This window comes from Ailuropoda melanoleuca, chromosome 6, assembly GCF_002007445.2.
Source record: "Ailuropoda melanoleuca isolate Jingjing chromosome 6, ASM200744v2, whole genome shotgun sequence".
Lineage (NCBI taxonomy): Eukaryota > Metazoa > Chordata > Mammalia > Carnivora > Ursidae > Ailuropoda > Ailuropoda melanoleuca.
In genome coordinates, this window is record NC_048223.1 from 35,165,638 (window position 1) to 35,237,726 (window position 72,089).

The 72,089-nt window shown below is 43.0% G+C and overlaps 1 protein-coding gene across 2 annotated transcripts; it reads right to left on the reverse strand.

The window, feature by feature from the left end:
* Positions 1-5,797: 5,797 nt before the first annotated feature.
* On the reverse strand, positions 5,798-38,629 carry ENTPD3 (ectonucleoside triphosphate diphosphohydrolase 3). Of its 2 annotated transcripts, none has more exons than XM_034662197.1 (11): positions 38,540-38,629; positions 37,542-37,593; positions 35,064-35,191; positions 27,906-28,023; positions 19,966-20,116; positions 17,667-17,826; positions 16,495-16,728; positions 10,560-10,832; positions 10,278-10,388; positions 9,757-9,894; positions 5,798-7,054 (listed from the first exon to the last, which is right to left on the reverse strand). In XM_034662197.1, exons 2-11 carry the CDS (start codon positions 37,579-37,581, stop codon positions 6,818-6,820), a joined length of 1,590 nt encoding a protein of 529 aa, XP_034518088.1. In that variant the 5' UTR covers positions 37,582-37,593; positions 38,540-38,629; the 3' UTR covers positions 5,798-6,817. The 2 variants fall into 2 exon arrangements, with proteins under 2 accessions (XP_034518088.1, XP_034518087.1); XM_034662196.1 differs by having other exon boundaries at positions 9,757-9,975.
* Positions 38,630-72,089: the final 33,460 nt, after the last annotated feature.

Below are 72,089 nucleotides of genomic sequence, written 5' to 3' on the forward strand. Positions count from 1 at the left end.
TCTGAGTATTTTTTAAATTAAAACTTTTTTATTGTAGGCAGTTGTGAAGTACAGACAGGCAGAAGTACAAAGCAGACAGAATAGTATAATGAACCCCCCCTGTACTATCAGCCCAGCCTCAAGGACTCTCAAACCATGTGCCAGCCCTGTTCCACCTACTCACTCTACTCAATTGATTTGATGGTCAATTTTATGTGTGAACTTGGCTAGGCTACAGACCTTAGTCATTCATTAATCTAGGTGTTGCTGTGAAGGTTTGTAGAGGCGATTAAAGCCCGTAATCAGATGCTTTTAAGTAAAGAAGATTTTTCTAGATAGTCTTGGTGAACCTGACTAAATCAGTGGGAAGACCAGAAGAGCAGAGCCAAGGCTTCCCTGAGCAAGAAGAAATGCCACATGTAGTCTTTGCACATACTGCATTATTTGTTTAGAATGATCTTCCACCAGGTAGATGTTCAAACGGCTGACTCCTTCCCTTGTGGATGGAAGCATTAGCTCAAGCCCTGGAGTTCCAGCCTGCCCTTCCTGATAGCCTGCCCTTTACCCCCTGCCCCTCCTTGCCTTCAGCCCCCACTATCACATGAGCCAATTTCTTGCAAAACCAACACCTTCACATATATCTCCTACTGGTTCTTGTTCTCTGGCTAAACCCTGACTGATACACCAGATAGATCATTTCATCTGGAAATAGTTTAGCAAGTATCTAAATGGTAAGGATTCTTGAAAAACAAAAAACAACCCATCATCTCACCTGAACAAAAATTAAAAGCAGTTCCTTGATATCATCATATGTTCAGGCCTCCAGTTGTCACATTACTTTATAATACTAAAAATATTTTTGAACTACTGATTTTTTTTTTCTGCATCTTTAGTTGGGGAGAGGAAAATAAACAGTCTGTGAAGGATTTTCTCCTTGGTGCCAGCAGAGGGCCTCATGTCTCCTATGTTTCCAGAGGAAAGAAGTTTGGTTTCTTCTATAACCTCAGTCACTCAGCCCAGTGCTTAGCACATGGTAGACTTTTGGAAAATGTATGATGATGAATGAATGAATAAGTAAATACTTTTTAAACTTGTATTCATTGGCTATACTCTGTGCCAGGTACTGGCTATGTGCTAAATTTTATATCCATCCCACGAGGTAGGTACTATCCTTATTTTCTATATGAGGAAATCAGGGCTCAAAGAAATTGAAAGGCTTTATGAAGATCATAAAGGTGGGAAATCTTTGGGTTAAACTCGATCTACAATTTTATTTTTTATTTTATTTATTTTAATTTTTAAAAATATTTTATTTATTTATTTGAGAGAGAGAGAGAGCACAAGCAGGAGCAGAGGGAAAATGAGAAGCAGACTCCCCACTGAGCAGAGAGCCCAACTTGGGGCTTGATCCTGGGACTCTAGGATCATACCCTGAGCTGAAGGCAGACACTTAACCAACTAAGCCACCCAGGCGTCCCTATAATTTTATTTTTTAAATGTCATATAAGACATATACAAAGTGTATACATGGTTGGAAAAAGGGAACACATGTGACTGCTGGCTGGTTAATGCTAAGCGAAATAAGTCAAGCAGAGAAAGACAGTTATCATATGGTTTCATTCATTTATGGAACATAAGAAGTAGGAAGATCAGTGGGAGAAGAAAGAGAAGAAAAAAAGGGGGGTAAACAGAAGGGCGAATGAATCATGAGAGACTATGGACTCTGGGAAACAAACTAGAGCTTCAGAGGGGAGGGGGGGTGGAGGAATGGGATAGGCTGGTGATGGGTATTAAGGAGGGCACGTGTTGCATGGTGCACTGAGTGTTACATGCAAGTAATGAATCATGGAACTTTACATCAAAAACTAGGGATGTACTGTATGGTGACTAACATAATATAATAAAAAATATTATTATAGAAAGAACATTCCTGTCACCCCAGAAGTCCTGTTATTATGGACCAAATGTTTGTATCCCCCAATATTCCTATATTGAAGCTGTAACCCTCACTGTGATGGTATTTGAAAATGGGTCTTTAGGAGGTAATTAGGGTGGGATGAAGCCGTGAAGGCCAGGCCTTCATGATGGGATTGGTGCCCTTAAAAGAGGAGATACCAGAGAGCTCACTGTCTTTCTCCCCAAACAAGCAGAGAAGAAAGGCCAAGGGGAGTCTCAGTAAGAAAGCAGGCCATCTACAAGCCAGAAAGAAGGCTCTCACCAGGCACTGAATTGGCTGGCACCTTGGTCTCAGGCTTCCTTGTTTCTAGAACTGTGAGAAAATAAATGTGGATTGTTTAAGCCACCTGGTCTATGGTACTTTGTCATGGTGGCCCTAGCACACTAAGACACTCATGTATCCATTCAAACACTCCCTCCATCTTCCCTCAAAAGAGTAATAATTTCCTTGCTTTCCTAGAGAGATGACTTTCTGTGTATAGTTTTGCCTGTTTTTGAACTTCGTATAAATGGAATTATTCATATATTTATTTTTTGTGACTTGCTTTTTACCCTCAATGTCACCTTGGTCAAGATCCACCCATTTGAGCATAGATTTGCGGTTCTTTTGTTTTCATGCTGTATGGTGCTTTCTAGTACAGATAAATCACTATATACCCTTCCATTTTGTGGGATAGGCATGTTGGCTGCTGGTAAAAACATTCTTAGGCATGTAGCCTGTTGTACATTAGAATATGTATGTCTAAGGTATATACCTTGGACTGGAATTTTTGAGTCATTTGGTATTCATATCTTCAACTTTATTAGATAATACCAGTTTCCTAGAATGGTTACATTAAATTACATCCCCACCAGCAGTGCATGAGAGTTCCAGTTGTTTCATACTCACCAACATTTAGTGTTGTCAGAGTTTTTAATTTTGTCAAACAATGGGTGTGGTATGTTAATTCATCATAGTTTTAATATGCATTGCCCTAATCTATGAATGAGCACCTTTCCATATTTATTAGACAGTTAGGTTTCTCCTTTTTGTAAAATGGCTTTTCACAGCTTTTGCCCATTTACAAAAATTGGATCGTTTGCCTTTTTCTCACTGATTTGTAGGAAATCTACGTATAATTTGGAATCCAGTCCTTTATCAGTTATATATGTTGCAAATACCTCTTTCTACTTTGTGGCTTATAATGGTGTTTTTTGAGGAACAGAAGTTCTTAATTTTAATGTAATCGAATATTCTCTTATGGTTAATGCATTTTGTGTAAAGCTTAAGAAACCTTTTCCTTACTCAAGATCTTAAAAATTTTCTCCTCTTTTCTGTTCTAAAACTTTGTACGTTTATCTTTCACACTTAGGTCTTTGTCCTGCAAGTAATTTTTGAAAGTGGTGTGAGGAAGGGATCGAATTTCCTTTTCTCTCCAGTTGTCCCACATCTTTTTCACTGCTCTGACATGACACCTCTGTCATAAATCAATCGTCTGTATATGAATGAGTATGTTGGACTACAACATTCTAAAGCCAAACTCCTGTCTGCCATGTGATACTGCCTTTTCCTGTGACAGGAAATGTGGCAGACATAACGGACTTTAGATTTAACTAGACCAGAATCTCAACTCACAGTCTCCACCTCCAAAAACACTTACTAGCTGGGTGATGCTGGCATGTTATTTTATCTCTGAGCCCATGCCTTTCCTGCATGGTCATTGTAAGGAATAGACACAATTTGTGATACCTAATCACCTTTATCTTTACTCATATTTCAAATGTAAGCGCTTGTTTTGGTTGGAGTCTTGGGGCCTGGGTTCTGTAGTATTAATTTTCTTTTTAAAGATTTTTTTTTAATTTATTCGACAGAGATAGAGACAGCCAGGGAGAGAGAGAACACAAGCAGGGGGAGTGGGAGAGGAAGAAGCAGGCTCATAGCGGAAGAGCCTGATGTGGGGCTTGATCCTGTAACGCCGGGATCACGCCCTAAGCTGAAGGCAGACGCCCAACTGCTGTGCCACCCAGGCGCCCCTGTAGTATTAATTTTCTATTGTCTGTGTAACAAATTGCCATAAACTTAGTGGCCTCAAGCAACACCCATGTATTACGTTCCAGTTCTATAAGTCAGATATCTGGGTGGGCTCAACTGGGTTCTCTGCTTAGGTCTCAAAAGGCAGAAATCAATGTGCTTAATCTGGTGGAGCTCTTAACTGGAAGTTCTGGGGAACTATGCTTTCAAGTTTATGTAAGTTGCTGGCAGAACATAGTTGCTTGCAGTTGAAGGACTGAGGCCCCTGTTTTGTTGCAGGCTGTCAGCCAAGGGTTGCTGTTAGTTCCTAGACGCTGCTCTCAGGTTCTCTCTTGCCTGGCCTCCTCCATCTTCAAGTTAGCAACAGTACTGCAAATCCTTCTCATGCTTTGAATTTCTCTGACTTCTGGAGCAAACATTCTGCCTTTGAAGAGTTCAGGAGAGGAGAAAAAGCCTACCTGGATAATCTCTCCCTTTTAAGGTCAACAGATTGGTGATTACACTTGCAAATCCCTTTTGCCATGTAACAACATACTCTCCCGAGTAACATTAGGAGGCAAGGTGACAGGGACTACGTTGGACTCCGGCTTACCATAGTCTTACTAGATATGTTACTTGGACTGCAGATTTCATGATGGTCCATTTGGTAAGAATTCTTCGATATATATGTTAGAAAACCCAAAATACTTCATCAGCTTATTCCAAGTTCCCAAATCAGCTAGAAACACTGACTATGACTTGCCTTCATGGAATCTTGGCCCTCTTTCCTGCACAGACATATCCGTTTTTTTTCATGCAAATTCTTGGTGATTTGGATGCTATTTTTATCTGATATCTCCATACTTTATTGCCCACCCTTCTGTCCTTTATGAAAATAACATCAATCAACAAGTAGGTTAAGTATATTATATTTACAGCACTTATCCAAATCCAAGATCATATCTGGCAAGGTGTTAGGCCCACAGTAGGTATTTCTTAGAATTTTGTTGAACGAATGAGTGATGAATGGGATTCAAAAGGGATTTGCCCTTAAGTAGCCTACTGTCTATTTTAGAAATAAGCCATATGCACACACAAGATAAATAATATAAGACTTTACCTAACTAGTATGTATATATGTATTCCTAACTAGTTTTTAAAAAGTGGCCCAGTAGGGGGCGCCTGGGTGGCGCAGCGGTTAAGCGTCTGCCTTAGGCTCAGGGCGTGATCCCGGTGTTATGGGATCGAGCCCCACATCAGGCTTCTCTGCTATAAGCCTGCCTCTTCCTCTCCCACTCCCCCTGCTTGTGTTCCCTCTCTCGCTGGCTGTCTCTATCTCTGTCGAATAAATAAATAAAATCTTTAAAAAAAAAAAAGTGGCCCAGTAGATCATAGTGTGTGTGTGTGTGTGTGTGTGTGTGTGTGTGTGTGTGTGTGTGTGTGTGTAAGGAAAGCTTTGTGGAAGAAGCAGAGCTAAATTAGGCCTTCAGAAATATGCATTATATGGATGTTTGGGAGGATGACCAAAGGCAGGGTAGGAAGAACTGTGGGAGCAAAGGTGCATTTTGGGAAGGGAGTAGCCATTCTGGGTGGGAATCAAGATCTGAGTGGCAGGTTGTAGCCTCACAGAAGTTTTGAATGTCTAATAAGATACAGAAATGTTTGACTCAGTTATCTCAAGGAGCCAAAGGTTTATCAAAGTGAAGTGCTTTGACTTCTCTGGAATAAAGGTGATATTAATGTATAATTTTCTTAGTTCACTAGGAAAGATTTCCTAAGGAATTTTTCCTCATTTTAAGAACTTCCTCTCTTTAATATTACCTTGGGTCCTTAGGAGAAAAAGTACTGTTTGCAAGGTAACGAACACACACATTTCAAGTCAAAACGAGAGTCCTTTATTCCATATTCAGTTAACCAACAATCTGAAATAATGCTGATTTTTAGTTTGTCACCATTGGACTTGCTGGAGCTCTTTCTCATCCTCTGAGGAAAGTGGTAAGCAAGGCTATCTCAGGACAGCATTGAGCACACTTGTGGGAACAGTGGGCAAAACATACACACCACGCCGTCAGTGGAGAAACAGCCCTAAGCAAAAGCCTAGCAAAGGCAAAAAGATCTGTTACGTGATGGCCACACCAGGAGTCAATGTTTTATAGGAGGACCCCGCCATGTGAAGGGCAGGCGAGAATGAAGACATACGCACAGGCTGCAATCTACTGACTAGTAGGCTGAGTGGGAATCCCACTCTGGAAATGAACTGCAGTTTCCGGGGAGATTTTCTGTGTGTCTCTGTCCTTCAGGTTCTGCCCTATGACAGAGCCTGGCCATGGCCACTGTCCTTGGGGTAAAGGAATCTTCTCCCCCAGATACTGTATTCTACTAGTCTGAGGGAGCTCAGTGTTTATGGGATTGCCAAGTCTTAGTTAAGAATCAATCGGAGAAAGCCATAATGCAACATATCTAAAACTGTGTTAAATGCTTAATGGGCGCCTGCCAGCTTCCAAACTTGCCAGGAGGCATACTGCGTTTCTGAGGAAGGAAAAATGCAAACTGAGCCTGAGGTCAACTCTTCAACATCAAAATGTCATATTCTCAACTTAATGTTCCTCTAGGGCACTTGGAATAAAGAGCCTGACATTGATGGCTTATCTCTCCTCAGTTCCCCAGTAGATCAGCGAGTGGGTGGTAGGGCCTTTGGAGGAGCAACGTACCCAGAATGGTTGGGGTACTCCCCAAGAGGTGCTTTGGCATAAGTCAGTCTCGGAGAGGCACATGACCTACGTATTTGACTTTAGTTGCATTTCCTGAAGATGGACATTTCGCTTGCATTGTCTGGTGCTCTGCAGGCTGGTTCTGGGCAGCCCTCAGGCTCCAGGAGCTGCTTCACGAGGCTCACTCAGAATCCACTGTGTGGTCGAAGGCATGCTGGGAGTGCCTCTGCTTCCTGGATGAAGCATACAGGTACAAAAGAAATGCCAGACACAGCAAGGCCACTGCTGTGAAGAAGGCAAGGATGCCCATAAAGGCAGGTGGGTCCATGGGCAGGCGGATCAGGCGGCTTTCGGCTGGGATCTGGTTGGTCAGGCTGAGCATGTAGCCCAGAGACCAGGCTATGCTGCTGTTCCCCACCTGTATGGTAGAAAGATGGTTTAGTTCTCAGGGTAGGGTTCAAGGCGGGAATTACACACATACACCACTGTCATCCTCATGAAACACCCACCAGAAACTGTGGCCTAAGGTCAAAGGACCTTCCCAAGTTCAGACACTGCAGAGACTGGGCTAGAATCCAGGTCACTGAGACCCAAAGCCTCGAGGGCCCAACCCTTAGTACATTGGAGAAAACCGTCCTCACAGCCTCGTCACTGGGATGATGACACAGTTAACAACAGTGGGAGTTTTTCTACCGTCCAGTACAGAAGTGTCTGTGGCTAAAAAAAAGAGGGTAACGAGCAGTTCACTGAACCCGGGATCAGTTTCTAAGCACAGGGGGTCAGTCTAAATAGGAAATAGACTTTGTCAATTTCTATGTTAGTTCCATCATTTTTTTTGTTTCCATGTTTTTAGGCTGTTTTATTAGATACAAAAAAAGTTTCAAATTTGTAATCTTCAGAAGGAACTCTATATCATTATGTTGCAATCCTCTGTATCTTGAATGATCCTCTTTATTTTATTTATTTATTTATTTATTTATTTATTTTTAAAGATTTTATTTATTTATTTATTTATTCATTCGACAGAGATAGAGACAGCCAGCGAGAGAGGGAACACAAGCAGGAGGAGTGGGAGAGGAAGAAGCAGGCTCACAGCAGAGGAGCCTGACGTGGGGCTCGATCCCATAACGCCAGGATCACGCCCTGAGCCGAAGGCAGACGCTTAACCGCTGTGCCACCCAGGCACCCCGATCCTCTTTATTTTAAAGACTATTTGGTCAGATATTAAAAAGCTGTACTGAAATTTTTAGAAATTAGCTATACCGTTTTCTTTTGGGCAGTATTTGCCTGATACTTGAATTTTTTAATTTTTTATTGCATTTTTATTTTTTAAAAGATTTTGTTTATTTATTTGACAGAGAGCAAGACAGCACAAGCAGCGGGAGCAGGAGAGGGAGAAGCAGGCTTCCCACTGAGCAGAGAGCCTGATGTGGGGCTCGATTCTAAGATCCTGGATCATGATCTGAGCCAAAGGCAGGTGCTTAACCGTCTGAGCCATCCAGGTGTCCCTAAATTTTTTTTTTAATTTTCAAACTTTCCATGTCCTTTTGCTTAACACCTAAGGGTTTCTCTTACAAACAACATGTGCTTGATTTTTAATAATCCAATCTGACGATATCTGTCTTAAATGTTTAGTCCATTTATGATTATTGTGATTATTGATGTATTTGGACTACTTCTTTCTAATAACTTAGTTTTAAATTTTCAATTAGTGCTATTTTCCTCTTTCTATATTTTTTCCTTTCTTGCCTTAAAAATGATATGTAAATAAATTCCGCCTTTACAAGATGAGCATTTTAGGTCACTCTTACGACCCCTTACCCTGCTGTCTTCACGCACGGACAGGGATATTAGCTATATTTGAATTTTGGGTTGTTATGGATGGACTCTTTTACTTTTCTTTGGTGTAAGTTTTCTTTTTTCTTTTTTTAAATATACATTTTAAGCCACCACATCATTTATTCTTCCTGCCTGTATTTTTATAACATTTCCTGGATTTATTTCTCTTTTTATTTGATTTTTTCCTCCAAAAATATTTTTGACATCTTTGTGCGGCAAATATTCTAAGTCTTTTTATGCCTTCATGTTTGAATACTAATTTGGCTGTATAAAAATGTCTTTATGAATAAAGGAAAGGGATTTGAAAGCTGGAATTCTGTATCCATCCAAACTGGTATCCAAGGGGACATTGCTTTCTCATAATGTACTTTCCTGCTAATTAGATTCATTAGAAGCAAAGCTTAGAGAGTGCATGCCACCAAGAGTCTTTTTATGTCTCCAGACAGCCTCATCTTTTTGTAGATGACTCAATTTTATTTATGCAGAAGTAGACAGTCACAGGCCTAATGCTGGCTATTGATCGTTTTAATCTAATTATTGCTAAAGCTAATATCAAACAGACTGACTCCAGGCTTTATATCAGCTATTCCTGAAATGAGAAAATTCTCCCCGAACCTGGGGAACACAGTGCTGGGTGAACATATCAGCGAGGCTGAGTCCTGCCTGGAAACAAGGTCTGGAGGGTGACAAGCCAAACAGCCACCTGGTGACAGCTGGGATTCCAGCTTCTGGCCATCCTGGACACTTGACAGAAAATACAGTGACCTCAGGCACATTCCAAGAGAAGTTCTTCCTTCATGCTGCTGTAAATCCCTAATACTCTCTGTCACCCTGACATCTGTGTAAAATGGAGAGCAATTAGTTACTAGCCTCTTAAAGAATCACTGCTCTATTTAAAGCTTCTTTTCTGGATAAAAAGTCTGATCCTTAAAATATTTATTTATACACTCAACAAACATTTAGTAAACACCTTCTAGGTTCTCGTTCCTGTGCTGAATGCTAGGAATGTGAAGATAATGAAACAGGTCCTGTGCTCGCAGAGCTCAGGGTCTGTGAGCTCTTGGCCTCTGATCCCTCACCCATGTGGAAGGGTCTCCAGTGACACCTCCTCTCGATTCTCCACCATCTTTTCCGGAAAGCTCACAAGGGATTAAAGTCTCTTCAGCTTCCCCTCAGCAAACTGAAATCACCAAAACCCTCTTAACATCTACATTTCTTCCGCACCTATATACATAAAGCTTTTGAGAGGAAGAGGAGGAAACAACCTGTGCCTTGACTTACTTCTTTTTTAAAATGTATTTGGGGCCAGGTCTCCTCGGTGAATCTGTATCCATTCACGAGCAAGTGGTAGATATAGTGGGCTGAGAAGCAGTAGGAACGGGCATACACCTCATCGAACCTGGGGAGCAGCAGCGGGAGCTGAAGAGGAGGTTCCAAACAGATGAGGCAGGCCCGTTTGAAAAGGCATGTTTCAGAACACATTTTAAAGAATCTCACCACCTAGAATTTCATAATACCATCACCATAAAATAATCCAATTGTATCATATCGTAATGAAAATACCCCTATGCAGTATGGGGTATACCACATGTTGTTGTAACCATTGTGCCTATGGTCAGAACATTGATCCACAATGCAGGTACGAGGTAGGCTCCCTTATTACCCCATTTTGTGGATGTGTGGAAAGGAGACAGGCGTAAAGTACAAACTTGGAACACTGGCACACATGCACACAAATGGAATATACTCGGCTCCGCTCACTGTTTCGTACGGATGCTGCCCCTTTCCCTTTAAATACTGACCTGACTCCAGCTCTCTGAGCAGAAATACCAGGTACTTGAGTTGAAGGCGTTCAGGGAAAAGCTCCCTGAAAGATTGAAAGCACTGGCAGTGTAGTAGAATCCTGCAAAGGCCTGGAAGGGGGTTAGAGAGAAGGAAGTTAGTTCTCAGAACGGGATATATTATGGAGCTTTGCGGGGGGGATAAGGAAATGGGAAAACAGGGCAACAGAAGAGAAACAGAAAGGTGAGAGCTACATCTTCAATGGGGGACCATGGGAATCTTTTGGTGGTTTTTGCTCTTACCACAAATGCCCCTTTAACTTTTGGCTGATAAACCCCATCAAAGGAACAGGCTTCTTGGTCATGGCAAGCTTTGAAGTCAAACAGGAAAGCCACCTTTTCCCTACACACCGATGGGTCCCCGGTTCCTTCAAAAGTGATGATGTCATCAGGGTCATAATTTACAGGCCTCAGGTCTGCTGTGCACAGGCTGTCAAATATGTAGCCCCCAGTGAGGGTGGTGACATAATTCCGAGGGTAACAAGGGTTGATGATATTGGTTTTGATGGGAGAATTCTGTAGGTACAAGAAGGAGGTGTCAGAAACCACTCTTTTGTGGAGGGCCGAAGTGTTTCCCTCTTGCAAATCCTCACTATTGCTACCCTCCCGTGCCAAAAGAGACATGGATGGAAAATGTGCCATTTTTGTGTCAGGGTGCACTTGAAGGCAACTCCCAGGTTGTCTTGAGAACTCCGGTGGGGGTGGGTGAACAGTTATCCTGCACCAGGCACGATGCCAGGCTCTCACTCACATTATCTGACCCTCCCCTTAAGACAGTCCAGGGAAGCAGATTTTATGAAATCCATTTGGATGGGAAAACAAGGTATGTTTAGATTAATTGATCATTTTGGGGCGCCTGGGTGGCACAGCGGTTAAGCGTCTGCCTTCGGCTCAGGGTGTGATCCCGGCGTTATGGGATCGAGCCCCCACATCAGGCTCCTCTGCTGTGAGCCTGCTTCTTCCTCTCCCATTCCCTGCTTGTGTTCCCTCTCTCGCTGGCTGTCTCTATCTCTGTCGAATAAATAAATAAAATCTTTAAAAAAAAATAGATTAATTGATCATTTTGAATAGAACATTACCTATCCACCTAACAAAGTAATCCGAAAGGTTACAAATAAATATATTATGAAGATTAAGGTTCCCTCCCAACTACTTCTAGCCACCAGATCCCCTTCCTAGAAGTAACCACTATTGCCAATTTTTGTAATTTCCTGCCAGAGATATTTCTTGCATGCATATGCAAATATCTTTTCTTCTTCTCCCTCTTCCTTTTTCTAAAAACTATACATGGTAGTACTCTACGCACAGTTATGCCCCTTGCTTTTCTTACTTAAAAATATACCTTTCACATCTTTCCCATTGTACATACAGAATGGCCTCTTCTTTTTAGTAGCTGCATAGCAATCCACTGTACAAATAACTTATACAGGAGATTCCTTAGATGAGGAATATGAATATGAATATTAAGATGGTTTCCAATCATTCTGCCATTACAAACAATGCTGCAGCAAATATCCTTGTTATCCTTTGATCCACTTGTAATTTATTTGGTGTAGAGATTGTAGTAGAGAACTTGACTTTACTTTTTTCAAATGACTATCCAATATTTTATCTACTGGTGAAAAATATTCTTCTCATGCTAAATTCCAAAGTGTGTTTGATTCTATTCATGGACCCCCTTTTCTAAGGAATTGGATTTGAACACTGTCCAATTTCAAAGGCACTGAAGTATCTCCTGCCATAAAGTCTTGACTCAGACAATATTTATTCCAACTCTTCCAATTTACTGATGTAGGAAATTGAGATACACAACAAATTAATGCAATCATTTAACAAAGGCCAGTGACAGGACTCCACACATAAGCCTACAGAAATCCAGTACTCGTCCAGTGTAACTCTAATAAGTGTCCTCCAGAAGATCTTAATATAACTGAGTCTTTGGAGGGAGCAAACAGGCTCCTTTCTCCTGCAGTGGTATGAGAAAAATCCATGATTTTCAAAAAATTGTTATGTTAATTTGTAACATGTCACACAGGGTCACCCTGTGGCTGAAATATTGGTTTAAAGGAGGAAAAAAAAAAGAAATGAATCAACTGGTTATTTAATTTCCCCCTTCAAATCTGATATACTTTTTAAGTAATTAAAATGAAATAAATTATTTCTGGCTTGGCCTGGAGAAGAAGCAAGATAATATCAATTATTTCTGACTTGGAACATAGAGGAAGCTCAGTAAAGATGATTTCTTTTAAAAAAAAGATTTTATTTATTTATTTGAGAGCAAGAGAGTTTGTGGGTGAGCATGACGGTGGGGGGTGGGGTGCGACAAAGGGAGAAGCAGGCTCCCCACTGAGCAGAGAGCCCGACTTGGGTTCATGATCCCATCCTGGGATCATGACCTGAGCTGAAAGCAGATGCCTAACCTACTGGCTACCCAGGCGACCCTAAAGATTATTTTTATGATCTTTTTTGGAGTTTGAATAATTGTGATGGCGTTCTTCAAATGTAATTTGCCAATGGTCCAAGTTGCTCAGGCCCTCAACATTTCAACAAATCTCCCCTGAACTTACTGTTTGCACAGCACTGGCCCTAAAAGGTCAACCACTGGGCTTGAGAGCACAAAAGTCCACTGGAAAACTGCAGCATAACTTGGTCTTAGAGTAAATCCCATCAAAAATGGAAAAATAGTGACAGGAACTATCCTTAATAGTGATGGAAACTATTAAAAGAACACACCAGGAAACTATTTTAAAAGGAAGGTACAGGACCGCTAATGAAAACTATGTCTTACTGAAGGTTACAAACCAAGAACTAAATAATCAGAAGGATATTTTATAATTCTATACAGGAATTCATAATATCATCGATAAGCCAATTTTTTACCAAATTAATTTTCAGTCAATGCAACAGCAATCATAATCTCAATGAAAAAAATTTCCTTTCTATTACTACTTAAAATGATTTTGAAGTTCAGAATAAATGTCTGAGACTAGAAAAACAAACTACTGCAACTAGAATAGTTGGCTCAAGAATTGAAAAATGGATGAATAGAAGAGGAAATCCCAAAACAGAGTCTCCTTATCCAAGGACTTACTAGTGGAATGCCTTAGAATCCCTGAAATTATCAGAATGCAAAAAGTCATCAAAACTTTGTTGGTGGGAATCTGGATGGTTTTTAATTTTGTTGGAAGACTGCCTATTTACCCAATTATATAAAAAATATACCTATCTTTCGATTTTATCCTACAGAAGCAAAATCACTAATTCATAAGGTTATATGCACGAGAGGCTTTATTGGATTATTATTGCTGCAAAAATAGGACAGCCCAGTGTCCATCAGGATAGGAACAGTTGGGGCGCCTGGGTGGCGCAGTAGTTAAGCGTCTGCCTTCGGTTCAGGGCGTGATCCCAGCGTTCTGGGATCGAGCCCCACATCAGACTTCTCTGCTGGGAGCCTGCTTCTTCCTCTCCCACTCCCCCTGCTTGTGTTCCCTCTCTCACTGGCTGTCTCTGTCAAATAAATAAATAAAATCTTTAAAAAAAAAGGATAGGAACAGTTGACAGATAGTGAAGTACTAAAGGGTAAAAAAAAGTAAGTTAGATTTTGATCTGGAAAGTCTAGTGTATGATGTATCAAGCTGTGAACAGTGAAGACATTTGATGAATAGGATTGGAAAGAGATTCTTTCATTTATACTTTAATACATTTTTTGCATAGTTTGACATTTTTACAATAAAAACGTACTTTTTTTTATAACAAAATGACCAATACAGTTTTTCTTTTTAAATAATGGTACTTGGAATATTATGTGTCCACAAAAATAATAATTTGAAAGGATATTGAACAACACAGGAAACTGCTCATGATATATTGTTAGGTAAAAGAAAAAGCTGGATATAAAACTATATATACCATATGAAGCCAAATTTGTAAATACACATATTTGCACCTGAAAAAAAAAACTGGAAGCAAATGCAACAGTATGTTTAAGGTGGTTCATTCTAGGGTTTTTTGTTTTGTTTTATTATTTATATTTTTTGTGTCTACTTTTCTAATTTTTTTCGTTCAATGTGTCTCATTTTAAAAACAAAAGAAAGAACTTTCTTAAAGAGGGGAATAAGGACAGTGAATGCACGTCCCTAGCATCCAACAGGCTGAGACTCCAGCCCTGGGGCAACTTGAGGCCTGTTCATAAGAAAACAGTTTGCAAGGCTTATATTCAGGTATCATTCTCACCACACTGTGACAGATGAGGAAACCAGACCTAGACTGGTGAAATTTACTCAGCCAGTGTTCATGATGTAGTCATCTTTGTGAACCTTCTAAGTCAGGGCTTGGCAACACGTATTTGGCACATGAAAGTACTGGTCAGGCAGGTCTGGACGTGCATTTGTGGGTGATCCTTGGCACACCTGGATCCTTCCCCTCACCTGAGTCAGAAAGCTTTGAGGGCAGAGCCACCCTCTCAGGCATCCAGAGATTACCAGGCAAATTGGAGAGCTTGCCCCTGTTCTCTGAGCTGACTGGCCACAGTAGAGGCTGGGGTCTCCCCCTTCTGTCCCCAGGCCTGGGTTCACACATTGAGACCTACATGTTCAAACCCAAATGAGACCTCAGACAGGTGGAGTATTTGTTTCTTTACCGTAGATTCTTGGATAGTCATTCTTTAATAAACATTATAAAAATAAAAACCACACACACAAACATTCCTCAGGGCCAGCCAAATTTAAGAGGTTAGCTTCTCTGACCTTCACTCACCCTGTGAAAAGGGTGATTTCACCTGCTCCTTTCTCCTGTTTCAAGTTCAGAGGAGACCCTGACCTCCATCCTTGTCAGGACTAGAGCTGGAGGGAGGGGCATTAAGCATTGCTAGAAATAAAAAGAGATGGAGAAAAGAGGTGTTTCGAGAACTTCTGTCCTGGAAAGAAGCATGTTGGCTGATGTACGTTAGTGAGCATGTGGGGAGGAGTGGCGGTTAGTGGAGGGTTCCCTGTGGGGTTTGATTTGGCCAAGTGGGGGTGGTGTGAGTCCGGGGTGGGTATTGGGTCCCTTGAGCTCCAAGGGCTGCCTGCAGGGTCCCGCGCTCTGCCTCTCCCAACAATGCCTGCCTGAGGCTACAACCTTTCCTGTGAGGCTCAAAGAGAAGATCTGGGGAGCAGGCCAGATCTGGAGGATGAATTCTCACACCTGCGTGACTACTCGGCAAATGCAGGGGTCTGAAGATGTCCCTTTTGCTGATGGCACTTTGGTGAGCCAGACTATTTTTCCCACCGGCTAGTGGCTGGGGGAATACTACCTCCTCCCTCAATTGCCGAAGTAGGTGGGGGGGTTAGCCTATGGTGCCGTGTCTCCTATGTTCACAGGCTGACCCAGCCCTTGTCCCCTGCCCTTGGGTCTCACCAGAAGCCAGGATCTGTGGCCTCTGGTTGGCCTTATGCCCCTCTAGGAGATCAAAGTCCCTTTCCTTCATCTTCATTTTCCCTTCTCAGCCGTGCATGGCTGAGACGGGTGTCCCCTAAACACTGGAGTTTGGGGTCTAGGGTCTCATCCAGGGAGCCTGTGTTTGCTGACACACAGCACACTAACACTGAGCTGACCTTAGTGACAGCCTTCCAGCTGATGCCTGAACTAGCCAACAGTGCCATGGAACAGTTACCATGTGAATTACTGACCAACGTGATGGAATTCTGATACTCCAAAATCCCACCATGTAAAGGGCATCAAATCTGCCTAATATAGGCCCCTCTAAAAGGAGGCTGAGCCCAGGGAAGGCTCGGTCCTATCCCCTGTCAGCAAGTATTTCTCCTGGGACCACTTTTATTATTTTGTCTACACTCAGGGGAGTCACAAAATTCCCAGGCTTATTTAGCTATTGGTTTAAAACAGTTTGTATCCATAAAGAGATCCTAGGTCTTGAATCATTTACAAAACATCTGGTGCCCTGGAATTTCCCTAGACTTCTGACTCAAATTCACCGGAAGTGGTCAATACAACAGAGAGAGAGAGAGAGAGAGCGCTTGGGCCTCCCATGAGTAAACTGGAACGTGCTCTCGTGCTCTCGTTTCTATCCACATTCTAATTGGAGTGGCAAGGACAGACCCCAGAAACCAAGGACCCCTCCCTCAAGTTCCCCAATGGAGTACCTGGTGTCCTCCCTACCTCCCCACCCCGGCTTAGGTACCTGAAGGAGTATTGCCAGAAACCTCTTCTCAGCCTCGTTCCGACCATAGCACTGGAAGCTATGTGTGTAGAGCGTGTACACATAGCCGTACAGGGACACTTTCATGATGCTGCTGGTGTTCAGCCCTACCTTCTCTTCAGCGGCAAAGGATATTTGGGTGGAGGCACCCCCTAAATCCAGGGCACCTGTGGTCTCCACTCCATTTGGATGCACCCACATATGCCACAGGTTCTTCTGCAGAGTGGAAAAAGGAAGCAAAAGAAAAGTCGAGAGGCACCATCTCTGTTTGCCCAGGGCTCTCCACCCATGACCCATCTCTTGTTGCTAAGAAGTATGACATAGGGAACCTTTGGGGGCCAAATCTCTCCTTTATTTCAAGAGCGATGAACTCAAATGCTTTCAGAGGCTGGGCAGGCAACATAAATGAGTGAAGCAGATTAGGTGTGGACAAAAGGGAATGGTGGGGACTGTGGCAAATGGGGGACTACATGAGCTACACTCTGTTCCAGTTAGTTGTTGTCATGCAGAATGTGAGTCCATTGTTAGCAGTGCTTCCAATTTTTGGGGGGTGAGGGGGTCAGGACAAGCTAGATATGTGGATTTTTATGTGAAATTTCCAACATTTTAATTGTTGACAATTAATTAAAATTTAAGAATATATTTGAGGGGGAACAAAATAGGTCTTGGACAAGATATGGTTTATGCCATCTGTAACATGGTGATTATCTCTTGGAGTTGGCTTTCCTTTGAACAAGGGGTAGGGCATGTGGGGACTGCAGTGTAAGGGATCCGGGGACACAGGATATGTTGGGAAGCCTGAGGACTCCAGAAATTTCAGAGCACTGTGGGGCTTTGGGAAGGGTTCAGCTACCCTTCAAAAGACCCAGTGGCTTTAGATTTAGATCCTCCCACCCCCAATTTCTTATTGGTTAGTAAAATGATGATACTCCCTCTCTTCTGTGCACTTGGTCCTGCTTATGATGCAATGTTTTTGCCCCAGCTATATGTGTCTTTTCTCAGCTATTGTTCCATAGGTGTTTCCTTAACGCTTTATATGATAGGGATGACACCAGACAGATGCCCCTGTCAGCATGCACCTCTACTTTAAGTGGCCACCCACAGGGGAAGAGATAAATAGCAAGATTAAAAACCATGCATTTGTTTTCACACACCTCCAGGAAATTTCCCATTAAATAGTTGGCTGTAATCCATCCATATATCCCTTCCTCTTGCCCAGAAATGATTTGAGCACCCCTAAAATCAAAGGGCTGGGACTTGAAGTAGTTTCGGATGCTTGCAAGGACTTCATTAGCTGCTGTTTCATTTTGTAACCTATGCAAGGCACAGAACACAAAAGGCTGAGTGCCTGGACAAGAGAGCCTTGAAATAATCTCACTTAGGTGAAAAGGTAAACCTCCCCAGCCCTCTGCTGACAGGGACGATTTTCCAGACATGTGCAAAATGGCAACCCTTTTGCAAGTTGAAGCCTCCTAGGCAACCGTGAAGGCAGATACACTTGTTACCTGTCAAACTGCCAATCAGAAAAATAGCTCCAAGTAAAAATACCCCTTGTCGTCTCCTCCCTTCTCCCTTACCTGTTCCCATCCCATTCTCTAGCAACCAGCTAACCAAAAGAGCTTCCTGCTTAATCACCAGTGCTCTCAGATCAGCACAGGAAAGGGGATCGGTGAAGCCGTAGGGGTGGCGTAAGTAATCTCCTGGGGGCATCATATAAAGGAGTCCTTATCAGGTCAGAAGGAAGGGGGATCTGAGGAGAAAGGGGGATAGGAAGGGGATTGAGTTTTCAGCAGTCCCTGCTTTGCTCTTGGGGAGGGCTTCATCATGAGGAGATATGATGGCCATCATGGCCGTCATTGGATTGAAATTCAGCAGTGAGCTGACCTATGGAAGAGTGTTAACATAGTATTCCCATATTTCCCAGTGACATAGCATTATAATATTCATTTGCTGCCATTTTACCTTATAGAAGAAGATTCACTTGGGAGATTATTTTCCCTTTCATCCATGGGTTAAGAAAGCAAGGGGCCCTGGCTCACTCTTGGCTCAAGAAGAAAGAGCCATGTTACAGTTTGAAGGTCATACTAATTCAGCAGCAGATTATCACTGCTCGGAAAATAATTCGAGAATTTTCCTAGTTTTATCAGTTCCCATCCCAGAAGATTCTCATTATTGCTTCTTTTTATATTTTACTTTTCTAGCAATTAAGATGTCAGCTAGTTCCTCAGGAAGAAAGGATCACCATCAGAAAGTTTTATAAGGAGGAGTTAATATTTAATTTATTCAAATGGGACATTCACTGTGTTCCCAAGTGGTGCACCTCCTATTACATGGTTTTTGTCATGGGCTATAAATCACAGAGTCCTCTAATTATTCCTCACTGGGAGGACTGGGAGAAAAAGCAATTAAGAAAAATTTGGGTGCTTTGTTTCCGTAAGAAAGAAAAGGCAGAAGGAAGGAATTTCTATATCATTTCTATTTCAGGTAAACACAATAATTTTGAAACACACTGCAGATTCCAAGAGGGAGCAAAGAAATCCAACTTTCTCCCACATTCTACTTAGTCAACCAGGACATAGGAATAGAAACAAGGAGAGAAAAACCACAAGGAAAAGGCCCAATCCAACTGAGGGTACTTCCTGATTTCTTTTAATGATCATGTTGAAGTGGCTCTGTTTGTTTGTTCCTGTGTATCTTCTTCATGCCCACACATATAATTTTATGTTACTGGCACCACAGACAAAGTGGCTTTGAAGCAGGATGAGTGTCATCTTTGGGGGCTAAAAGCTTATTTTCAAAGTTTGGAGCAACCTCTACCCTGGGTATCAGATTTAAGTTTGATGTTTTAAAAACCATTTTTCTTTTATTTCAAAGTCAAGGAAATACAATAATAGGAAAAAAAGAGAGAAAGGGCACTCAAAAACAGTGCAACTGGGATAAAAGTCATGGTTGCAATTTAGAAGGATCTGCTTAATTGAATGAAATGAGCTGTTTGTTTCCTAATAGCTCCAAAGACTTTGGGGTGAAGTGCAGAAATTCCACTATTTTCCAGAAGATTCCAGTGGCATTGTGTACGTGGGTAGAAGCCACATAAATATGGGCTGTACTCAGTGGAGCCGGTTGCACACAGCTATCAAAAGACCAGGCACCCAAAAAGTTTTTACCTGTCTAAAGAACTAGAGGTACATCCATGAGATTTCAGTTACCTTCCTTTCTTCCAGAGTTCTCAGGAAAATCACCAAGGGGGAAGGAATCCATTTTAGAATGATTTCTTTCTGGGTATTAAAATAAAGCCTGAAATTTTCCCAGCTTTTGAAGCCTAAATTTATGGCAGAATATGGACTTCTTTCTTTCAGATCTGTTCCCAGAAATAGAGTTACATTCTTGGCAGGGTTCAACACATTCTTGGCTATTTTGATCAGATGGGCTCTTTGGGGCCATTCCAGCCCTTACCTCAGCAAGCGCATCCCAGCCGTGGCCCCCAGGTAAATGTGGGTGGATCTATGGAGATGGGCTGGAATCTGCCCCTTGACTTTTTGCATGCAATCTTCAAAGGCTTTGGGGACATCTTGGGGGTTTTTCCCATAGCTGGAAATCCCAGAGCCTGAAGAGCAAGCAGTCAGCACTTCTTAGCATTCCCAGGAACCAACAAGAGCAGTACAACTTCTAAATGAAAAAACAGATCAGCTTTGGAAATTAATGGGTGTGAGTAGGGCTGAAAATGGGATGAAAACAGGTGGATGTGTTATGTGATAAGTCCCATGTGGTCACGCTGGTGAGTCAACTCCCAAAACATTGAAGGGAGGAATTACAAAAGTGAAAAAATGAGCCAGGATATGCTTAAGAAAAAGGTCTCATTATGGAAATTTCAAACATACATAAAAGCAGGGTCAATAGTATAATGAACCCCATTGCAGCCATCTCCCAGCTTCCACATGATCAACTCTTGTTTCATCTGCTCTCTCTCCCCACAGAGCAAACTGCAGATATGGTATCATTTTATTCTAAATACTTTGGTATGTTTCACTAAAAGACAAAAATTCTTTTTTTTTTTGTTCAGTAATAATCAATCTTATTGGCCTTTTGCTTCTCTAGTCTCCTTTTACACTACTTGCCTTTGAAGTTTACTTCTTTTTCATTTTGTTTTGTTTTTTTAAAGATTTTGTTTCTACCCCCAATGTGGGGCTTGAACCTACAACCCTGAGATCAAGAGTCGCACACTCCACCAACTGAGCCAGACAGGGGCTCTGGGAAGTTCATTTCTTGACAGAACTTCCACCAAATAGGTTTAGAGACATAGTGAAAGGTGGAACAGGAAACATGAAACAAAAACTTAAATCTATGCCCCATGTGTTCAAACACAGAGGGAAAAAAGGAATCTTGCCATGATTTATCTTTAGGAAACATTTTGGTATGACTATATATAATTTAACAAGACGTCATCCTAAACATTAAACATAAAATAATACCCAAATGTCCACATTTATAAATTTCAAGAAGAAGTAACATATCTAGACAGACATATAACCCACACAAACCCATGACAGAGATCCTCAGTTTGGTCAGAAATCTCCATGAAGCTGAAATGAACCGTCACAGAGGGAACTAAAAATAGAGTTAGGGAAGAATTTTTTCAAAGAAGCATAACTGCTGCCCTATTATTATGCCCATAAAAATTTAAAATAATCCCTTAATAGAACCAAATTTTAGTGAAGGTGCACATTTCCTCCACATTCATATATTTTCCTCCCCCTCCCTCTCTCTTTCTCTCTATCCAGTTTGTTTGAATTAGAGTCCAAATAAATTCTACCCATTGCAGTTGGCTGGTATGTCTCTTTAAGTCTCTTTTATCCGTAAGTTCCGTCCTCCCTTTCTATTTTTCCCTTGAGATTAAAAAAAAAATTCTTTGCAATTTCATTTGTCTTATAGAGTTTCCTACAGCCCAGAATTTGCTGACTGCATCCCTATGGTTCATGTAGCATGCTGTTGAGCCCCGGCTTTTCCTATAAATTGGTAACGGAATGCAGAGGCTCAATCAAATTTCGGTTTGGACTTTTTCAGAAGGAATAATTTATAGGAATTAGTGTGCACTTCCCATACAAGGCACACGCATCTGGCTACTTCTCTTTGTGCTGAGAGCAGGCTTCAGAGATCACTGCTTAGACCTGTTAGCCCAGTAGGGTTTATGAAATGGTGATGTTTTATTTCCATCTTTCTTGCTTCACTTATTACCTAAACACTTTCATAAGAGGAAAGCTTTTTGGTTACCCTACAGTACAGTTTTTACAGGGAAGGAAGGATAAGTGCTTGAATCTTTCCCCTTCATCAGCTTAAGAAATAGAGATTGCATGTCCCATATCCTCCGAATTTATCCAGTGAGGGATTTTATTGTTTGTTGTGTATCTTGAGGAACATATGAATTTGAAGATCTATTTGATGTGTTTAGATTCATTGCAGTTATTATTCTTATTGATGGGTGTTGGCCAGTGGCGTTCTCTTCAACATGACCCCTGAGTCCTTTAGATATGACCCCAGAAAACTCTGAAAGCTTCTTTGCTCTCTGATATTAGATGTATGATCTTACACACTTCTTGCCCCAGCTCTGGAATCAGCCACTTCTCCAAGGAGTCCTGGCTTCTTTTTTTGAGTATGGTATTTAGTGTCTGAAATTTGGAAGCAAGACTCTTCAGAGAATAGACCTAAGAAGAACTTATTTCAAGAGAAAATGCATCATGAATTCTTATTGGTACTTCTGCTCCAAAACTGCAGGTTTTAAGTTGATCTTGACCTTCTCTTTCCTATGCTAAAAATCCTGCTTCCCAGCAACTCCAACTGAATAGCTCACTTGCTTTATTTCACAATCCACTCACAATGGTCTTAGTATGACAATACCAGCACTACCACCAACTGTATGGTTATTGAAAACAGTTTAAGATTTTTTTTTTAAAGTTCTTTTTTCCTTTGGGTATATCCCATTAGGCCTTATGGACCTGATGTACAGCACCCATGAATAAAATTTTCTTGAAGCACATATATGTACATGCTCATTTGTCTGCACATTGTCTGTGGCTGCTTTTGTGCTTAAGTGACAGAGTTGAATGGTTACAACAGAGACCATATGGCCAACAAGTAACAAATATTTATCATCTAGGTCTTTACAGAAAAAGTTTGCTGTTCCTGGAGTTAGATGATTTATGGGCATCTCCAACTTAATCTGTCCAAAACCAAATTCCTTAATCCCTGCCATGCTCCCAACAGACCCACCTCCAGTGTTCCCCTCTCAGGAAGTGGTACCATCATGCACACAGTTGCTCAGGTCAGAACTGGTGCTCAGGCACCACCAACTTAGACATCTCACAGTGAATCGCTTATAAAATCTTGTTGGCTCTACTTTCAAAACACCTCTCAAATCTGAGCACTCTTTCTCCCCTTCCCCAGAACCATTCTAGATCAGAGTCTCTCAATCTTGGTACCATTGACATTTGGGGCTGGATAACTCTTTGTTGTGGGGCCATCCTGTGCATTGTGCAATGTTCAGCAGCATCCTTGGTCTCTATCACTAGATCCCAGCAGAACCACCAACCCCAGTGGTGACAATCAAAAATGTCCCCAGACATTGTTAAATGTTCCCTGGGGAGCCAAGTCACCCCACACTGACAAGCACAGTCTCAGCCAGACCACCATAATGTCATAACTTTATGGCATCATTACATGCACTGCTCTAATAGCCCTGATTTCCCTGCTTCTGATCTCAGCCTCTGACTACATGTTCCACATCCAGAGCTGTCTGTTAAAAGTATGTCATATACATGTTAGTTCCTTGACCAGAATCTCCTAATGGCTTCCCAGTGTACTCTGAAGAAACTGCATCTGAGTACAAGTCAAACTTCTCACTGCTCTCAAGGTCCTCCGTGAGCTGGCCTTGACCACAGCTCTGGCCTCACTGCTCCTTTCTTCCTCTTTCTCATTCTGCTCCAGCCACACTGGTCCCTTTGCCTTTCCTAGAAAATGCTGAGCAGCTTCCACACCTGGCCTTTCTACTTGCCAGGCCCTCTGCTCAGGACGTTTTTCCCTCAAAACTGTGTATGGCTTACAATCTCCTTTCACTTTTGCCTCTGCTTAACTATCCCCTCCAAACAGAGCATTATCATTCTCTGCCCACCTACCTCACTTGATTTCTCTTCGCAGTACTTCTCCCTGACATGTTAAATACCTTTAATGATCTACCTTCTTGATTAGAATGTAAGTTCCACAACAGCAGAGACTTTGTATATTTTACTTTAGAACCCCCAGTGTCAACAACTGGCAAACAGTTGATACCTAATACATATTTATTAAATAAATGATTGCACGAATCAGTCAATGAGATTTTCAAACCAGTGTGCAACTCTATACTAAGGGGATCATGTAGTCCAATCTGATCAGACAGAGCTGGTCTTTGGAAAGGAACTGGTTAGGAGACTTGTTGGAATGTCAAAACTTGGGGATATCTGATCATGTCACCCGAGACCTATTTGCATAAGGTCCTATAAGCTTCCTAAAGGAAAGACAAGATTGGGCTCACAGGCTCGTGGGATCCTGGGATTCACAACCTCAAGAAAGGAGCGTTGACATCTCTATTCCAAGCTGGAGAAAGATGGTTGGACAGATGATACAAAACTTACTCGAGGTGGAACAGAAGCAGAAGATATGTACCCAAGCAAAGGATGCTTTCAATACCATACTGGCCTGGTCCCCAGCGCAACTCTTTAAGGTATTTCAATGGAGGAGATGGTTACACTTAAGATCCAATGGAGTTTAAAAAACTTTAACCACCTGTTTAAAGGAAACACATGAATGTCCTTTGTGGGAGGAGGCAGCAGCAGCCATGAACACTGCACACCGTGAAAGAGATGAGGGTCATGTAGGGGCCCAGTGTCCTCCAGGGAATGACTTTAAAACATGCAGCCAGAGATTTGGACACCAGCAAGAGGACCAGCAGCTAAGGCAGCATGCAGCGAACTCAGGAAAACAGCAGTAACTGAGGACTGATGAAACTCACCAAGGCCTCTCAACCCCTGCCAAGTAAGAAATTTCCAAGAACCTGAGTATCTGGGAAACACTGCTGGGCAAGTTTCATCACTCCCTCAGACTGGCCAAGGCAGGGGAGTCCTGGGAAATTTGCAACTGGGAAACCAGAAACCCAAATTATCCCTGGAGAAGCCACGTGTCTTCAAGGGGATGGCACTTGCCAAACTTTAACTCTGTATTTTGAGCTTTCGTTTGTGGTCTTCTGGTCATTTGGAGTATATATATGGCTCCCTGAGGCTACTGCGATCAAAGGGAAGACCCATTTATGGATGTGGTGTGGGTTCCATGACCCTACCCCTCCCCTAAATCACATCCAGGGTGGCCGAGGGCCCCTTCCCCTGAGAGACTGTTTGTGTCCCTCCATGAAGGTCACATCTCCCCCTACAGTCAGAAGATCATCAGGACTGACGTGGCTGAATTGTTCTCTGAGTCTAAAGACAGATCTGGAACAGACTAACTTCTTGGCAAGAATATCCACCAGGAGCTCTGAAGTGTGCTGCCCCATGAATAATAATAGCTCACACTTAATTGAGTACTTACTGTATCCCATGTATTTGTCACCTGTTTTACATATATTATGCCATTGAATCTTCAAATGATTCTTACGGGATGGGTATTACTATCGTTATGCTTATTTTATGGATGAAGAGGTCAAGACACAAAGAGGTTGGAAACTTCCCAGAGCTCACACAGGAGGGGTGAGGTGAAGTCTTAATCATTATCCTACACTACTTTCTTGAAGTGGCTGGTCTCAGCTTTCTAAATGATCATCCTGCTGCCCTCTTTCACGCTTGAAGGTAAGGAAATGACTCAGAAGTTAGGACAACAGAGATGGGATCTCTGACTGTGCTTCACACAAGGTTACGGCCACTTGTGCTTGTGAATACCAATGCAAGCAGTACTTAGTAAACATCTAAGTCTCCTGTTGTGTGGCCTGGTGAGATGCCAAGCAGATGCCCCTTCAAATAAAGACTTAGTGTCTCAGCTGTCAGCTCCTTCATGGTTTGCCTCAGCTGCAGAGAGCTGCCTTGCCCAATGTCTTGCTCTTCCCAGAATGGCAACATTCAACAATTGATGGCAACAGGGGTATCGCAGTCTAGCCAATTCAGGCCACGCAAGATAACTCTGATTGTTTGAAGCTTGGTCAGGCCCATGTGGATGTTTGACTTCTCTTTCTGACTGATCCTCCTTCTTCATCCTTTCTTTCACAGTGGTGGAATCTAACAATTATCTTGCATCCTAAACTCTAGCTCAAAATCAGCCTCTTGACAACCTAACCTGCGACACCTATATACCAGGGTAGGTGAGCTCCTAGCTGCCCTCCATGGAAGGGCAGATGATCAGAACTTACTCTGTTATTCAAAGAAGTCTGTTAGTCTCCCTACGGGAAAGGCTAATTCTGCCCCCCAGCTTTTTCAATGCCATGACCCTGCCCAGAAAAGTTATTATATTTGGGCAGCTCATTGAGGTAAATGAAGGAAGATGCTTCGGGCTGGGGGGACCAGCCCAGAGTCTCTAACCTGTTGTCCTGTGGGCCAAGGGTGTACCTGTTAACACATTCAGGATGCACTGGTCGGGAAGCTCTTGGCCAAGTTAAAGATGATGATGCTCTAAAGAGGGTGGCTTTTGAAAAGGTGCACACATACACACACTCACTAACTGGGGTTTGTTATGAGTACTAAATACTTCATTGTAAAAGGCAAAATTATAAAACTTTGAAGAATATCTCTATGACCTCAGGCTAAGAAAGATCTCTTGAATACAAAAGAACAAATCATAAAGGAAGAGACTAATAACTGTTCGTACATAAAAAGTAAGAGCTGTTCATCAAAAGACACAATGAAAAGACTAAGAAAGATGAACCATAATCTGTACGGGGATAGGAGAACAACATAATAATACTAACAAAGCACCCATATTTACAATATTTATAAAGAACTCCAGTGAGTCAATGAGAAAAAGTCAGGCATTCAGTAGAAAAGTGAACAAAAGACATGAACAGGCACTTCACAAAAGCAGAAATGACCATAAGTATATGAAATATAAATATAAAATATTTAAATATATTTATAATTTGTAATTTCATAAATAAATAAAAATATGAATATACTCAACCTTATTCATAACCACCCTTTCCATAACCACGGACACACAAATGTCCGACAGGGAAAACTGAATGAGCTCCTGCTACTTCTGTCAGTGTAGATGAATTTTAAACACCCAATATTAGTGAACAGAGCAAATAACAGAAGAATAAATGTTTGATTCCGTCTATACGAACACATGCTTGATTCCATTTTCAAGAACAGGAGAAACTAAATGCATAAGGACAAAACTAGAAAGAAGAACAGGGAAACAATGAATATAAAATTCAGGCTACGTTGTGGAGATACCGAGAATGTTCTGTCTGTTTCATGGGCTGGCATCTCATAGGCCAAATCTGGTTTATCATTTTTTTTGTACAGCCTGTGAGCTAAGATAGTTTTTACATTTTTAAATAACAAGGAAAAATTAAAACAATATGTTGTGACACTTGAGAATTATATGAATTTCAAAATTTCAGGTCCATAAATCAAGCTTTACTGGAATAGAACCACGCCCGTTTGTTTATGTATTGTCCATCCTTGTCCATTTCTTTCTACCACAGCCCCCCCAACATACACAGCCAATTAGAATACAATTCCCCTACTGGAATACAATTTTACATGACTCGCTCATGTTTCTGTATGTCTTATGAGCGCAGGCCCTGACTGCTTTTGTTCTGGATTGCATTTTCAAGGATTTTGCATAACAAGCAGGCTCAGAAGATAGAGACAGTGTTCTCCCCCAGATCAAAAGGCAGGCACTATAAATGTTTCAGATTCCCTAATCTTGGGGTTCGTCTTCTGTAATACGACCCACTGTGTGAGCAGATACTGTCTAGCCCTCTTTACATCATCTTGTGCAAAGTGAGGCTCAGAGAACCAGCTCAAGAAAATGCTGACACTCTGCTTACTGCTATTACCGTGAGCAATAAACCATCCTTGGTTCTGACCTGGGAGACTTGTGTCTTCCACCAGCTCTCATTCATGCAAGCATGGCAGGGTCAACGCTCACACCTTCACCGCCCTGTTTCAGACACGAGGAAACTGAAGCCCAGAGAAGGGAAGTGAGTGGCCCGAGGTCACTGCACGCATGAGGAGCAGCACTAGGATAAGATCACATATGTCCAGTGCTCATTCCCTGCTTCCAGGCAGCTTCTCGGGATCCCTCCAGGCCTCTGAAGGCCCTTAGGATTCTCCCTTGCTTCCCTATGGGCTTCCTGCACACACTCTGTGCCTTACCTTTCACACTGCACTTGAAGGTTTGGCTGACCACTCCAGTATTATTCTCCTTCTCCGCTGGCCACTGATATACGTAGACGGTGGTTCTGGAAGACCCGGCATCAAGCACGATCCCATACTGAACAAAAGGGGAAAGGGAAAGTCAGAAATGGGCAGGCCTCTCTGAGGACTCCTTTCCAATGGGCTGAGAACCCCAAATACTCTCAAGAAATTAATCCACACTGCATCATTTAGGTATGGGCTGACCAAGGGGAAAAAATGATTTGCTCCAAACCAACTTTGTCTCCTTGGATTGTGGGGGAAGGGGATGGGATGAAGTGGGTCAGGTGTTCTGGGGCCTGGTTCTCAGCTTTGGTCACACATTAGAATCATTTGGGGAGTTTCTGAAACTCCCAGTTCCAAGGCCGTATCCCAGACCTATTAAATCAGAATCTCTGGCAATGGGCACAGGCATCATCAGTTTCTAAAGCTTTCCTGGTGACCCCAGTATGCAGCCGAGGTTGAAAATTAGCACTCCGAGTATCTTGCCCATCCTGGCTTTTTCCTCACCCAGACCTCTGAGGTGGAGGACAGTAGCCACCTGGGTCTCAGGAGGGAAATGAATAGTCAGTCACCTGCTGCCCTCTACTCTCCAAACTTCCAGCCCTGTCAGCCTTCCTTGTGAGGAAGTTCTCACAAGGGAGAGACACATCAATACTTGCATTAATCTTCAGAAGGAAAGTATTCATAATTAAGGAGAAAAACCCCATAATACAAACTAATGATGACATACCGTCCCACTTTGGTAATATGCAACACAAAGAGACAGACAGGAGGGTGTTGCTAGGGCAGTGCCAGGGCTAGCTGGGCCCAGGATTGCCGGCTAGGAGTCCTGGACCATCTCCCCAGCTAGAGGCAGGCACCAGGGAGCTTCCCCTGAGGGTCTTGCCAGCCCGGGCCCTGGACTAAGCCTGAGCAGGAAAGAGCATGCGTTAGCACACTATGGGGACTGGAATGAGTAATGCTGACTGAGGTCAGTATGTGCTTGGGCCTGGAGTCAGCCCAGGGCAGCAGAAGCTTCTGGGTCACAGCTCTTCCCCAGTTCCACTGCTGTTGGGTTAGGCTGCTCTTCTCAGTGAGGAAGATGAATTTGGTGTCTGGAGGCAGGGCAACTCAGATGGATGCTTGCTTTACGACCCTGGGTATGAGGCCTAAGCTGTCTGGGTTTCCTTATCTTCAGAAAAATTAACCTTGAGGAGTAAACATGAGACCATATGCCTGACACTCAGCGGTTGCTCAATAAATACAGGCTATATAGAAAAATCAAAAAAGCAAAATAAACAAATAAAATTACAAAGCAAGGACAAGAGGAAAGAAAAGTAAATGACACCCTTCAAATCCCACCATTGTTTTAATACCTTGCTATGTATCTTTTCTAATGGTCTTCTGTATATACAGCTACATATATGAATATGTGGTTAAACATATGTTTTCAATTCAATACAGGATTATACTGCACATAGCCTTTCTCGATATCAATAAGTGTATCATGCACATCTCTCCCTGCCAGTAAAAATACTGATGTCACCATTTTCAATACATTCCCCACATCTTCTGTGAGATATACCATAGTTTATTTAACCAATTCCCTGATTCGAGACATCTGGGAGGGTTCCAACTTTCCACGATTAACAAGCGCTTGTTTCATTTGAAATGGGACCAAATAAAAACACGTTGCTCCAGCTCCTCAGTCAGGCCTTCCCCATTATATTGAGACGGAACATCCTGTGTCCATTGGTATTTGAACTTGGACAGCCTCTTAATCTCTGCCTTCAATCTGATGAATGCCGACAGGGATCTTGACATGACACCCCCTGGGAACAAGGCAGGCATTGTTCACAGCCTGCTCTGGGCAGAGGCTCACCAAGGAGATTAACGCACAGGTGGAGTTGAAGGAAACCAGGCACTCAAGAGATATGAACCTCCCTACCAGTCTGCTTTTTCCCCTCCCACCTGCTGCCAACCCCTTAGCACCCCTCCCCCAGCCCCACCACACCTGGTGCTGAGTAGAGGAGGGAGTACACACACGAGAGCAACCACTCCACAGGGTCCCCACCCCTCCCACATCTTTTGGATCCCAACTCTTCACAAACAGTGGGTTTTCCCTGTGAAGGAAACTTGGGGCTGCCGGGCCAAGATCAGAAAGGAGGAAGAAGGGCTGTTCTCACTCTCATCCTCATCCCGGCTGGGATCCAGTTTTCATCAGGGTGGGAACAGCCAGAGATATTCCATCCGCAATGAGCCTGGAGAAATGGCTGGCCCTCGGGCACCAGCCGATGTGCTGACAGGGACCAGCCCGGAGCCCAGCGCTACTTCTGAGTAACCACCATCATTCCCTGACGTTTTCAAAAATGGAAAAATTGGTCTTTAGCCAGTTTTCAGAGCTCATTTGCCTAGATCAGTGGCACTCAATGTGGTTTGATGGAGGGGGTGGAATGGAGACTGAATTTCATTCAGTTCAGCTAGGTGGAAAGCAATAAGTAACTCTCTGTTTAATGCAGTGTCAGGAAAAAAACATGGCTAGAATGTGGAACTGAAGACACAGTCAGTGGGTTAACCAAAAGGAAACAGCCTTCCATATGAACCCCAGACACAAAACTTAAGGACTGTGTGAGTTTCTAACAAAGCAAAAGTAAAGATCATAAGATCAGCCTCCTTGGATTTATTTATTACTATTATCACCATCATCATCATCATCACTATTAGCATAATAATAGGAATAGTAGTAATAAACATTTGTTGAGTACTTATGTCAGGCTCTACACAAAGTGCTTTAGTGTTACATTCTGAAGGCAGGTGTTGTCATCATTCTCACCTGCCAGATGGGAAAACTGAGGCTCACAGAGGTAAATAATTGCCCACAGTCCCAGAATTGGGCTCAAGCTTGGGTCTAACTGATCATCAACCCTATACACAGAGCCCCATGCTTTCACTGAGTTCCAAGGAAACCAGGTCTACCAGGACTGACTGTTTCATGATAAGGAATGCTATAGCAGACTTCCTTTGTTCAGATAAAGTCCCTCAAAAGCAAACTCGTAGTTAAGTAGTATGCAGATCTGGCTGGAGAGAAGGTGGACCAAAATGATGAAGGAGTTGAGTCTTTCTGGGAAGGAGGAAACCAGTTATCTAACTCTCACTCTCTGAGGGGTAAACCAGGGAGGGCCACAAGGCACCAGAGCTCCAGGCCGATGACTGAGAACCAGTAAGGGTTAGAAAGGAATGGTTTTAGCACCACCTGGTCCCATGGTTGTGCTTTGGAGGGTAAGGGCCAAGCATGGGAGTGTGACCCAACATGGGGATCTAATGTGACCTGAGAGGGACTATATAGGCCCATGTTCAACAGTGATGTCATATGGCTGTAAGGCGCAAAGGCAACAGGATACTGATCATACTGCACTGAGAAGCCGCAGGACTTCTAGACAGTTGTGATTGGGGGTGGGGAGGGCAAAGTCTCAAAAGGAAAATACTAGACTTAATGATAATAAAGCAAGTGGGGGCCTGAGTGAAAAAGAAAAGTGATGCCATCATGTTTATTCTTTAGGCTGGTAGAGCAGGTCAGACCAGTAACAATGAAAATGGGACTGGGGACACTATGACCCTTGACTAAGTTTTAATAGTTGTGCTGTTCAACCTAAATAAACCAAGGTTAGGTAAGCCAAGGCTGGATTTAAGAGCCAGCTCTCATGATTAGGGTCTTAAGGAACATTCCAGGGCCCCCCAGACAGGCCACTGTGGAGCTGGCCCCTCATAACCAACTGTCAGGTGCACACAAAGGCAAAATGATCCTCGAGATATTAAAACATAAACAGAACAATTTAAAAGCCCTTGTATTCATTCAGCTTCACTTCCACAACTGCCCTTCCCACCCTTAGCACACACTGCAAAACAAAACAAAAGAAAACAAAAAAAGAGGCTTGTCCTCACTCTGAAAAGAGCTGCATGTGGAATGTTCTTTCAAGTGGCCATTCTGCTCTTGGCTCCCCTGGTTCAGAACATCTGTCTTTTCTCACATTTAATCTACCCAATGAAGCAGAATGGGTCTTTTGAGCCAGTATTCCAACGTTCTACAACTTCCTGTCCCCTACAGCTGTGACCAGGGCCTGAAAGCAAGATCTGAGGAGATTAAAAATCCCCTCTTTGAACTGTGTGCTAATGGGGGAGGGTGTGTCTTCTGGTCCTTCTAAACCCTTGTTTAAGGCCAATATTCTCTGCTCTCTTTTGTTTCTTCTGCACCATGTCTGCTATTTCCAGTCCGTGTAAATGTATGAAGCTATCTGCCCTTTCTGTTCCTCTACTTTCTCATCAGCAGAATGAGGATAACAGTATCATATCTATGTGGAATAGTCGCTGCGGGTTCCCTGCCCACGTCCCTCAGGCCTTACCATGGTGATGCCCAGCCATGCACTTTCCACCTGCCTAAAGGTTATCTCCAGTGGCCTGAGCCCACCTGAGCGTCCAATGTGCCAGAAATGCTAGGGAGTGAATGTCTCCCAGGGAGCAGCCACTCAACCAATGACTGGTGGAAGTTGGAGCGTAAGTATGTCCTTGAGTGGGATACCTGTGAGACAGGTGTTCTAGATGCCCTTTGGTAGAGGACAACCCTGGGATGGGTTCTATACTGGTTCCCAGAGATGCTCTGCAGGACTGAGCCCCTGCTGCCCACAGTGATAACTTGCTGGGTGGCAGGCCCTCCATTGGCTGCCTTCCCTCCTGTCTCACTTCTCCACCCCCTACCTGTGCTTCCTGGGGTCATTCCCAGATGGCCTACTTTTACTCATATCTTTGACCAGGGGAACCTATCTGACCCAGGAGTATGAAACATATGTGTTCCCCTCCTTCAGAAGTAGCCTCCATACTGCCCTGGGGTCTACTTTTCTCTACTCAGTTTACTCTTTTGGTCTTCTGTCAATTCTTCCATGTCCCTTCAGTATGAACAGAAGACTTACCTCTTACCTCCCAGAACAAGTGGAAGCCAGGAGCTGGCAACTGCCTTAACCAGCCCTAACTTTTGTAGGGCCTGAGGGGAATTTTACTCTCTCTCCCACCTTCCACCTGTCCTCATCCCACCTTTGGCAAATCTTTGGTAAAGAGCCTCAGGCACCTGTATGCTGACTCTAGAAGGTGTGATGGCTCAGACTCCACATCTGTGCTCTGTCTTACTCCCTGCGAAGAGCTGCCCCTTTGTCAGTCCTCAGACCAGTGGTGAGGTCTGTACTCAGGAGGAAGCCCACACAGACCCTGGTTTCTAGAGTCCCAGGCACCACAGCTTGTTCTAGAAGGGGAAACATGGCTCTGGGTGGGCACATTCCCTTGTGCCGTGGAGAGCGATAACCCCAGAATACAACTGGAGCTGGTTCCTCTGAAATATGGGTGTAAGAGTGGTTCCTGGGGTCTAGGAGGGCTATTAACTCCCCCCCATTTGGGGGATATTTCCATCCCTCAGTTCAGCAAACTCTCCTGCATCTGCACCCATTCTCCCCATCTTCCCTCCTGTGCAAAGGAGGACAAGTTCTCCTATTAGAGGCCAGTACCTTCTCCTGAGTCCCCCATTCTGAACTTAGGATCGGGGAGAGGAGGGAGGTGAGTGAAGAAAACCCTGGCCTTGGGAACAGGAGGGACAAGGTTTCAGTTCTGGTATGCCATTCACTGGCCAAACCTATGATTTCTCACTTGCAAGATGGTGGTGACAATGCTTGCTTTGTCCCCCTGCTATAGCAGCCACAAGGGTTACATGAGATAATTCAGGGAAAAGTGTTCATTAAACTGAGCAGCAGTTTACAAAGTATAAGGAGATGGTATTACTCCCAGTTGCAATCCTAATTTTCTATAGTTAATAGAAGAAGGCAGTGCCTGGAGCTTGGGAAAATGGCTTCTCTAGGCCTTGGCTAATGTCTTTGGACAACCAGATAATTTGTTTTCCCTCATCACTGGACAATTGTATAAGGTTTCTTTTTTTTTTCTTTTTTCTTCATGTTATTCATGAAGGGGTGTTGAGATTCTTAAATAAAACGTCCTATAAAAGAGCCAAATGCCATTATCTAAAGGAGATTTTGCTTTAATCTTTCAGAAGAGCAGCCTCAGAATGGTAGGTCAAACTCACCCACAAAGCTGGGGCAATATTAGTTTCTTTTTTATCTTTTAAAAACTTTTAAAACTTCTATTTCAAATATAGCTTTTGAACAGTCACTAAGAGCAGGAAGATGTAGAAAGGACTCATGAGGTCAAGGGTAAAGGCTAAATGAGATTCAAATAACAGTTGAATTTCTTGGCTCCTTCGGCATTCTAGCTAAGAAGGGTTTTTACATTTCTAAAAAATCATAAGAAGACCAAAAAAAAAAAAAAAGATATGTGACTGAGACTATAAATGACCTTCAAAGCCTAAAGTATGTACTATTTAGCTCTTTACAGAAAAAGTTTGCCAAACTCTACCCAAATGACTGAAGGACTCTTTTCCTTTTCATTTGACAAGTCCCTCATGGGATCACTTCCCCTCACCCTTACAGCCAAGGCTGGGGTGATACATATGGTTCTCAGGCTGTCAGACACCAACTGAGAGGCCATGTGGGGACAGACTTATCAAGGGCTAAGAGTAGCCTCTGAAACTGAGCATAAGATCCTGAGTAATTTTTCAAGCGGAAGAGTTAGAGGGATCATGGCACACTTCTAGACTCAGGAGAGGTAGCACAAATACAGCTCAGGGAGACCTTTCAAGTCCTTGATGTTTTGTTTACCAGGTTGGGCCAGAAGAGGAGGCTGAGTCTCCTGGTCTCCTCTCATGATCAGCGTTGTGTGGTCTTGGGGGAATGCACAAGCTGGTAGATCTTTGGTAGCCATCTGCAATTCTTGGCTACAAAGTCTAGCTTTGATTCCAACAGTCAGGAGTCAAAGCAAAGCCACACAGTCCTTAGAGAAGGTGTCACCATTAACATTCTCTAGTGTCAAACACAACAAAACCAGTATGTCCAGAGCTCCTCCCTTGGGTCTTAAATCAAAGACCCTTGGGTTCTCCCTTGGGTCTTCCCCCACTGTAGGTGGGGAAAAGGGTTTTCTTCTAACTCATGGCTTTAGAATAACTTATGTCATAGACCATCCCTTCAGTGCCAATCCCCTCACACTTACCTTCAGTCCTGGAAGGAGGACCTCTTTGTGGTGAAACTGGATGAGTGTGATGGCCACAAGTACCACAACACTCAAAAGCAAGACCACCAAGGCGATGATGGCTGGGGTTCGGGAGAGGGCCTTGAGGCCTAAAATGGGAAGACCCAGAAGACACATGAGGGGAAAGTAGAACAAGGCACTGGTTTTCTTTGTAGAATCCATAGACTGGGTATGTAACTGTGTGCATACATCACTTCCTCTGGCTTTAGTGAGACCCACACTTTTAAGGTGGAGCAGTGATTGGGCTCCAATAACCATTTATCTTTCCTCCAAAAGAGTGGACTAACATCATTTGCAGAGAGGGTGTGCATAGTTTAGTTTCCTTGTATCTTCCCAAATGTGTTATGCATTTTACTGGTTGTCCCCGAGATGATTTACAGTAACATTTATTTCTATGTAGATTTAAAATATATGGGTTTTCTATTAAAGCAGGTGATACAATATTTCATTTAAAAATAATATCAGATAAACCAAAGAAATTAATACTATACTTCAGATATAATCAATGATTATGAAGTTCAGTACACAGTGGCATACTGTCATGCAAATAGTAACATGTATGAATTTCTTTTTTTTTTTTTAAAGATTTTATTTATTTATTTAACAGAGAGAGAGACAGCCAGAGAGAGAGGGAGCACAAGCAGGGAGAATGGGAGAGGAGAAGCAGGCTCCCAGCAGAGCAGGGAGCCCAGTGCGGGGCTTGATCCCAGGACCCTGGGATCACCCCCTGGGCTGAAGGCAGATGCTTAACGACTGAGCCACCCAGGCACCCCACATGTACGAATTTCTAAAATGTTTGGTTTCCCAGTAAGAAGTCAACCTCAGTCATTTTTCCTGTGCCTACAGTAAGGGCACAGGGTCTCACCTACGTCTTCACAAAGAAGAGCCAGAGCCCAAGCCACGTGTTCCCTCCCAAAGGGGTCATACCATCTCTGGCCTTTGTATTTTAATCACAACATGAAAACTATACCCATTTAAAAGCAAAACAATAATAATAATGAAGCCTATGAATAATCTTCAACTAAATACACAGCCTCAGAATAAAGATAATTATACCTGTATTGTATAAAACTATATAATTACTATAATGGACTATGTCTATGTATTAAAGTTAAACTAATATTACTTAACTAGATGATTTTGAACTTGGGTCTTAATAAACCAGTGTGGGTTAATGGAAATTTTATAAATAGAGTAGCAAATACATTTTTAAAACAGAAACAAACAAATACTGTTCTATCCTGAAATGATTTCATTCATGTGAAGTTCTAAAACAGGCAGGTGACAGAAAACAGAACAGTGACTGCCCAGGGGGTTGGGGGCAGGAACTCACTGGGAAGGAACACAGCAGCACTTTCTGGGGTCACAGAAATGTGCTATATTTCCCTAGGCTTATGGGGTATATGGGTGTGTGCATTTGTCAAAATTCACCAAACCTTTCAAAGCCCTTTGAGGAAAACCTGAAAATCCAAGTAAACTAGCTCCTTCTGTACAGTTCCCTTTGACAAAAAAAGATTTGTAGAAATTGCCCCTACCATCCTAAAATTATATCCTTTTAGAAGACAAGAATGCCCAGTTGTGGGGCAGGACTAAAGACCATCTGTCCAGGGGCGGGAGGGGGTGAGATGTAAGCAGTCTCCTGACCACAGCTGTGTGGCTGGCCTCCCTGGTCCTCTGCTCTTTAGCACTTTTCGGGTAAATAGCTATGATTACCTTCTGCAAACCCTGGCCCCAGCAGAAAAGCCTATCGCAAAGCAAAATGGACTAGACCAGGTCTCATTCATTTAGGGAATGCAGCCCAGAGCTGTGCTGTCATTAGGAGTGAACAAACACTGTAATTACAAGGTGTCTACCTGGGAGTGGAGAGGCCAGACCCTTCTGGGCTTCCACATGAGCAACTGCAAAACGTGCGCCAGAGGCAGGCAGGGCAAGCTTGGCAGTGTGTGTGTGTGTGTGTGTGTGTGTGTGAGAGAGAGAGAGAATTCTGCACATGTGCCTCCACTAGCAAGGGTAACATTGCTGACCTAGGGTGGGGGTGGGGAGTGCTGGTAGCTGCAGGCGCCGTGCAAGCAACAACCCTGGGATGCAAGTAGAGGACAGATACAAATACTTTACAATTCATTACAAAATCAACAATATTCTTGAGCAAACCTCACACGCAGCTTGGTAAGGGAAACCACAAACAGCCAAATTAATGGATTATGCAAACCGGAAAAACCATTTAAGAGAAACATGCATGTTAGTCCTTGTTTTGTGTAGCTTTGATCAAAAGCATTACTTCTACCTGAGGAATGCTGGCGGTGAAAGCCTGGTAAGCAACTGAGTCTCAAACCAGAGACGTTAAAATCATTCGCAGGGGCCACGCATGAAGAACTGAGGGCTGAAGCCGAGACTGTGACGCGAGAATACCACACTTGAGGCTGCCTGAGAGATACTAACCTGCTTGCTCACAAGGTTGGCGGGTCAGCACGGTGAACATCTTTCCTCCCAACTGTACGCAAGAGAACACAGAATGACAGTGTGTCCTTGGCCCCTGACTTCAGTTCCAGAAACTTGCAGTGTTAAGCCTAATTTGCGGGCACGACTAAAGAACATCTGTCCGGGATGGGAGGGGTGATAACGTAAGCAGCCTCCTGACACAGCCACGCGGCTGCCTCCTGGTCCTCAGTTTTCAGGTAAAAAGCTAATGGCTAATGACTACCTTAAGCAAACCCTTGTCCCAGCAGAAAAGCCTATCAGAAGTGAAACCCGCTTTCAAACCCACTTCGCTTCTTCCAAATCCAAACCTCTTGTGGGACGGATAAACCGAGCCCTTTGGATATCCAAAGCTGGGCTTAAATTCTGGCCTCACCTCCCCAGATGCCAGGAAAAGAAGAACGGGTTTGCTGAAATTTTAAACTGAAAATTTTCAAAAAAATAAGTCAATCATTTCTTGCAGGTTTTTTTCACCTGTACACAGCACCCAGGGCATTAGAATTCTTCCACCTATTAGTAACATTCACAGGGCTGAGGCAGGGCTCTTCTTCAAATCCCAGCACCAAGGGAGGTTTCCGTGGGTGTTGGCCACCCGCGAGCCCGGAGTCGCCCCCGAAAGACCTAGGAGGGGTATTTTTAGCTGCTGGCTGGAAACAATTGCAAGGGGATGTCGGGCCCCCGGGAGCCAGCGCCCCAGGATCCGGGAGGCCCCGCTCTGGAACTGTGTCCCCACACAGCCAGGATATCCAAGCTCCAGCGCATCTCCGGAGCCGCAGATGCGCTCGGTGAGGACGCGTGCACCTCTCCGGGCTTGGCAGGGACCACCTTCCCGCCGCCCCCTTGGGTCCCTCCCTCCGGTCCTCTCCTGAACCCGATTTCGTTTCCTTCCCTCCCAGCTCCCAGCCCCAGGAAGCTTCCCGCTCGTTCCTCAGCGGCTCGGGCGCTGGGTCCCCGATCCTCACCTGCGCGCGGACGGTGGGAGGAGGGCGAGAGGCGCTGCCGCAGTGGCAGCCGGCGGCCAGCTCGCAGGAGGCTCTGCGGAGGCAGGGGAGGCGGGGCGGTCCCGGGGTGGGGCGGGGCGAGGGCGGGGCAGCCGTGGCCGGGGACCGCTCCCCTCGGCCGGGTCAAGGTCCAGCACCTTTGCTTCATCTTCCCTCTTCCAGTCCACTCCACCCCATCTCGCCCGGGCTACCTGGGGCAGGCCAGGAGGGTGTCCACTGCCTGACCCCCTCTTCCATCGATGTCAAGGCCGAGGATCCTTTGATCTCTCTTTTGGTTTCCTCCATCCTCGCCCCAAGCCTAGGTGGAGGGGGAGTGGGGGCAGGGCCGAGTAGAAACGGCACTTTGTGGATGTGCACAGGTGGGCCCTGTGCCCCATCTTTCCCTGGAGTGGAGGCGGTGAACACCTGTAATGTTGGGTGTGAGGCTAGCAGGCACACTGGTCCCTGAATCTGGGCCAGGAGAGCAAAGTAATACAGATATGTTCCCCCTCATGTATTCTAGACCAACTGTCTTGGCCGTGCCCAGGGATCTGCTCACTAGTTACTCAGCAATGCCGTCCCCTACCCCGTTTTATATGGGTATCATTAGGCTAAGATTCAGGACAGGCTCTTCCTGGAAGAGGCCAAATAGGACAAAAATACAGCGACTCAAATGCCCCCAGGAGTCTGTTTTTAATGCATCGGCTCCCTTTTTAATGCATTGGCTCCTTTGAGTGATCTCAAGGACTCTTGAAACCATCCACCAAGAAGCCTAAGTGAGGTTCTGTTGGACCACCCTTCCCTGTGGCCCCTGAAAGAGCTAAGGTCTGGGCTAAGTCCTGGCCTGCCTGTTCTTCTAGGGAGCTAGGCTCCATAGGCCACTAGTCTTCTGTCCCGTGCAGATGGGGCCAAATCCACTATGAGTTAGGGGGGCCTTCAGAGAAGAATGCCCCTGATTTGAGACCTCTGAGCCCAGAGACGAGGGCTCCAAGCTAGGAGTGTGAGTGTGTGTGTGTGTGTGTGTGTGTGTGTGTGTGTGTGTGTGTAAGCACCAGTCGCTCACTCTGGATAGTTTGAAATGAGCCCTTGCTAGATTTGTACAGGGTCTGAGACGGGGATGTCGGACAGCCAGTGAATACTTGCTGAATTACAAGACTTACTTTCTTTGAAAGCTTTGGGCCAATGAAACGTAAGGCATCTGACTGAAAGCCAAGGGACCTGTGCACCCAGGGGGCCATAAGCCCGCAAGCAGCTGCTGATGCTCTGCCTACGCCAGAGGTCAGTGACTTTGGTTCTAAGAAGCGAATGGCTGACCTTTATCAGTGATTCCCCAGGAGCTGAGAGAAGGTTCCTGGGCCTAGGGCGCCTTGAAGTGCAGTTGGTGCTAGTTCTAAAAATATCAGAGAGCAGTCCATGTTGCCAGCTTTCCTCTTTGCTTCCCTCAATTTAAAGGCTTCATAAGTGTGAGTGCCAGCCTCCTTTGAGAGCCCTATGGCCTCCTTTATTTTTCCAAACTTCCCTGGGGACTCTTCTCCAGGCACTGTCTCAAACTCCTTTGCAGTCCCAAACTACTCCTAGTCTTTCAGAGGCACTTCTCCATTAGCCCTCCATGTGTAAGAACACACACACACACACACACACACACACACACTTCCCCATCAACCCTCCACACATAGGAGCAAACACATATACATGTATTCGTATGCAAACCTTTATGGATTTTCTTGATTATAAAATGATACACACATGTGCCTTACCAGATATCAAACCATACTATAAGGCAACAGTAATTAAAACAGCCTGGTTTGGGCACAGGAATATACCAAGAGATCTAAAGAACAAAAGAGATGGACCAATATCAGGTTAATGGATATGGGACTTTGTTTAACATAAAGAGGAAATTGAAAGAACACATTTCACAACTGAATTGAGAAAAAAATCCCAATCACTCATCAGTCACAAAAATAGATTTTAGACAGATGAAAAGTTTAAATGTAAAAAAGGATTTAATATCCTAAGAAAATATAGGAGAATATTTTTATGATCCTTGGGAAGGAACAGCCTCTTCCAGCATGAAATCAAAGCAGGAAGATAAAATCAACAACAATCTTGCAGGGAAAAAAAATGTAAAACAACTGCATGGAAAAAGACATCTTAAAAAAAGGATAAATTGTGGGGAAATATTTAACAATATGATAGCAAAGAGTGAAAAATCATAATTTATAATGAGGTCATACCAATCTAGAAAAATAGGAATATCTAGAATAGGAAAATGGACAAATGACACAAGAAGTATAAATGGCCAGTAAACATGGCAAAGATGCTTTACTCACCCCAAGATTGCCAACTAAAACTTCAACATCTTTAAACAAGATTTTTCTTGACTGATCAGTTTAGGAAAGCTTTAAAAAGACCTGTGGTGCTGTGTGTTGGAGAAGGTGTGGGGGAAACCATCCCACTTGATGCTTCTGGGAGGTGACATGCCCTGGTTTTCTTCCCACCTCTCCGGATGTCTCCTACATGCTTTTTGCTGGCATGTGCTTCTCTCCCAAGAGTTTCTCAAGACTCCATCCTGGGCCCTCTTTCTTCCTCACTCTGTACCCCCTTCCTCGGTAATCTCATCCCTGCCCCTGGCTTCCGTTCTATTCACAGAAGCCTCTTAAATGCGTGTCTCCTGCTCGGGCTTTTCCTCTTGAGCTGTAGACCTAGGGAATGACCTGATTTCTTCTGGATGTTTTAGAGGCATCTCAGTTTCATAGGTCTCCTGCTGAGCTCCCCATCCTTCTCCAGCAAACCATCAACTTTTCCCCAGATTCTTTTCTCAGTGGATGGCACCCCCACTCATCCAAGTGAGCAAGCCAGAAAGCGGAGGGTTCTTTTTGCTAATCATTCCCTCATCCCTCATCATCAATCAGTCACTAAGTACTGCTGGCTTCACCCTCCTAATTATCTCTCCCTTGGGTCCCCCATCTCCACCACCACCACCATCTCAGCCAGGGTTTGTCAATCCAGGCACATTTATATTTCAGGCCAGGGGGTTCTTTGTGTGTCTTGTAGTATGTTTATTTAGTGGCATGCCTGACCTTAATCTGCTCAATGCCAGTAACATCCCCACACACAGTGTGACTCTGAAAAATGTTCCCAGAGATTGCCAAGGGTCTTCTGAGGGGGGAAATTCCCCCAATTGAGTACCATCGGCCTAAGCTACCACTCTTTCTCTTGGATGTTGGCAATGGTCTCACTTAGCTCTTGGTGTCTACTTTCTCCCTCTCACAACCAATTTTTCCACTGCTGCCAGCCTCATCTCTTCAAAACACAAATCCCACCATGTCAACCTCTCCTTAACAAGCTCTTCTGTGCTGTCCATTCCTTAGTGGGTGCAGATTCAAATCCTCAAGGTGACCTAGAAGGCCCTGTGCTGTCTGGCCCTGGCTTCCCACTCCAGGCTTTTTTTTTTTTTTTTTTAAAGATTTTATGTATTTATTTGACAGAGAGAGACAGCCAGCGAGAGAGGGAACACAGCAGGGAGAGTGGGAGAGGAAGAAGCAGGCTCTTAGCAGAGGAGCCTGATGTGGGGCTCGATCCCAGAACGCTGGGATCATGCCCTGAGCTGAAGGCAGACGCTTAACAACTGTGCCACCCAGGCACCCCTCCAGGCTTATTTGAACCACAACCTGCTCCTCACTTATGCCCTGAGGCCATACCAGCCTTCTTTCAGTTTTTCAAATATGCCACAGGGCCTTTGCACAGAACTTCCTTGCCTGTAGTGTCTGCCCCTTCTTCCATCCTTCCCTAATTAGCTCGTGTTTAGACTTTCATTCTCAGCTCAGAACTTCATGGATAGCTCCTGACACTCCACAGTCCGGGTCACACAGCCAACATGAGTCAGGCCCTCAGTGACGTGCTTCCTCTGCTGGCATTCCTTCCCTTCAGTTAGTGTTTTATTACGATAATTGTCAGGCAAGTGGCACCTGTTGCCAACCACCAGGAGCAGCGATCCCAGGATGTCAACCCCCTGCATAGTTTGCAGGGAGAGATTGCTGGGAGAGACATGACTCACACAGGCACAGGGTGGAACAGCACTTCACGCACATGGAGAAGAGACAGAGCAAAATCTGCTTCAATAGCTAGGGTCCGTCTCTTACACTCAGGGGGTCTTCCCGCTCAGCCAACACGCGGAGATGGTCTGCACACACGTCCCCTCTGCCTTTCAGGCCAAGGACCCCATGTCCTCCCCCACAGGGTCTGAAAAACAGAAAGCTGAGGTCACACCCAAGGGCCTTTGACCCACGCTGAAGCTGAACAAAGAATGACACTTGTTCAAACGTGGGACAGGAAAAGATTCTCCAGAGCAGAGAGCGATACCCAGAACAGGTCGGAAGGGCGCTCTATCTCTTTGTAAGAGAATGCTGCCCTCCTGTGCAAGAAGCTAGAAGCTGCGTGTGACCACCTTTCCCAATGGTAATTCCAGATTAGCTTGTTTGTGCCCACTAGATGGTAAACTCCACGTAAGGACAAACCGTGCTATTCTTATTCACCATCGTATTCTCACTGTCTAGCACAGTGCACCTGGTGAACACTCAATGAACATGTGTTGAATGAACGCTCTTTTACAAATTAATGATATTAACGCCTTGACTATGTTGTGTGACAAATACTTTCCCCTAGTTGTCCACTTAAGACTCAACATTTTTACAAGTGTATGTTGAGGCTTGTAGTGTCTGAGTTAACAGAGGATATCTAATTGAAGATAGTTCATAGCTCACTAGGATATAGACCAGATGGAAAACCAGGTTATTCAAGTGAGTGTGGGAGTGGTATTTAGCAAACCTGGCTTCTAGTCTCAACTCTGCTAATTACCAGCACATACATGACTCTGGACGCATCTCTAGGTTTCTAAGATCCTCAGTTTTATAATCTGTGATATGAAGGCACTGGGTGAAATCAGACTGCCTGTGATAAATCCCATTATTTTGGAAAACTCAAGGCTAGGGATATACATCATTAGCACAGTGGGAATGGCTGGAGTTTGGAGACTAGAGGCGACCAAGGCTAAAGATCTAAGAGTGGAGCATCAGGGTAGGAGTCAAATTGCCAGAGGTCATGAAGAGTGCACAAGAAGGACATGGAGAAGGTGTGTGTGTGTGTGTGTGCGTGTGCCCCAGACAACACTAATTCCTGCTCTTCTCCAAAGCAGCCCTTACCTCTACCATTTCAGCCAAACTTAAGTGCTACTGAAATTCATTACCTTGCCTTTCCTGATGTTCTTTTCTTGATTTAGCATGTTTAATAAAGCACAAGGAACAATTTTTCTCTGAATTTATGACATTTGTGACAGCTGTTCTGTAACATTTTCATAGGAGAAGGGTTATAGGTTAAGATCATTTTCATTGGTCTGGGTTCACCAGAGAAATAGAATCAAGAGGGTATAGACAGATCAATAGATCGATCAGTCCATCAATCATGTGGTTATGAAGGTTGAGAAGTCCCCAGATCCTCATCTGACAAGCTGGTAACCCAGGAGAGCCAGTGGTGTGATTCTAGTCTGAATCGAAGGCCTGAGAACCAGGAAAGCTGATGGTGTAAATTTCAGTTTGAGTCCAGGTCTGAAGACAGGAAAAGACTAATGTCCAAGCTCAAAGGCTGTCAGGCAGAGAGTGAGTTCACCTAACTCTGCCACTATCTGTTTAATCAGGTATCTGACCATGTGATGATAGTCCAGTTGACACATAAAATTAACACTTATGAAATCCAATTGCCTTTTCTTTAATTCTGATGCTGGCCCCAGACCCAGGGCTTGCCTGGGCGGTGTCATACAGGCAAGTCATCCTTCACAATAGAAGTTCCGGGCTGGAAAAAGCCTTGTCCCAACCTGCTTCTGTGGAGGCATTCAGGAAGACTGACAAATGTGCTTTGTGGCAATGGCTCAAGAGTCCCATGTGAAAAGAAGAAAAGGCAAATTTGGAACAAATCAGTGAAATTAAAAACTAAGACCATCATGTGCTTCTGGGCTATCCTTTCCCTTCGGTGGGCTCACTGCAAGTCTCCATCCTTCATACCTGCTCCAGTGCCAGACCCCACTGGAACGCAGCTGGGTTAGATGCAACAGCTTCCACCCCTTGATCCTTCCTTCTTTCTAGCCTCAGAAGCCCACTCACTTGACCAGCCCAGTGTGTCCTGCTTCACAATCGCTTCCCACGCCAGTTACATCTTCCATTCATGTAACAAATTTCAGTCGGTGGCCTCTCTGTTCCAGGCACTGTGCTAGGTGCCAGGGCAGGGCAGGAAATGAGTCGATCTGAGCCATAGGACTGAGCATGCACCCTGTCCTTCATACCCTCACCCTGGCCCTGCGGTCCCAGGATCATACAGCTGCAGCAGCCTTCATGCATCTGCCCTCCCCTCCCACTCTTTATTTATTTGACAGAGAGAGAGAGAGCACAAGTAGGGGGAGCAGCAGGTAGAGGGAGAGGGAGAAGCAGGCTCCACGCTGAGTAGGGAGCCCAGTGAGGGACTCAATCCCAGGATGCTGAAATCATGTCCTGAGCTGAAGTCAGATGCTTAACAGACTGAGCCACTCAGGTATCCCAGAGCCTACTCTAATTTCAAAGTGTGATGAACTAAAGGGTATTTAAAGACATCCACTACAACTATACTGTGATATGAAAATATCTATGATTTCTGTGACAAGTCCTGTGTCCTGCCAATACCATTGTGCTCTGTGCTCTGTTGACTACTTAATTGAAGGAAGTGCTCCATTTCCTAAAAACAAAGATTTTTTTTTTCTCCCATACAAAGCCACAAGCTCCCTGCATTCTGTCTGTGGACCCCAGGTTAAGAAACTACCAGACTGATCTTATAGCAGGTGTGTGTTTCCTGCTCAAAATCTTGCGATGATTCATTCATTCAACTGCTTGCTGAAGCAAGTCTAAATTCAGCCTGGCCTTCAAAGATTTGCTTCTACCAATCAATTCTCTTACTACCTTAAAAAAATTACATAAAGGGTATTGCATCTTCTGTTCTTTTGACATTTGCCTTTTCCCTTCAATTTTTTTTCTGAGATTTATTTATATTGCTACATGTAGTTGGTTAGAAATAAGCTGTATGGTGGTATTTTATTAAACAAATAAAGCACAGTTTGTTCACTCATTATTTTCCATATTTGTGGATATTTGGGTTGTTCTCATTTTGCATTGTTTGTAAACGATGTTGTATTCAATTAATTATTGTTATTTTTAAGTGACTGAAGTATTTTTATTTATTTTTAATTTTTAAAAATGTTTTCTTTCTTTTTTTTTAAGATTTTATTTATTTATTTGTCAGAGAGAGAGAGAGAGGCAGGCAGAGGGAGAAGCAGGCTTCCCGCTCAGCAGGGACCCTGATGCAGGACTCCATCCCAGGACCCTGAGATCATAACTTGAGCCAAAGGCAGATGCTTAACTGACTGAGCCACCCAGGCACCCTGTGAATAAAGTATTTTTTAAATTCAAATACATTAAATATTGGTAGATAAAACCCATAAAATAAAAGCCCTTTAGTGTCCTGAGAACTGTTCTAGGCCAATCTTACCTGAGCCACAGACGGGCACATACTAAGCCCTTTCTCGGGAAGGGGCCCTGTCTATGCTGGGGTCCGTGGGCATGGCGGGCCGACCAAGCCGTTCAGGTGGGTTGAGATTTATAAACAAGTGCTTCCCCTGGGCACTGATTTTCAGTGTAATCTCTATTTTTTAATCACTTGATTTCAGGGGATGAACTTCTGCACTCCTCACTGGAATATGCCTAATTTCCTTTTCCACGTGACCAGCTTCAACATCTCTTTTTTTCTGCCTGATTGGATTCTGCATTCTTTTCATAGTTTTCTTGTCTGGCTGTCAGCCACAATTCTATTGTCATTTTATTACCAGTCCTCTCTGCAGCGTGCCTTGTTTGCAATTACAGCGAGTTTTGTTCTCATGTGTATTATTTCCTTCTTTCCACTTTTTAAATTGTCATTGTCCATTTTCTAACTTCTTGAGCAAAATGGTTACCTTATTATTAAAACAACAGCAACAACTCTTGTCTTCTCTGACTCAGCTCTTTACTCCAAGTGCCATTTTTGGCTACGTGCAGCACATTTTCGCATTTAACACTTCGGTCATTATTCAGCTTGAACTATTTTGTGATTTCCATTATGATATTCTTTGACCCATTGATTTTTTTTAAATGCAGTTTCTTAGTTTCCACAAGTATGATATTTGGGAGCTAAATTTCACAACCGACTCAGAGTTTTATTGCTGTAGTTAGAATATCTAGTGTGTATAATACTGATCTTTCATGGTTCTTAAGATTCCTCCTGTGACCACGCGCTTGGTCAGTGATGCCGCTATTTGATTGAGCTTGAACAGACTATGCTTTTAAAATTCAATTTAAAAGTTTGTCTGTATGCAGTAATGTTCCTGGTTTGGGTGGACAGTTCTGTGAGTTTTAGCAGAAGCATAGAGTCAAGTAACTACCTACCATGATAGAGCCAGAACGGTTCTAGCACCTTCCACCGCACTTTTGCAGTCAACCCCTCCCCCACCCTCAGCTCCTGCCATCATTTTTTTTTTAAGATTTTATTTATTTATTCGACAGAGATAGAGACAGCTAGCAAGAGAGGGAATACAAGCAGGGGGAGTGGGAGAGGAAGAAGCAGGCTCAAAGCAGAGGAGCCTGATGTGGGGCTCGATCCCATAACGCCAGGATCACGCCCTGAGCCGAAGGCAGACGCTTAACCGCTGTGCCACCCAGGCGCCCCAGCTCCTGCCATCATTAATCTGTTTTCTGAACCTTTAATTTTGCCTCTTCCAGTCATATAAATGGAATCATGTAGATATGTGACCTTTCGAGTCTGGCTTCCTTTAGTCAGCATAATGTCTGAAATTTGTCTGCGTTGTTACACGTATCAGTAATCATTTCTTTTTATTGCTGACTAGTCTTCCATTATATGGATGTACTACAGTTTGTTCATCCATCCACTAACTGAAAGACACTTGTACGTTTTTCAGGATCACTGTTTGTTTTAAATTATTGGGAGTAGAATGCTCTACATATCCCTTATATGAAGCTTCTTGTGTTGTTTAAATTTTCTGTAGACTTAGAAAATTCTTGTGCGTTGGATCCATCACTTTCTGGGAGAGGGATGCTAACCTTCCACCATGATGGTATACTTGTTGTTGTCTTCGTACAACCCTGTAGCATTTTCTTTATATACTGACAAGCCTGTATTGTTAGATTCATACAGCTACAGGCTTGTTACATCTTCTAGACAAATTGTTTGTTTTATCATTATGCAAAGCCCTTTTCCCTGCCTGACAGTGCCTTTTGTCTTAAAGTTCTTTTTATCGGGCATGAATACTGCCATGCCCTTTGTCCACCTTCTCTCTTCTCTCCTCTGACCCACAAACTGTACCACGCAGGCTCTCTTGCTAACCGCCCATGGTTAGGCTGCCAAGGCGAGGCAGGAGACGTAAAAGTGGAGAAGAGAGGTCAAGTATTTCTTGCCTCTTCCCCCTCACACTAAACTGCATTATCTGGAAGATGCCATGTTTTGCCATGACTGTAGGACGAGGGGGCCCTGCCTCCGAGCTCTACCTTTGAGGTGTGGCAAAACTGTCTTCCCCTTGTCATGTCTAGCCTGAGAGTATCAACAGCTTGTTTTCCTTAAAAACAGTTTTTATTTATTTATTTAAGAGGGAGAGAGAGAACAAGTTGTGGGGGAGGGGCAGAAGGAAAGGGAGAAGCAAGCTCGCCACTGGGCAGGGAGCCCAACTCGGGGCTCAATCCTAGGACACTGGGATCATGACCTGAGCTGAAGGCAGGCATTTAACGGACTGAGCCACCCAGGTGCCCTGAGTACCAAACAGCTTCTCTCTGTTTCTCATCCCTGTTTTATTTCCTGAATATACCTCTTCCTCCCTCTGTGGGTTGTCCCTAAAGTCTTTTGAACCTTCTGATTTGGAATCTCCTGGGACCCAGACTGATCCGCATGGTAGATTTTTTCCATACTTTTACTTCAAACTTGCTGTATCACTAGATTTTACATGCCTCTTAAAACCTTCTTTTTTTAAGGTGAATTTGTGATTACTGATACATTTTCATTCATTTTTCTACCATCTATTTAGTGACCTTTATTTACTGTACTTTTTTCTCTATCTTTGCTTTCCTCTCCCCTTTCCTTCCTGCCTTCCACTGGATATATGGAGCTTTCTTTATTCGCTAGTTTTCCATCCACCAGTTTTGACTGTATACATCCTCTTTTTATTCTTTCTTTGGTTAGTGTGACATAATAAGAAGTATATATTTGGTTTCTACCCCTGGTTTATGACAGAGCTCCCAAAGGCTTGGCATTTCTTGGGTGATGGAAGCATATTTTGTTCTAATGAGTTAACTCTTGGCAGGCTCCTGGATGGGGGCTGGTCAACCAGAAAGACCAAACATTACTAGAAGCTTGAAACTTTTAGCCACAAGCTCCATCCTTCTAGGAGGTGGGAGGGGTTGGAAATTGAGTTAATAATCAATCATGCTTATGTGATGAAACCTTTATAAAAATCCCTAAATTATGGGGTTCAGAAAGCTTCTGAGTGAACATAGCCATGTGCCAGGAGGGTGGCTTCTCCCAAGTTCACTACACACGGAACACTTCTGGACTTCACTCTCTGTATCTCTGCATCAGTATCCTTTATTATCTCCTTTAAAATGAATCAATAAATGTGTTTCCCTGAGTTCTATGAGCAGTTATAATAAATCATTGAACTTGAGGAGGGGGTTGTGGGAACCTCCAATTTATAGCCAGGAAGTCAGAAGTACAGGAGATAGCCTGAGACCTGTCACTGGCTTCTGAAGTGGGGGTAGTCTTGTAGGACTAAACCCTTAACCTGTGGGGTCTGCACTCACTCCAGGCAGTTAAAGTCATGATTGGATTCTAGGACACCTAACTGGTGTCTGGAGAGTGGGAAGATTAGTGTGGGGAAAACTCTCACACATTTGGTGTCAGAAGTGTGGAAAGTAGAGGAAAATAGATGTTATTTTTTTCTTTTAGTTACTCTTTAACATGTACGAAGATTTAAATGTATGCTTGATGAAGGTAATCAGTAACTTTATTTCAGTCCCAAACAATGCACAGTCTATAGAATGCAATCACTCACTATGTTCCTGTCTCCTGTCTGCCACTCTTGTTGCCATGCATTTATTGTATTAGGCAACTCAGACCACCATGACAAAATACCACAGACTGGGTGGCTTAAACACCAGGAGTTTATTTTCTCACAATTCTGGAGGCCAGAAGTCCCAGGTCAACAGGCTGTCAGGGTTGGTTTCTGGGGAAATCTCACTCTTCCTGGCTTGTAGACAGTCACCTTTTCACTGTGTCCTCACATGACCTTTCCTCTGTGCACATGAGGAGGGAGGGATGGACGGAGAGAGACAAAAAGAGACAGAGAGAGAGATATCTGCTCTCTTCTTCTTATAAGGTCATCAGTTCCATAGGACTAGGGCCTCATCCTTAGGACCTCATTTAACCTTAATTATCTCCCTAATGCCCTATCTCCAAATATAGCCACATTTAAGATAGAGCCTCAACATACAAATTCTGTGGGACACAATTCAGTCCATAACATCTGCATATGCATCTCTTTTTTCTCTGTGTCCTTCTGTGTCTCTGTCTCTTTCTCAGGCCCTATGGAAACTAACTATCCCTGACATCCATCGCCAGTGATTTTGATTTAAGTGACATGGAGTCTGTTTTGCTATTACATTACCTTTATGTTTGTATCTTCCACTTCCTCAGAAGTAGTCATTTTTTTTAAAATAAGCTTTTTATTTTAGAATGGTTTTAGTTTTATAGAAAAGTTGTCAGAATATCACTGAGTTTCTGTATTCCCCGTACCCTGTTTTCCTTATTATTAATACTATGCTACATTGATCACAACTAATAAGTTGATATTGATCCATTATTATGAATTCAAGCCCATACTTATTCAGATTTACAATTTTTCCCTAACATCCTTTTTCTGTCCCAGGATCCCATCCAGGATGCCATATTACATGTAGTCATAACGTCTCTTTGGACTCCTCTAGACTGTGATCGTTTCTCAGATTTTCCTTATTTTTGATGACGTTGACAACAAGTTTGAGAAACACTATGCAAGTGTTTTGTACAACGTCCTTCAGTTTGGTTTGTCTGATGTTCTCAGAGTTGGACAGGAATTATGGGTTTGGGGGAGGAAGCCCACAGAAGTGAGGTGCCCATCTCATCACATCATATCTGGGGTACCTGCTGTCAACATGACTTGCCCCGATCATGTTGACCTTGAGTACCTGGCCAGAGCATGTTCATTACCTCTATCCAAAGTTACTCTTCTTTTCTTCTTTTCCACCGTGTACTTGTTCGAAGGAAGTCTTTGCGAGCATCGCATACTTAGCGGGTAGGAAACTACATTCCACTTCCTTGAGGGCAGAGCAGCTACAAAAATTATTTAGGATTCTCCTGTACAAGTGATTTAGTTACTTATTTTTTCATTCAATTGTTATGTTCACCAGTTTCTTTGTTCTCCATTGCTGCTGCTGCTTCTTCTTCTTTTTTTTAATAGAGAAAGAGAGAGAGAGAGAGACAGGGCGGGGGAGGGCAGAAGGAGAGGGAGAGAGAGAAGCTTAGGCAGGTTCCATGCCCAGCGTGGAGCCTGACACAAGGCTCAATCTAACGACCTGAGCTGAAATCAAGAGTCAGTCACTTAACTGACTGAGCCACTGAGATGCCCCTCCATTACTTCTTTTTAAACATTTTTTATTATGGAAACTTTAACTATACACAAAAATGAAGAAATTAGTGCTGTGAACTCATATAATCTAGTTTCAATAATCAACACTTTGTTGCTTACATATGCCCCCAGCCAACACTTTTTTATGCAAATATTTTAAAGCAAATATCAGACATTATCATTTCTGGTAAACTGATAGGGACATTAAAAGCTTCTGTTCCCTTCCCCATAACAGAATAATGGTAGAAGTATCATATAATAATTGGTTTATTTGAGTCAGGATCTAAACCACATCCATATATTGCATTTGGTTGTTATATCTCTTAAGTCCTTTTTATTCTGTTATAGCCCACGCTCATCCTTTTTCCACCCCAATGTCATTGATAGACTGGTTCACCTGCTCCCATTGTGAGGCTGATTATAATAATCTAATAACTGTTCTTATGTGAGGCTTTCACAACTGTGACTCTGGACATTTAGGCAGGGATTCAGCTTGATCCGAATCAAAAACCAAGATATCCATTATGCTCTGAGCTATGGATTGGGGCAAAGGGGCCCCCTTATTTCATGAACTATTCCCTAATAATAGTAACAATAAAATATATGCTATATACATGCATCTATTCTAATACACGCACTTTGAGAAATACAAAAGCAGAACTTGCCAAGCAAGAGTTTTCAATGCTTGCCCCACTTCCCTCAATCTGTATATTCCCAAATAGCTGTAAGTCTCGTTTTCCCAGGGTGGGTGTAGGACCCATGTGGATGTTCATGAAAATTTGAACACTCTCTCAAGCAATTTTTAAAAATTGCCTTAATAATCAACTTCAGTAGCAAATCCACTAAGAGCTTGATAAAAGCATAAAAAGGAGAAGGAAAAATAAGAGAGTGAGAAAATGGATGAGCTGTCCCACTCGATTCATTTCTGTGATGAGGCAATCCTTATTTTCTCTGTTTTCTAAAATTAACATGTTTCTATACGGGAGAAAGCAGATTATAATGGAAGAAGAAAGCATCTCCCCTCTTAGCCCTGAAAAGCTTAGGGGTCCCCACCTTGTACTGCCCAAAGATCTAAGTGTCCCCCCAGGAGGACTGTAAGCCATGAACATGCCCTCCTGCCCCCCACTTGTTACATTGGAGTGGATAATAAAACTCAGGATTGTCCTTCCAGGAGAACACAGTTTCGTTTTGTCTTTTATTTTGTTCACCATTTTTAAACTTCACCTGGTAGTCAGAGGTTGGGGAAATTTGCAAAAAAAGTTTGCATAAAGGATTTGGTTTTTCTGAGGTTTTATGAATTTTAAAAAAATGCAGATATTGATGCATTCTGATATGATAAGACCCCAGTCCTATGTCCTGGACCTTTCTGGTCACCCTAAAGCTACAGTTACAGGTTTTATCAGTCTTACTATTGTCACCACTATAGACACAGTGGGTGTGTGTGTGATTCACATGACTCAGCTCAGGGGTCCCCAATACCCCCAAGTATAGTTGCAGAGTTTCACACGTCCACCCCTGTGGCTGTTCAGGAGCTCCACTGGGTTTAGGTGTTCCCAGATCCTTACTGGGTGGAGCTGAATGGAGCAGAGCACTCTGATAGGGATGGAACAAAGTCCACTGCAGCGAAGGTTTTTGCTCACTTGAGAAATCACCAGGTGAAGGCTGAGGCATCCATGGTGAGATCCTACCTGAGAAGTTCTCCTGGGAGAAGGTGGGACGTTCAGCTTGTGAGACCTCAGCCCTCTGACAGCTTCTCACAGTGATCCTGCCCAACTCAACTGCAGAGGACACCATTCACGTGGACTACAGCCCTGGCGTTGTGCAGTGTGTAACCTACATAGCCGAGCGCAGTGGCCTGGACCTGGCTAGGTGCACAGTCTTCCAGAGCAGCAGGGTTCCCCTTACTCCCCACTTCTTGCCTTTTTGTCTCTGTAACTTGTACAAGGTCAACTCCCAAGGTTGGAGTTCCAGGTGTGTACCTCCTTGAGCCCCCACGTTCCCCCCCTAGCCACCTGCCGCTCGCCTCGCCCCTCAACTCATCTCTGAGGCTGTTTGAAGATTAAGTTCTTCTTGCCTTTAGGAACTATGAACCAGTTGTTGGATGCTAATGATTCTGTCTCCTATACTGATGGGCCATGAAGGTTATAGCATTGAAATATAGATTTAGATATATACACACAAATATGTGAATTAATGGATATAACATAGAGTTTTTTGAGTCTAGTGCTAAGGGGGTGTAGGTAGGAACACCTGAAGGTAGGCACAGTGACTAGCCCCTTTTTACAGTTGTGGAAATTGGAATGTAGAGAGATTAAGAGATTTGACCGAGATCACCCAACTAAAAGTGTGGTAAAAGTAACTCCTGGTTTGTGACCCTGTTATGGTGGAATCATATACTACCTGACTAATGATTTCCAGTGAGGTAAGTCGACTGAGGTGTACTTTATATAAATTCATGTATAAATCTTAAGTGCTTAGTTAGATGAATTTTTAATGTGTAAACCACTTAGTTTAAGATTTAGAACATTTCCATTGTTTCAGAACGTTCCCTCGTGCCTCCTCCCAGAAGTAATCACTATTCTGACGTCTGTCATCATAAATAAGTTCTGCCACTTCGGGAACTTTATATAAACGGAATGGCACAGTACAAGCCCTCAAGTGTGGCTTCTCGCTCTCGGTATCGGGCGTGTGTGCGTTAGCATGTGCTTGTGTACTGAATCTTGTTTGCCTTTCTTGGTGGACACACTGAGTACAAATCCAGAAATAACACGCATGGTGAATGGGTGTGCTGACTCATGGATGCGCTATAGATCTTGAATTGCTACATTTGGGGTAAGGCAACATCTCGGCTGAATAGGCTACATTTATGTTTGTTTCAGGCGCAATGATGAAAATCATTGCCTCAGTGAACTTCATCTGTTTGTTTAATAACTTCTGTTCTCTAATCACATTAGATGTTCATTTGAAAACAAAACTCACTCCATTCAGGCTGCACTGGTTGAGTAAGTGCTTTATGCCATTTTACCAGAATGTGGACTGTAGTAGGTTTCAAAGGATGGGCCACCTCCTATTTCTCCCATTTCTTTATAGCACTGTGCTGGGTAGAAACATACCCAAAGGAAAATGAGAGTTACTCACTACTGGGCTTGACTTGGGCAGGAAGGATCTTGCTTATCCCCTTCCTCTTTTCTCTTCTTTCATCATTGTTACCATAAGCCTTGGTACAGGCAGAAAAGATAAATACTGCATGTCCCACAGGCCATCTTCGCCTTCATGTTTTTAAAGGCAGTGAAACTAGGTGGTACACACTTGGCATTGGCATTTTGTAGTTGTGTGCCTTTGGGCAGGTGACTCATCCTTTCTGTGCCTCCATCCCCCAGCTATAGAATGGGGACAGGACTAGTACCTATGTCACAGGGTTGTTGTGAAGAGTAGATGAGCTGTACATTTATGCATGCCTACAATGCACCAAAAACAGTGCCTACATACAACAAACTTTCAGTAAATATAAACTATTATAACAACAGAGGTTAGGGTCTATGAGCATTTCATGCAAATATCTAAGGCTTGAAAAAACATTAACTGGCTCTATACTATAAAAGGAAAACTGCAAAATAAAATCAATAAATATTAGATAAGCTTTGTGGCAGGGACATTCACTGCTCATGAATAACTCTGGGCTCCCCTGCATTTCCTAGTTTCCTTTCAGTTAGACAGGACTTTGTGGCTGGTTCTGCCAATGGCTATGACTGCAAATGGCTCTTGTCTCTTCTAGTATGAAACACTTAAGAGCCAGTGCATGACTCTCCAAGTTACTCCTTTCCGGTTATAGAGACTGAAGAGGTCATATGTTCTCACTGGTTTAGAAACAAGATGATGATACCTTCTGAAGTCTGCGTTCCCAAGAGAGCAGGGCTCCTTTAACCTACACTGGACATGTAGTGAGTCAGAAATATACTTGTGTTCTGTTAAGCCACTGAGATTTAGGGGATTGTTTGTTACATCAGCAGAGTCTAGCCTAACCTGTGTACAAGCATCTACCTAACATAACATGCCAACCATTCAACTATACTTAATTCAACCTGACTCCTCCATAGTTGTATATAAATTATGTAGAATAAAGGTTCTTAGGGATCTTATTTTTGTTCACTACTATAGGCCAAGTTTCTGGAACAATGCCTAGGACAATGCTCAATAAATATTTATGACATGGTTGCATTTTAAAGGATTTGACAAGAAGATAGGTGGGGCTTTCAAAGTAAGAATGCTCAGGGCCTACAAAGGCCTTAAGACAGCTCAGATGGGTATGGATATCCTATAACCAGAGATTCTGGTTAAGTTTGGTGTCGATGAGATGGAATTCTGATTCTTTGGGGTCCCACCCTAAAGTCCTGATGAAGACGCAAAGGAGATAAACTTCAGAGGTGCATGAACCACACTTCATCCTCAATGCTTCTCTTGTGTTCTTCTATTTTTTTTTTCTAAGTAGGCTTCACGCTCAGCCTGGAGCCCAATACGGGGCTTGAACTCAAGACCCTGAGATCAAGATTTGAGATCAAGAGTAGGTCACTCAGCCGACTGAGCTGCCCAGGCGTCCCTTGTGTTCTTCTATTTTTAAATTCCTATGCCTCCTATTGTTCTTTGTAGAGGACAGAGCGGAATGCATCTCTTTCTATAACATAATTTAAAAATTATATCAGAGCAAAGTCAGAAAATGTGATAGATAGCCTGCTAGCCTATACTTTAAAAAATTTTTAGTTGTAACTGTAATGTGTTATGTTGTTTTAAAATATAGAAATCTCCGCCTTTAAAACCATCACAGTAAGATGACATCAGTAATTATACTGACAGTCTCAAATATCGGGATGAACTCAATACCAAAATAAATCAGACTGTGGATAATAGGAATTCAAGAAGAGAGGTGGCTTGACTAAAGAAGTGAACATATTTTAGCTCTTCTTTCTTTGAATTAGTTTTCATTTTGAAATTGTAAGCCTACCTTGCTCTTCTGATATAAGAAAAAAATAAGATGGACCAAAGGAAAGGCATTTATGGGCTTTTGAAAAACCAATGAAAATATAAGATAGGGAGAAAATTTTAATTTTCACCCTTTATTCTTATAATAAAGTCAGAATGCTGTAATCATATTCAAACATTGACAAAATTTTTTAGTATCTTTTCATATTTAATGGCCATTTGTTTTTGTTTTTCTTTTGTTAGTTTTAGTGAACTGGGAGTACATACTCTTTTTTTTTTTAATTAGGTTGTTCATCTTTGAAATAAATTTTTTTTGAAAAGGTAAAGGATTAAACATAAGGTTTGTGTGCCAAGAGCCCGGACCTGCTGAAATCTTTGGAGGATTCAACAATCCTAGGTTGTTTGTTGCAGGATTCAGGGTAGACATGGCCTGATCGATGACAGCATGAGTGCTACTCCTTCTGGTCTTGGCCCTTGTGATGTGGGGCACCCAGCCTTGGACTTTGCAGGCCAGAACTGACCTTCTCATGTCCAGAGGAATGCCACGTATTGCAAGGAAAAGCCAGACTCAGGGACAAGTTACATGAGCATTGCAGTCCCTGGAAGAATGCTGGTTGTTCCAGGAAGCCCACAAGGACGTGTTTTGCCTGTACAGACTCACTGGAACCATGTAGAGAGATGGCACCCTCCTGCCAATGCCCCTTCATCTGGGACACCTATCTCTATGCCATTCCCTTAACCTGGAGACTGGATCCAGCAGGTGGACCAGAGTGAGCCCTAAGAGCAGGTGTGGGCATATCTCTGCTCCAAGATAACTACCAGTACTCATGGGAAAACTGCCACACCTGCTTCAACTGAACAAGCAATGGCTAAGGGCAGGGAGTGAATTGCAGGATACACTAGTGCCCTGCGGGGAGTGCCCGCCTCCCTTTCGATTTCTATTCCCCCCCCCCTGCCACTCTGTGCAATGAAGGGGAGTGGTTGCTGCATCCAGATGTAGTCTGAGCTGGCCCAGGGAAAGGGGGAGGTTCTATGCTGTGACATTGCACTGAGGCTGTGTTTTGTAGGGCTGGCCTCTCTTGCTCATTCTGCCCCTGAGGCTGCTCAGGTGAGCTATTTCTCCCTTCCGATACAGGGACATACCAGATAGCGTAACTCCACAGCTCCCAGACCTTCAGTTCCTGCTTGGTTGGTGGGATCTCTGGCAGCCGATTTATTATTTATTTATTTATTTATTTATTTATTTATTTATAATAATTTTTTATATGTTATATTAGTCACCATACAGTACATCCTTAGTTTTTGATGTAGTGTTCCATGATTCATTATTTGTGTATCACACCCATTGCTCCATGCAATACGTGCCCTCCTTAAAACCCATCACTGGCCTATCCCAATCCCCCATCTGCCTCCCCTCTGAAGCCCTCAGTTTGTTTCCCAGAGTCCATAGTCTCTCGTGGTTCATTCCCCTTCTGCTTACCCCCCCTTCATTCTTCCCTTCCTTCTCCTACCTATCTCCCTGCTATTTCTTTTGTTCCATAAATGAGTGAAACCATATGATAATTGTTTTTCTCTGCTTGACTTATTTCACTTAGCATTATCTCCTCCAGTCCCCGTCCATGTTGCTGCAAATGTTGGGTAATCGTTCTTTCTGATGGCTGAGTAATATTCCATTGAATATATGTACCACATCTTCTTAATCCAGTCATCTGTTGAAGGGCATCTCGGCTCCTTCCACGATTTAACTATTGTGGACAATGCTGCTATGAACATTGGGGTGCATATGGCCCTTCTCTTCACTACGTCTGTATCTTTGGGGTAAATACCCAGTAGTGCAATTGCTGGATCATAGAGTAGCTCTATTTTTAACTTTTTAAGGGACCTCCACACTGTTTTCCAAAGTGGCTGTACCAACTTGCATTCACCAACAGTGTGAGAGGGATCCCCTTTCTCCACATCCTCTCCAACATTTGTTGTTTCTTGTTTTGTCAATTTTTGCCATTCTAATTGGTGTAAGGTGGTATCTCAATGTGGTTTTTATTTGAATTTCCCTGATGGCTAATGATTTTGAACATTTTTCATGTGTCTGTTAATGGCAGCCAATTTAAACAGATACTCCTGCTGCCCACACAGAAGTCTGGCAAAAAGGTATGTGCTGGAAAGAAAATCTCCCTCCAACAACATGCTGTATGTTATTTTATTTTATTTATTTACTTATTTATTTTTAAAAATATTTTATTTATTTATTTGTCAGAGAGAGAGAGAGAGTGCGCTCCAGCAGGGGGAGGGGAAGAGGGAGAAGCAGGCTCCCCACCGAGCAAAGAGCCCGATGTGGGACTTGATCCCAGGACCCTGGGATCATGACCTGAGCCGAAGGCAGACGCTTAACCAACCGAGCCACGCAGGCATCCCAACATGCTGTATTTTAATGGTTTCTTGTTAAAAATGGGAATTTTGCTCATAATTTTCTCATGAAAAATTTTCAGATTTTGGAAGGAATTTAATATTTCTATCTCCTTTTTGACTATTAATATTCGTTTGCTCGTTCCCATTTCCCATCAAAAGGATGCCTTGCATCTTTTCTTTTTGGGGTCCCTTGAGCTAGGATATCTGAGCATCAGGTCAAGACCCTGTCTACTAAATGTCACTTTCCTATGAGCTTCAGTTTTCATCTTCCTGCCCTGGGGGAGGGGCAGAGACAGAAAGGGGAAGCAGACTCCCTGCTGAGCTCAGAGTCTGAAGCCTAAAGCCCTCTTACTCTCAAGACCCTGAGATCATGACCTGAGCTGAAACCAAGAGTCTCAACCCTAACCAACTGGGCCACTAAGGCACCCCTATTTTTGTTGTTGTTGTTTCATTTTGTTGTTTGTTTTTTTTCCTAGAAAACATGCCCTTGCTTGTTTTACTGTTTTGTTTGGGTTTGGAGAAAAATTATTTTTTTAAATAAAAAAACTGGAGTAAATTGCGATGTCTATTTAGGAAGAAAAACTGCTTGAGAACGCTGAGAAACTCAAGTGAAGCTGGCTAATTGGGACCACATTTCTCCCCAAAGGTATGACATGGGCTTGACCGGGGTCATAAAGGAGTGCTTGGGGATGTTTTACAGAAAGTCTTGTCTGAAGCAGAGAGGAGGCCCTATGTCTAAAAAAGTTCAGGCTGGTTCACTCAGTTTCTTCTGACCAAACCCTCTTGTCTTCACCATAGGAGATTATAGATGGGTGTTCTGAGATTCTCCTACAAACAGTCTAGACTCCGGGAGTCTGGTTGGAATGATTCATTAGATGCCTGGTGATGCCTGAAGACCTCAGCTCCAGCTTGAATGATAAATCTGAACCAATAGCCAAGCCCAAGTAGAGAAAACCACGAACATGCACGATAGAGTGGGAGAAAACAAGAAACAACAGCAATAACAGAACAAATCAGAAAAAAAAGGAACTCAGAGAAAACAGAGACAATGTAAATAACAGAAGAAAATATAAAAGAACAGCCATTCAGCTTCTCAGACAGACTTGGAGTTACTGGATCTATTAAGCAAGAAAGAAGTCTATGGAACAGGAATTATCAGAGCATATGAAACCCTCTGATGGGCGTTTACAACATGATAGATGAAGTGAAAGAATTCAATTGATTGTTTGGAAGATAAAGATGGAAAAATATATTAGGATGTATCATAAAAAAGATAAAGACATGGGAAGTGGGAAAGAAACGACAAGAAAATTAGAGGGCCAATCCCTGAAGTACAGCACCCAGGAAGAAGTTCCAGAAATAGGGCAGAGAAAATTCAGAGAAATAGTACAAGAAAAATCCTCAGAACTGGGAAAAAAATAATGCCCAGATTGAAAGTGCTAAATCGAATGCCTAGCACCATGGGTGAGAGAAGAAGCAACCAAGTAGTGTATATCATTGTGAATTTTCCAAACATCAATGATGGAGAGAAGACTGGGGAGAAAGAGAACAACCTATTTACATAGGAATGGAAATTAGATTGACACCAAACTTCTCTTTTCACTGAGGTATAGCTGGCATATAGCACTATATTAGTTTCAGCTGTACGACATTCGATATTTGTATATATTGCAAAATGGCCACTACAATAAGCATAGTTAACATCCATCACCACACACAGAAAATTTTTTTCTTGTGATGAGACCTTTTAAGATTTACTCTCTTAGTAATTTTCAAATGTACAATATTAACTATAGTTTATTAACTATAGTATCGTACCAGAGTTCTTAATAATAATGCTGCATATTAGAAGATGGTGAAGTTATGCATTAAGATTCCCTTCTATGACCAAATAAAATGAGGATCATGGTAGGGGCGCTTGGGTGGCACAGCGGTTAAGTGTCTGCCTTCGGCTCAGGGCATGATCCCAGCGTTCTGGGATCGAGCCCCACATCAGGCTCTTCTGCTATGAGCCTGCTTCTTCCTCTCCCACTCCCCCTGCTTGTGTTCCCTCTCTCACTGGCTGTCTCTCTCTGTCAAAAAAATAAATAAAATTTTAAAAAAATGAGGATCATGGTAATAAATGATAATTCCAACCTAAAGATGATAGCTAATATTTGACTATTTATGAAGTGTCAGGTACTAGACTAACTTCTTCACATTGATCTTCTCATTAAATACAACAAATGTTTAAGATACTGTTCATTATTATTCCCATTTTAGATATGAAGAAATTGAGGTCACAAGATTAAGTAGTTTGTCAGAGGTCATGCAGAGAGCAAGATTTGGAGGTAAAATGAATTTCCCAAAAATCACGAAAATACCTGGATTAGGAAGATGTTAATGTTATATCTGGCATACAGGGCTATAGGGTAAAAACACAGAAGGAAAGAACTTTACAAAGACTACTACATTTAAGAGGGGACAAAAATATCAGTCAGAGGTGGAAAGGGAAAAAAGTTAGCTTTTATAGCACTTCTTGTTGGTTCTGTCTTCCCCCTTTGCTACTAGTTAAGCCTGATTGTGGTGTCTTTGACATTAGGGAACATATCTGGCACTCTACATCCACTGCGATACTGGGCACATAAACAAATCCTTGTTTGGATTTCACTGGTGAAGCCAGCTGTATTCTTATGTGAACAGGCAAATTTACACCTTGAGCCCCACTTACCTTGTGAGGCAGGAGAGGGAGTTCAGGGAAGAACATTCAGGGTGTTCTGGCAGCCCCAGAAGAGGTGGGCATATCCCTGGAGGAAACAGAACTCAATTTACCTTTTTCCAAGTAGGACTGTGTTGGTAACACGGTCTTGGTGAAAAGTGAGTGGGAACAAAGGAGGTTCTTAGTAAGGGAGTGAGTCACCTCGGGTGCTGCTGTTGATAACCAGTAGTGATAATTGCAGGATGGGGAGAATGAAAAATTTCTGGTGGGGGGAGGTGGTCACTTGAAAAAATTACCACAAAAAATTAAGCAAATAAAAACTAGGGAAAAACAGAACACTGTAAGAAAAGGAAGCATATCGTAGAATTATTTGGTTCACCAGTGAACAATACTGACATTGGCTATTAGTTCAACCAAAAAAGGGTGATAAAGCCATATTGAAGAAGAGACAGCAGAGGTCATGCTCTGTAAGAGAACAGAACTCAGAAATGCCATAAATGGAAATCAAAAGCATCCTATTTACAAGTGTGAGATTAAGTCCAAGAAAAAGCACTAAAAGGCTTGAAAGCAGATGCTTCTGAAGAAGGACAGGGGGATTTGGGGAAAAGGGGGACGTTGGGGAGAGAACTAGCTTTTATACTACTAATTGTTAAATTGTGTGCCTGCGTTATTTTATCAGCATTTTGTATAATAGGAAGTATTTTCACACATTTCAAAATTCAAACAGTAAAATAAAATGTCTGCCTCTTTCCCTGCCCCCTTCCACCTCGTTCCCTTGTGCAAAAGCAACCAACCTGTTTTCCCTTATGTGTTGTTCCGAGGATAATTCGCTTATATTGTTGTTATTAAAACAGATATTAATTTATTTTTATTTTTTTTTAAGATTTTATTTATTTATTTGACAGAGATAGAGACAGCCAGTGAGAGAGGGAACACAAGCAGGGGGAGTGGGAGAGGAAGAAGCAGGCTCATAGCGGAGGAGCCTGATGTGGGGCTCGATCCCATAATGCCGGGATCACGCCCTAAGCCGAAGGCAGACGCTTAACTGCTGTGTCACCCAGGTGCCCCAAAACAGATATTAATTTAAAAGGAGTTAAGACAAAAAGAAAATCTGATGAGATGTGCACCCATAAAATAAATTTAATCTCAATGCAATGAAGTGACTCTTGCTGCAAATTCATAGAATGTCATCATTCCTTTACACCATCCATAGTAGTCTATATTGTTGCTTTAATCACAGTTTTTCTGGAGAAAATGATCGTGTCATTAAATTAAAAATCAACACATTTACAATAACTACGACTTCACTTTTCTTTCTCAGAGACATGGGCCCTGCTTTTAATTTTCTTGTATTTGTTGCCACTTTTAGAATGGAAGGATGCTGACTTCAAGCCAAATGTTCTGTCCTTGAGCTTGACAATAGATCCTTCTCCCGGAGCTAGTGGTGAGTTTAGCTGCTGGTTTACTTAGAAGTCAATTACAGATATTGCTAAGGACAAGATGCGATTTGGGGGCAGCCAAACTTGTTATTAAGCATATTGTGTTTTGTCCAGTGCTTGCTAAACACTTTTCCCCTGGGCCCTGAGGATTCATTCCCAAGCAGAACATCCAGTGGGAAGACAAGACTGAGGAGAGGGCAGGGTGGGGAGGAGAAACACCATCCCTAAGGCTGCCTTGTTTAATTGTAGAGGAGGTGAGAGGGGCCCAGTCCTTGCAAGTCCTTATAACTCCATGATCTTCATGTCATTTACCACATCCCTGACAAAGCAGGCTCCAGAGTGTCTGTTTAAATCTGTCATGTATTCATTCAAACATCAAATTTTATTCACTGCCTACCATGTGTCAACAGTGGGCTATGTTCAGGAATTACAGAGAGGAGGAGTGAGGCTGACAAGGACTCATTAGCAAGACGGTCAGTATTTTTCTGTGATGCCAACTAACCAAAAGACGTGATGGGGTCACAAATTTGGTCCTGTAGAAGTTATCTTTCCAGATGGGGCCCTGTGACATTAAGAAACTGGCCCAGAATCTCACTGGTGTTTGCAGAGCTGAGATGAAAACCAGCTTCCAGCCTGGTTGGGGTCCATGCAGTAGGTTTTTTTTTTTTTTTTTTTTTTTAAAGATTTTATTTATTTATTATTTGAGAGAGAGAGAGAGAGAGAGCGCGCACAAGCAGGGAGAGCGGGGAGATGGAGAAGCAGGCTTCCCCGAGCAGGGAGCCTGATGTGGGGCTTGATCCCAGGACCCTGAGATCATGACCTGAGTTGAAGGCAGATGCTCACCCAACTGAGCCGCCCAGGTGCCCCCATGCAGATTATTAAAGGTGTGAAAGAAGTGTAGACAATGATATTCTGCACCCCTTTTCACAGTAAGTTTCTGGAAACATGACTAAAGGGGCTCTTTGACTTTTCACAGAAGGAACAACTCATTGAGCAGCCCTGCCAGGGAGAAGGGAACTGTCCCCAAGGGTGGGGAACCTCCCGGACCCTCCAGGCCACCAGTGTAAGCCGGCCTGCCAGAGAGGCCATGGCAATACAAACCCCAGGAAGTGATGGATGGACAGAAGAAACCCTGAGGGCAGAAATCAGGGAATGCAACCAACCAGAAATAAAGCAAAAAGTCCCTAATGACACCCACAGTCAAGGTGGAAAAAAGAAGGGGCGGTGTGTGGAAAGAAGGGCTGGGAGGCCTGACATTTGCTGTGCTCTTGGAAGGACGGTCACAGGAACAACCCTGCTCCAGGTTTCTAAGAGAATGGAAAGCATCGTCTGGAGGGAAAGTGTGTAGTGTGATATACTCCAGACAAACTCTTTCCTAGCTTGTCAAGGGCTCTGAGCCACAGAGAACAAAGCAAGCAGACATCTTTCACAAGGAAATGGTAGCTGAATTACATTTTTTTAAAAAAAGATTTTATTTATTTATTTATTTAACACAGAGAGAGACAGCCAGCGAGAGAGGGAACACAAGCAGGGGGAGTGGGAGAGGAAGAAGCAGGCTCCCAGCGGGGCAGGGAGCCCGATGCGGCTTGATCCCAGGACCCTGGGATCATGCCCTGGGCCAAAGGCAGACGCTTAACGACTGAGCTACCCGGGCGTCTCTGAATTACACTTTTTGAAAAAGAGCGAAATAAAATACGTCTTGCACCATTTCCAGAAGAATTAAGAGTCTGAAACATGAAAACATAAATTAACAGTAGAGCGTGTTCATTAGTTCAGGATTGATGCTGATTCAGTCACAGGAGGAAGGGGGAGGAAACAACACAACAACAGAAAGAGGAGGGAATAGGAAGGCGGGGAGGGGGAGGGGCGGGGAGGAAGAGGATTTCAACAGAAATAAACAGAAGGGTGGAGGGCAGAGAGACAGCGAGAAAGGAAAGGAAAGGTGGAAGGTGGAGTGAGATTTCAAAAGAATAGCGTGAAGATTCTTCAGGTCCACCGCTCACCCTCCCTCTCCCATCCCCATACCCACAGGGTGCAGGGTTTCCGGTCAGCCATGACCCAAGCAGGTGAAATGAGCCCTCCCCACAGAGTCCTTCCCCACCCTCAAGAGATGGTGAAAATCTCTATTTTCTTTAGCCAGTGCCCACCTCCCCAGACTTCAATTGCACTTTTCTTCGAGCTCTTGGACCTAAAGAATATATTATAACTATGAACACTTCACACACCTTTAAGTTAACATCTATTTCTTTTCATTTTAAGATTAAATAAAGGATAGAATCCTGCAAAGGATAGAATCTCCAGTGTGATGAGGGAACGGAAGGCAAGCTGAAGACAAAGCAGAAGCTGACACCCTGCAATCCCCCCCCCCCTTGGAATGTATGCAGACACAGTTAAATTTCCTTACTATTACAGCCCGTTGACAAGTCCTTGAAACAGGCAGGGTGACATTCCTCTAGGAACTCAGCGGCCTCCGCCTGGCCTCAATGTTAATACTTTGCTAAGGGCCAAAGGCAGTCCTAGCCTGACCCCCTCCCCTCCACCAAGATCCTGTAAGTCTACTTTTAACGTATAAAAATTGCTTTGGAAACTTCCTTTATCTCTAACCACCCCCCCACCCCCAAGATACGTGTTGGCAATCATCCCCCAAGCATATGGCCCACCGATATACCTCTGAAGGGTCTCATGACTCAGGTTTTATTAGACAGTAATAAATGACCTTTTCCCAACAACAGCTAGCCCCCTCAAGGTCCTGGAAACCTTGCTCCCAAAATTCCTTAGAGACTTACGCTATCTCTAACCCCCTCCCAACTTGAGGGTAAATAATGGGCCATTCCTCACAACCCTGGTGCAGCAGCTCTTTCTGCCCACGGGTCCTGTCCCTGTGCTTTAATAAACCACCATTTTGCACCAAAGACGCCTCAAGAATTCTTTCTTGGTCGTCGGCTCTGGACTCAACCCCACTGAACCTCACTTATATTCCCCAACCTCATCAAGTGTATACATTTAATATGTGAATCTTAAATATATATTTGTCAAAATACTGTAGTCACAGACTCAGTCCTATTCGATTTATGGAAATGGCTGGGTCCAGTCTTATCAGCAATGCCAGTCCTCAGGATCAAACCCAACCACCAGAGCAGGCTTACTTTTTCTCAGAAGTCGCTGCATTTAAAATTTAAATAAATATGTTATACCGGCTCCTTTACAACCACATCACTATATAGAAAAGGTAGGGCCAGAGTCTCCCCCAGGAGTGATGTGTTCTTTACTTGTCCAGTTTTTGGATACCCTGGAGGTATTTTTGCCCCAGCACAATTCTCTTTGGAAGCTTTGGGATGTGTGAGAGGTGAGATGATTAGAAGGAGGAATGGCAGATGGCAAGCTTCTTCTCGGAGAGATTTGTGTTAGGAAGGAGTTCATAAAGAAGGCAAGGATCTGGAATCCTGTCTGCTCTCAGAAATCCCTTGGTACCATCTAGGAGCCTGAGTTCCGGGTTTTGATGATGGCTATTCCACTGCCTCATCTGTCACTTGGCCATGTTGTGCTCCTCTTTGTCCGTGACGCGGTCATCACCATTCTCTGCTTCCTGAAACGCTGTGTTTTGTCTCCTGCCTCAACCATTCCTCCTGGGAATGTTCTCACCTCCTCACCCTTAAAACTGCCCCCCCCAACCCCAACCTGTTGTTTCTACAGGAAGTGCCTACCTCCACATAACTCTTTACTCTTTCACAATCCAGGATAGGGAACTGATTATTATTTTTCATTTTCACCCCATCCTTTCGTAAAAGCCTCTGCTGTGTGGCTGACAGTAATATAATGTGGAACAATCTCTATTTCACCAAACGGTCGTTCAGCATCTAGTGAGATGATGACATATTTCCCCTTTAATCTCTTACTGTACTAAATTATAGTAACAGATAGCTTAATGTTGAATCATCTTTCCATTTCAGGAATAAACCCATAATATATTATTCTTTTAATTCATTGCTGGACTCAATTTGCTAGTATTTTATTGGGATATTTTTTCACCATATTCTTAAGTAGAATTGACCAATTGCTTTCTTCTAATTTACTAACTTTAGTGTCAGATTTATGCCTTGATTATTAGCAAGTTGGGGAGATGTTCACCTTTTTCTCTGCTGTAGGACAATTTATGTAACATGGAAATTCTCTTGTCTTGTTTTAATCATTTACCCCAGGTGCTTTGGTTAGGGTAGATCTTTAACTGCCTTTTCTTTTCTGGTTGTTTTCTTTCTCAAACCAATTTTTATATATATCATCTATATTGCACTGGAAAACAATCCATTTCCTGTAGTTTTCCAGATCTATTCATATAAAGTCTCACATAATTGGTTTATTCATATAATTGATTCACATAACTGATTGAAATAAACTTTTCAAATCTTCCATGTTTGCAATCATTTCTCCTTTGCTGATCCTAAGAGTGTGTGTGTTCTCTTTTTTTTTTTTGATGAGGCTTGCCAAAATACTATTAAATTTTAATTAATTTGTAATTTAAAAAATTGGAGGGTGTTACTATAGTCAGGAAATAGTTGGCACTCTCAAATTGGATAATTTGATAGGAGTTTATCAAGGAACTCTGTAGAAAAGTGTGGTCGGGGTACAGGGAAATGCCAGGGGTTAGCAGTAGGGTGGCATCATCACTCCTAGACAGAAATGGGTGAGGGGAGGAAGCAGTGACCAAAACGTGGAAGAAGAGAGCTCTGGAGAGGCCACCTCGGGAGGAGCTCTGATTTGACAATGAGACACAGGCAGACACAGCCCACAGAAAGGGAGGTAAATGTAATAAAGGAATAAATGTTCTAATCTGATTCTCTTTTTTCTCCCAAATCCAGCTGGTGCTCCCCAGTGGCCAAGTCCAACTGGGACTCTGGGATATAGTACATAGAGACCAGTATCTCAAAACACAGAATTGGGTTGAGAAGGTGAAGGCCCTCAAGGGACAAAGGAAAGACGTCCAGTGCAGAGTGTCTTCTTAAAAAACAAGTATTTAGGCTTGATGGTCTATGTTAATTTTTGTTTCCTATTTCATCTCTCTTTTTTTTTGTCTTTATGTTTATTAATTCCTTTCTTCTAATTTCTTTACTTTGATTCACTTGCTCTCTCTTTTTTAAAAGATTTTATTTATTTATTTATTTTCTTTATTTATTTGACAGAGAGAGGCAGAGAGCACAAGCAGGGGGAGCGGCATGCAGAGGAAGAGGGAGAAGCAGGCTCCCATCTGGGATCATGACCTGACCCAAAGGAGACGCCAAACTGACCGAGTCACCCAGGCGCCCCATTCACTTGCTCTTTTTACAGATTATTGGGTTTATTTATTTTCATTTTTTTTAATTTCAATAAATTCATGTAACGTTAAAAATTTTCCTTTAAGTATAAATAGATTGTATCACAGGTTTTTAGAGACCATGCTCTTATTTTTAATATGTTTAGCTTGCTTTCTTTCTTTCTTTCTTCTTTTTTTTTTTTTTTGGCCCTTAGCCTAGGAATTATTTAGAAAATGGCTTTTTTACCCTGTATAATTCTGTTTATTTAAGTCCAAAAAAATAAGCAAAACTGATCTATGGTTAGTAGAAGTTAGTATAATGGCTAACTTTGGGGAAGTGGGGGGTTGGGAAAGGGGAAATGATGAGGGCTTCTGGAATGCTGATAATTTTCTATCTTGACCCCCTTGGTGATTACATGAGTGTGTGTTCACTTTGTGAAAATGCTTGTGTTAGTCAGCTTATGTTGCCATAACAAAGTATCACAGACTTAGTGGCTTCAACAATGAAACTTATTTTCTCATAGTTCTAGAGGCTAAGACATCCAAGGTCAAGGTGCCAGCCAATTTGCAAGCCCTCTTCCTGGCTTGGAGATGGCCACTTTCTTCCTGTGTCCTCACATGGCAGAGGGGCAGAGGGGAAAGCACTCTGATGTCCCTTCCTCTTCTTATAAAACCACCAGCCTCATGGGATTAGGGTCCCACACTTATGACCTCTTTTCACCTTTATCATCTTCTTAGAGGCCATATCTCCAAACACTGTTACATTGGGGGTTAGGGCTTCAACATATGAATTTGGGGGATGAGGAGGAAGGAAACAATTCAGTCTATAGAGGAGCTCTTCACTTATGATCTGTATGTTTTTTGAATGTATGGTACACTTCAATTTTAAAAAGTGTATTCAGTAAAATAAAATGAAAGAGAACATAATGAACATTAGATATCCAAGTCCCATGGTCACAACTGCTCTTGGAGACACGTGGATCACATGACCAACTTACACAGAGGTGGACCAATGCTCATTGCCAATGTGAAAAACTCAGGTTTCCAGGTCTGGGCTCTTTGCCATATCTCAGATCAGCAACAAAGTACTCACTGTCACAGTGTAGAAAGCTGTACTGCATTGCCCCCCATGGTTTTCTCCTCCATTGAGCTGATGATCTCATAGACAGACTGTGACCTGTACTTAACATGGGAGTGGTTGTTGATCTGGTAATGGCAGCTTCACACTGGGGGCTCTTCTTTTATCACAGTCTTGCAGCCCAGAATCGAGCATGTTGGTAGCATAACACGTGGGGTATCACCAGGAAATCACAGGCTTCTTGGGGGGCTCCGGGGCAGGCTGGGCTAGGGAGAGAGAAGGGAGGAAGAAAAGGAAGAAAATGAAAAATATTTTAAAATATTGAAGTGCCAAGATTTTTATAAGTATTATTTGGTTATTAACTTGTCATTATATTGCACTTTTGTCATTAAATGTGACCTAATAGTTTCTGGTCTTTGAAATTTGTCAACATTCCCTTTGTGACCTAATACGTAGTATTAAATTTGCTAATGTTCCATCTTAGCATGAAAAAATGTATATTCATTCAACAAATATTTATTGAGGGCCTACTATGTGCCAGGCACTGTTCCAGATTTTTAGGACCCATCAATGAACACAAAAAAAATCCTGCTGAGAGGAAACAGATGATAAGCAATACTCACAGTGAATAAGCAAATTATAAAATAATGATACATGTGCTATGGAAAGTGGCAAATGTTTTCCAAAATAATAGAATAGGGTAAGTGGGATTGGGACTGCAATTTAATTGGGTGGTCAGGATCGGCCTCATTGAAAAGATGACATGGGACGTGAGGGTAGAGGTGGTGGTTAACTATGTGTGCATGCATGTGTTTGCACTTCCTGCAGGGCTCTGTAGGGCTGTGTAGAACCCTGGCAGAGGGACAGAGGAGTGTCATGGTCTCACTTAGTTTTTAAGTGCTCACACTGATAACTTTGTGAGGAATTGACTGTAGGGAGCCAAGAGTGGAGGCAGGGAGGCTAGGAGGTTTTGCTATTGTTCAGGTAGGACATGATAATGATTTGAATACCCGCAGAAGAGGCGGGGAGAAGTGATTGGATTTGGGATATATTTTGAAGGCAGAGCCAACTGGATTTCCTGACAGATTAGTGATAGGGAATCAAGATTGGAGTTCAGGATTATGCCAAGGTTTTGGTTTCTGTGACTTTCTGCAGTTGCCATTCACTGAGATGGGGAAGACTGTTGATGAGTCAGATTGGGAGGTGAAGATCTGGAATTCGATTTCCAAAATGCTAAAGTTGAGTTGTGTTGAGTACGTAATTGGATCCATGAATATAGGGCTCAGAAGAGAGGTTGGAATGGGGTTATAAATTTAGGAGCTGCAAATAGAAAGTTGGTATCTATAGCCAAGAGGCCAGATGAGTTCTCCAAGGGAGTGGGTGTAAATAGAGAGGAGAAGAGCCCAGCACCAAGCTGTGGGACACACACATTAAGTCTGAGAGAATGAGAGGAATGAGCAAAGATCTGAGAAAGAGGCAGCAATAAAATGGGAGGAAAACAGGAAAGTGGGTCATGGAGGCTCAGTATAGAAAATGAATCAAAGGGAGAGAATATATTATTTGTTTTGAAGCTAGAACATTTAATGTACATTGTTAATTGTTATTCAAATATTCTGTATTCTTACCTGTGTCTACTCTGTCAATTTCTGGTATTTTTAATTTTGTCATAAGGATTGTGGATGTGTCCATTTGTCCTTGTACAGCTATCATTTTTGTCTTACAGATTTCAAAGCTTTAATGCTAGATGTATAAAGGTTCACTTATATAATTTTTCTACCTATCTTTAAATTTTATTTATTTTATTTTATTTTTTTAAAGATTTTATTTATTTATTTGACAGAGAGAGAGACAGCCAGCGAGAGAGGGAACATAAGCAGGGGGAGTAGGAGAGGAAGAAGCAGGCTCCCAGCAGAGGAGCCTGATGTGGGGCTTGATCCCAGAACACCGGGATCACACCCTGAGCTGAAGGCAGACGCTTAACAACTAATCCACCCAGGCGCCCCTTAAAATTTATTTCTATTCCTGTTGTTTTCTTGAGGGGGTTTAGAGTAAGATGGAAAACATCGCAATGTTAAGAGCAGGGATTCAAGAAGTGGCCCTAGAGTAAGAGTTTAAGGATGGGAGAGAAGCAAGCACTAAGTTTTATGTCTGAGAAAAGCTTCAGCTATTAAACTCTGTGAAATATAAGCTCCCCAAATATCACCAACAAAACAGATTGATAAGACAATGCTGAATTAATTGCTCACTGTGATAAGCAAGAACACCACCACAACAGAACTTTGAATTTATCTTCAAGGGGCAAAGGCAAAGCTGGATCTTATCGAGGAATAGAAGCTTTATTTATTTATTTATTTATTTATTTATTTATTTATTTATATTTTTAAAAAATTTGTTATTATGTTATATTAGTCACCGTATAGTACATCCTTAGTTTTTGATGTAGTATCCCGTGATTCACTGTTTGCATATAACACCCAGTGCTCCATGCAATACATGCCCTCCTTAGTACCCATCACTGGCCTATCCCAATCCCCCACCCCCTTACCCTCTGAAGCCCTCAGTTTGTTTCCTAGAGTCCGTAGTCTCTCTTGGTTCATTCCCCCTACTGTTTACCCCCCCTTCATTTTATTTAAAGTGAGTCTCTCAGTGAGGTGCTTGATTAGGATTTGATAAAGATCATGACATAATGGTTTAGAATTGCTGGAAACAGCAAGGTGGAAATTTTGTGGTGAGGGATTCAAAGAGTTTTAGAAAGTAAGCTGTGTATTGATGCTTCCTGTAGAAGTATTGATGTGACTTTTGGGAGGTTCATATAATGAACTTTCAAGTTACTTTCCTGGGCAGGAGTCTCCTGGCATGGCAAAGTTAT

Bases quoted from the DNA above. Each gene is read 5' to 3' on its own strand.
- ENTPD3 (XM_034662196.1), bottom strand. From the start codon at position 37,581: ATGTTCACCGTGCTGACCCGCCAACCTTGTGAGCAAGCAG. The intron at 35,192-37,541 runs GTTAGTATCTCT...TTCCCATTTTAG, and splicing joins CCAACCTTGTGAGCAAGCAG to GCCTCAAGGCCCTCTCCCGA. The intron at 17,827-19,965 runs GTAAGGGCTGGA...TGCCTTGCATAG, and splicing joins GCTGGGATGCGCTTGCTGAG to GTTACAAAATGAAACAGCAG.